Raw genomic sequence first — 72089 nt, 5'->3', positions numbered from 1 at the left:
ACCCTTCAAAATTCAGCCTCCTTTGGCCATTCCCTGCCTCCCTCCCAAATGTGTTCAGCACCCCCTGTCCTGTGCTACTCTAGAGTCTTATACATATGTCTCCTGTTGTACTCACCACACTGTCCAGTTATTTATTTGATTATATGACTGATTTCTTCCAGTAGAGCGCGAGTTCCTTGCTGTCTGATTTGCCTCTGGATCCCCAGAGAATAAGGTGCACTGGTTCACGGGAAGAATATCATAAACCTTGGTGGAAGTGGATGTCCAATCAAGGACACCTTACATGTCCAGCTGCTGTCTTTTGAACCAAAGCTGTATTTGCCGGGGCTAGCCTGAGTTACGGCTCCAAGTTAAGGCCTCGAGAACACAACCCCTGTAGCCCTGGCTGCCTCAGCATGCGGCTCCCATCAACTGAGTCACTGGCATAGCTCTTCTGTTAACTTTTGTTTTGAGAGAGAAAAAGTGTAAGCCAACAGTGGCAGGGGGGCAGAGGGAGAGAGAGAATTTCAAGAAGGTTCCATGCTCAGCACGGAGTCCGATGTGGGGCTTGATCCCACAACACTGAGATCATGACCTGAGCCGACATCAAGAGTCAGATGTTCACCTGACTGAGCCACCCAGATGCCCAACTTCCATTAATTTTAACTGAACTCCTATACACCAAGACTTCCAGTCCTGTTACTGGGAGTCTCCCAGCCAGCTCCTTCTTCTCCACCAGGGACTCATCTTCAGGGTCTCCTCTTCTTAGAGGCTGGCCCTGACTGCCCAGTCATGGGTGGGTCTCCCCATCACTCTGTCATGGCACATGGTTCTTTTGACTTATCCCACTTATCACAATCTGTGAGGACTGATAGTAACTCTCTTTTTTTATGTCTTTATTTTATTTTGAGAGACAGAGAGTGAGTGGGGTAGGGGCAGAGAGAGAGGGAGACACAGAATCCAAAGCGGGCTCCAGGCTCTGAGCTAGCTGTCAGCACAGAGCCCGACACAGGGCTTGAACCCACAGACCATGATATCATGATCTGAGCCAAAGTCAGACACTTAACCAACTGAGCCACCCAGGCGCCCCACTGATAGTATCCCTTTACTTGTTTAAGTTCTGCTCCTCCTACTAGAGGGTCAGATCCATAAGGAAAGGGCCTGTCCATCTCCATCACTGTTGCAGCCTTGGCCTGGCACAGCGCTTGGCATTTAGCAGGCATTCGAGAGATATCTGTTGAGTGAATGCTACAAAGTCTAAGTAACATAACACACCTGGAATGCCTCACACAGTACCCACTGCCTGTAGACTCACTGTAACTGTTTTATCAAGATCTCTTCAATCACACGAATGCCAGGAAACAACCAGGATAATGAAACTGCATCTCCCCCATTCCAGCGCCTACAAAAATGCTTTCCTTCACCTATAGACAAACATAAAGGGAGATGATGGCCCCCCCCCCAAAAAAAGGTCAATTGTCATCTTTCATGTCCAAATAAGATGTGTGCAGAGTTGACAGCATTCGTGCTTCCTTCAAGTGCCGTAGAAGCTAAATCCCTCACAGCTTGAGCAAATGGAAACACCAGAAATGGTCACACATAACCTTAAAAGTGGATCTGACCATACTGCAGAGCGAGACAAGCCCGGGTTTGGAGATTATGCCCATATAAGGCCTGGCAGGCAGCTCCCAGTGGAGCCTGAGATAATTTGGCACCTCTCGGCAAAGAACAACAGGATTGCTTTCAGGGCTGTGTTCACAAATAATCCTAGAGCCGCTGTCTACATTTTCATCTAAACATTTGAGGGAAAACCTAATACCACCCTAAACATCTCAGGCCTCAAAGACTCTTGAAAGAAGTGCTGAAAAGAACTCAGAGGCAGCCATCTTGGACCTGCTCACTGGAGGCTCCCTGCAAAAGGCTGGGATAGGAGGACAGGGCTCTGGACACCCCCTGTCCACTGAGGTCAGATGTGCGCTGACACCTGCCGTTTTTTCTGCCAGTGATCTGCAAGGTGATGTGGGGGAGGAGTTGGCAAACACTCCTGTAAAGAGATAACTTTGTGGGCCATGAGACCTCGGTCACAACTCCTCAGCCCTGCCGTTGCCGTGGAAATGCCTTAGACCATGTGTAAGTGAATGGGTGTGGCTGTGCCTCAATAAAACTTTATTGGATCTCATGTAATTTTCACTTCAAAAAATATTCTTCTTTTGATTTTTTTTTAAACCACTTAGAAACATAACAGCCATGTTTCGCTCTGGACAGTTAAGCGTCGGTGAAGTGTTCGACTTGGTTTTGGCTCAGGTCATGATCTCACGGTTTGTGAGTTCCAGCCCCATGTCGGGCTCTGAGCTGACAGCACAGGGCCTGCCTGGGGTTCTCGCTCTCCCTTTTTCTCTGCCCATCCCCAGCTTGCATTCTCTCTCTCTCTCTCTCTCTCTCAAAATGAATAAACACTAAAAAAATAGGCAGTGGGCCAGATATGCATTATCGGCTCCAGACCCTTCCAGTAGGCAGTAATGCACATATACCTCGGGCCTTTGGACTCACTTGGGTTTTTCAAGCTTACTTCTGCCACTTTTTGGTTAGGTGGCCTGGAGCAAGTCAGTGAGATCTCTGAGCCTTAGTTTCCCCATCTGTAAGGACCAACTTGCCAGTTCTGGAATGAGCATTCAAAAAGATAAGGCATGGACAGCAGTGAGTCCAGTTTCTGGCACTCAATAAATGTCAGCTACTGTTCTCTGAAATTCCTTTGGATGTGAGCTGGGACTCTCTCTTCTGATGAGCTGAGTGCCTAGCACAGTGCCTGGCTCACGGTAGACCCTCATACATTGTGTGTTGAATGAATGAATGAATGAACAGCTATTGCCCAAGCCAAGTCCTCTGGTATTTGAAGTCCAAGAAAAACACTCTTTCTCTCTCATCTCTAGGGCTCGTGATGTTTGGGGGGCATTTGGATGAGGGGACCCCTCTGAAAGTCTGCCTGAGGAGGCAGAAGATCATTGTGCGGCACTACCCCCGCCTTCCTCAGCGGGTCCCGTGGGGGCTGCCGGTCTGCCCCTGGCCTGCCTCCCTGGGTGACACGGTTTCCACACAAACTGGGGCTTTTTGGAGCCAAATTGCTCTCTGCAGACACACCCTCTTCCAGAGGGCCGTGTGCTCCAGCTGCTAAGGTAAAAGAGGGGTTAGCCAGTGATTCAGGCCCCTGTGCTTCATGGGGTGGGGGGGGGGAAGCCATTTATTTTATATAAACAGCATCTGGTGATCATCTACCCCTCAGAAGGAGGCTGTGGGGATTCCTGGCTCGAGGGTCATTTGACGTTTCAAAGTTCCTCCCGGATCCAGGAAAAAACAAACAAACAAACAAACAAAAAATGGCCAAAAACACTGGAAGGGAGACCATCTTGCGCCATCCGCAGTGGTCCCTGAACCACAAAGAGCATCATAAGCAGAGCAGAGGCCCCAGCAAGGCTAAGGTGGGCTGATTCGGTGCTGGTTTCCACCCCCTCGCCAGAGAGGCAGCGCAGGGGTCAAGGGGCGTGCTGTCTCAGCAGTTGCCCTTGGCCTTGGGAGACACCGGCAAGGGGCCCATGGGCTACAGGAGCACTGACGAGCCCCCTAGAGCTGCTCTCCCGGGGCAAGCTTGACTTGGCTCCGACTACAAATACCATCAACCACATCACAGCCGTTTCACTAAAGCGCTCAGAAAATGGAAAATGTTCAGGGCATTTGCAGGAAGCAAGAAGGAGCCAAACGCAAGCATGGCATCGTTTTTCCCCGCCACCCAAGGAGTCACCTTCACAAGTCCTGAAGGGCCAGGAAGGGGGGCCAGGGAGCCTTGGGGCCCATGGAGCAGGCCTCCGTGGACTCCAGGAGGCCTTAAGGGTGTCTGCAACTCAGAGCCTGCTTTGGGCCTTTGAGCCCATGGCATCAGCCACTGCTTATGTTGATTAGTAATAGCCATACTATCTGTAACAGCTCCCGCTAACCGTGTTCACAGTGGCCCAGGCACTCTGCTAAGCAGCTGTGTGACGTTGGGCATTCACCGAACCTCTCTGAGCCTCAATTTGTTGCTTATTTGTAACAGACAGAGAATAGTAGTGCTTGGCTCGGAGGGCTGTGGTGAGGGCTCGTCGAGGTGATGTGGGTGAAGACCTCGACTGTGTCCCCAGCCCGTATGGGGCACTCTGTCTGTGGCAACTGTTGCTATTATTATTCCAAGTGTAAAACCTCAAATGACTAGGTTCAAAGGGGAAAATGAGAACAGTCTTAACTCTGCTCTTGACTTCTGCCCTCCCTCACTCTCCCTCTTCTCATCTTACCTTGGCTTTTAGACACAGACTGTTTCCACTCTCTCCCAACCCTCCAGGAGGGCGGGCAGAGCAAGAGCTGACCGGGCCGGCAAGAAGCCCAGACCAATCACTCGCGAGTCCATGGGCCCAACAACAGCAACTCTGAACAGACTGCCTCTTCCTTACGCCCTGCCGGGTCCGTTTTCTGCATTTCACATCTTGACCATGCAACTTGGGCCTGTTTCCACAGGGCAACACATGACGCATGCCCTGGTGGTGTGACAACTTGTCTGTTGGCCACCTTGGCAGGCCGTGTAGCTGTGAATCAGAAATGCCAAGGTAGGGGCACCTGGGTGGCTCTGTCGGTTAAGTATCCAACCTTAGATCAGGTCATGATTTCGTGGTTCTTGAGTTCGAGCCCCAGGTTGGGCTCTGTGCAGACTGTGCAGAGCCTCCTTCTGATCCTGTCTCCCTCTCTCTCTCTGCCCCTCCTTTGCTTCTCTGTCTCTCTCTCTCAAAAGTATCCACTCCTCTGTGGAGGCAAATGAGTGCCAGCAACTGGTCCAGTGAAAGAAGTGTCTCTTCTCAGTGTGTATTTCTGCTCATTCATTTCATTCTTAGGAAGAATCTACTATTTGCTGAGTAATATGCCATGGGCATGGGGGGAAATGGGGAGAATAAGATAAGGTGACAGTGCCTGGTGGGCACACCGTCTAGTGAGGGTGGGGTGGACAAAATAAACCAACACTTCCAGTGTGCCAAGGCACCAAGTTCTCTGCAGCAGAGGAGCACAGGGTACCGTCGGGCCCCAGAGTAACGAGCACCAAACTCATCTGGGAGTGTGTTTGTTTGAGTCCAAGAAAATCCAGGAGCAATGACAAAAACCAGGCTTCGAGGAAACCAAGTGGTACTCAGCAGCCCAGGGAACAGAGCGTAGTGGGCACACCGCCTACAAGGGCAGCTTTGAAGCTTCTTTCTTCCTCTGGGTTGTGGTGCATCTGGTTTTCTTTTCCATCCACCCCCGGGCCTGCCAGTCAGGCTCCTGCCCCCAGTCCTCGAGGAAGAGTTAATCCCTAAGAAAATGCCCACACGGGCACCTGGGTGGCTCAGTCAGGTAAGCATCCAACTTTTAAGTTCAGCTCAGGTCGTGATCTCAAGGTTGTGAGATTGAGCCCCGAGTTGGGCTCTGTGCTGACAACGAGAAGCCTCTCTCTCCCTCTCTCTGCCCCTCCCCTGCTCCTACTCTGTTTCAACATACATAAATAAAAAGAAGAAAATACTCACAATTTGAAGTTACAAAATACACAATAAAAATACAAAATCCAGGGCACCTGGGTGGCTCAGTAGGTTAAGCCTCTCTTGGTTTTGGCTCAGGTCATGATCTTGCTTTGTTTGTGGGATTGAACCCCGCATGGGGCTCTGCACTGACAGTGCAGAGCCTACTTGGGATTCTCTCTCTCCCTATCTCTGCCCCACCTCTGCTTGTACTCACTCACTCTCTCAAAATAAATAAATAAGCTTTAAAAAATGCAAAATCCTGTATACAGTGGGATTCCAATTTTATACACTTTGTTTCTGTATGTAGTAAAAAGATCAGAAGGAAACACATCAAAATGTTAACGATGGGAAACATTTTTATATCTTCCTGTTTCTTGTTAAGCATTTAAAATTTTCCACACTGAACATGTATTAATCTTTATTATCTGAAAAATAATGTTGATTTCAACAGTGAAGAGGCAGCAAAAGGCTACCTGTTGTATGACTCTGTTTATAAGACATTCTGGAAAAGGCAAACCTATAGGGACAGAAAACAGCTCAGTGGTTGCCAGGGTGCGGTGGGGACACAAGAGAATTGTTTGGAGTGATTAAAAATGTTCTGTATCTTTATTGTGGTGATGGTTACAGAAATGTGTGTTTTTCAAAACACAGAACTGTACACTTTAAAAAAGGCTACATTTTACCGTGTATAAATCGTTCCTTAATAAATCAGTTACTTTTTGTAAGTTAGAGTCTAGACCATTTCTCTGGTTCTATTACTCCTGGAGAATCTGATAAACCTAGGAAGAGAATGAGAATTTTGGAGTATATGATTTCAAAAGGAAGATTAAAGAAATGAAGAAAATTTTCCTCTGCCTGTCAGTCCCTCCAAGTTCAGCCGTGGATGGCCAGGGCTTGACTTTTATTTTTCGTTCTTTGCTCCTTTTTTTTTAGTCAGTTGAGACCAGGATTTATGTGAAAGACATAGTTTTTGGTGTGTATTTAATGAGGCGAGTTTAGTATGAATTCAAGTATATGATTTACAACTGGAGTGATATCTTTATGAAACATTTACATCTGTGACAACACCTAATAAAACTTTTTATTGGAAACACTGATTGTACAGTTGGAGCAGACTGTCAAAATAATCCCCCCTGGACCAGATGCATCACAAATTGATCATTTATACTGTTGCTCTTGCCAGTATTGTATAGAAATTCAATCACTGGGGGCCTCGAGAAAAGAGCAAGCCAGTGACATCATTTTCTTTATGAAGATTGGAGTTTTCACTGACTGAAAGGGACGCGACATAAAGACTATCATAGAGTAGGAAACTATATGAGACTAAAGCTCATCTGTGGAAGGAAAGAGGGACACAGACCGTCCCTCACACATAAAGACCTGAGGGACTATATACCTATGGCATTGAGATAGGGGCTACAATTTGTGTTCGGAATGACCAGGGTAGACACTCTTGAATTCAGTCATGTCCTCGAAATATTTGTGACTGCTTTGTGCCTTATTTAATATAGAATCCAATCGCTGTTCATAATTACTGACATCGGATGTTGTATACTCGAGAAATATGAAGCTGTCCTTTGGTTTTATCCTTAGGTTCACAACGAGAGAAAGTTCTATGATACATTAATGATACGGAAAGGAGGTGGGTACCTGGCTCAGTACTGAGAAAAGAGCCTTTCCAGCTACTTTTTAATTTGCCCGTAAATTCCCCTGGTTTTCCTTACAAGTGGCTCCAAATGCATGGTACAGAAACTACATGTACGGATGCTTTGGGTTCAGATGAAATCAGTCAAGAAATCATAGAGAAATACCAAGAATTAGAAAATACCTAGGCAACTGGTCCTGGCAAAGGGCATAATGAAAGGGTGGCATGCAGTTCCCTGCTGAAGCCAACTGGCCATGTCAGTCTACTTTATTTACAAACTAGGATTTTAGAGCTATAGACCCATCTAGCTAATGGCCATCCTCGCTTGGATGTCCACAGATACCTCATGCTCATTGTGTCCAACCTCAATGTGTCCTGAAACCCTCCCCTCTCCCCCTCCCCCGATCTGCTCTTCCTGAGGTCCACATCGTGGGGAATGGAACCACCACTCACCCCCAGTCACTTACTCTCCCTCACCTCCCATGGCCAAGCACTCAGTGTGTCTCTCCTAAGCCTGCCTGTGCTATCCCCTTACTGTCACCATTGGTCACTGATGTCTCCATATTCCTGGACCCAGTGGATGATTCTTGGTCTTTGTATTACTTGATCTCTTGGCTGATTTTGACATTATCACCCACGCCTTCCTTAGGAAAATTTGTTTTTCTCCCTTGATGTCTGTAACACCACTCTCTTCTTGTTTGCCACCAATTTCTCAAGTTATTCCCTTTTAGTCACCTTTTATTCTACATTCCCTTTATTTAAAAAAAAATGTGTATTTATTTTGAGAGAGAGAGAGAGAGAGAGAGAATGAGTGCACACATGCATGAGCTGGGGAAGGGCAGAGAGAGAGAGAGAGAAAGAGAGAGAGAGAGAGAGAGAGAATCCCAGGCAGGTTCCATGCTATCAGCGCAGAGCCGGGAACTGGGCTTGAATTCATGAACCATGAGATCATGACGTGAACCGAAACCAAGAGGTGGACACTTAACCAACTGAGCCACCCAGGCCCCCATACTTTCCCTTTAAATGTCACTGGTTTTGTTTGCTCTGGTTTGGTTTTGGCTTATTTCATTTTTTTCTAGGATTTCTTCTATTATACACTGTCTTGGTGATCCCATCCACACCCCAAGTCTAGATCTGTCTCCTGTGTTTTAGGCTCAAAGATCTAACTTATCCTTTAAGGCTCATTTCAATCCCACCTAAATACAGGTCTATCTCTACCACTACTCTGTGACCTCCTTGAGGGCACGACTCTTGCCTCATTTACCTTTGAATTCCCAGGACCTAGGGTAGGCACTCAGGCAAAGTTTGCTGAATAAATAAATGACTGATTAGACTCTCGTAGTCACCTATGAAAGGTAGAGGTTTGACTCCCACTATTGACATCACTACCAATTGGTCAGAAAAAGTAGAGCTCGGCTGGGTAGAGTAGAGAGTAATGAGGGCAAAGCTGCAGGCTCCATCATGACCCAGACCAGTCAGCTTATCCTGGACAGTAACCACAGGCCAGCTGTGAACTCTGACCGGCCATCTTGAAAATGTAATGTTGGTCACCGAGAAGACTGGGTGAGAACACAGAATCACCAGCCCAAAGGGTGGTAGGGTCTAGCAAGTAATTGTCCTCTCTCCTTGATATCTCCACCTGAGCTCCCTTTGGGGGGGGTTGGTGTTGGTTCAAGAAAACCTTGCAGAAAGGGAGAGACTTTTCTCCTTTGGTGTCTCTAGGGGCTACACATCTAACCCACTCTCTACTGGGAAAACTAAGGTGAGCCCCTAAAGTTTTTTTTAGAGTGTGAAGGGCATACTTTGTGAGATTTGGAGTTTAGGGCACACTTTCAGGTCAGCCCATTCGTCCTACAATTTCTGGGTGGAGGACTAACATCTTGCCGAGGAAGGGCTATCTATCATCGTGAGTTCACATAAAAGCAATTTTAGGAAATGCTTATCAGGATCAACGTTATATTAAAAGAAAAAAAAAACCTGACACCTCCCTGTGGGTCATCTTTCCTTCAAGGTAGTTCTCAAGGGACTTTTCCCAACGAGTCTGGAGGCAACAAACAGTCCATTTTGGAAACACTGGCTGCGGGAGCTGGTGACTCACACTTCAGATGAATTAATAAAAGTTAAGAAAACAAAAACCAGATGTTTCCTTCACTTTAATATAGGCCTCTAGGCTTTCTTTCGTCGGTTCCACTGTCCATTGCTGATTTCCTTCTACTGAGGCAAAAATCAATTTTTACCAAGTTTGAATCCCTGCATATTCGACGAACTCTGTCCCAATAGTTGCTATTTGGCTCAAACTTCCACAAAGACAGCAGCTCAGGCACCGACTGTTTCAACAAGCGAATGGCACAAAGTGCTTGAGAACAGCATACCGGAGAGCTTTGGATTTGCTGGAGAACTCTTCCAACAGCCTTTGGGGAAAAGCACAAAATGAAGCAGTCTCCTTGCTTGCACGTAAGCCTCCACAGAACCAGGAAGGATCTTGCCAACTAGCCGTGGCTTCCTTTCCAGATCCAGTGTTCATTCCTTGGCCCTTGACCCTCCCAGAAAATGCTAAGAACTGCATTTTACGGAGCCCACAACATATACTTTCATTCTTCTGGCCAGACCAGCGGAGGACACACCAAAATCCAGTGACGCACTTTTTAATTCCCTAATAACACCACCCATCATTCCCTGAGAACTTCGGAAGCTTGCCGCTTTTTATAAGGAGGGAAAATAATTTATTTTTTCCTCCATCTATTGTACTTGGTTAAAGCAATTATTTTCCCCAGACACCACCCATAGCAGAAAGCTCCAGATGTTCCTGGGTTATAATGGGAGAATGGATTACAAGTCCTGGCGTGTTTTTTTTTTTTTTTTAAACTTGGCATCCTCTTCCAACTTTCGCATTTGAGGCCCTCAGTCCCCGTCTCCCACCCCCTGCCCTGCTGGGCTTAATCTTTGCTTACCTAAACGATCCAGAGGCAAACTTACATTTGTACCTTGGCTACTACAGCTCTGGACTTCTTTGTCATAAACGTATTTTCTAAAATTGCAGTTACTGCCCTTCTACCCCCCATGTGCCCACCCCAGACGGTTGGGAATCATTGTAACCGCCCCCCTCTATGGTGAGTCTCTCCCCAGTCATTCACTTACTACAGTTAGTCTCTGAGTCCTGCTCAGTCGAGCGACTAAATGTCTCTTGCATCTGTTCCCTCCTCTCTACCCCATGGATAGTTCTCTTGTCCGGGCCAGCTCTCTCCCCTGGCCAAGTGTTCTAACCATTACTCCTTTGTCCACTTTTGCTCCTGTCTAGATAATCCTTCCTTCCCACTGTAGCCATAAGAAGAGGGACCTTTCTAGAACCCAAATTTTTTTTCTATAAAAATTTTTTTTTTTTATGAGAGACAGAGAGAAAGGCGGTGGGGGGAAGAAGCAGGGGGAGAGAGGAAATCTTAAGCAGGTTCCAGGCTCAGTGTGGGGCCTGACGCAGGACATGATCTCACAACCCTGGTATCCTGACCTGAGTCGAAATCAAAAGTCAGAGGCTCTACTGACTGAGCCACCCAGGCGCCCCTTAGAACCCAAATATGATCATGCCTTCCATCCGCTGCCACTCTCTGGTGATGTCGTGGGCGTGATGGCCTGGGAAAATTCCTCCCACCAGTGAGTAACGTGTGAGTGTTAAAGTCATCGAAATGGCAAGGCCTCCCAGCCTCCAGGCCCTGCCCCTGGCTGTGTATTCATCACATGGACTTGTCCCCATCACGGTGCCACGATGCCTATATACCTGCTGGGGTCCCCCACTGTACTGTGCTTGGCACAGAGGAGATGCTCAAAACTAAATAGTAACGGGACCCCACTCTCTCCCTCAAAGGCTGTGTGTCAGCGACCTATCATTGCCAGAGCAGATTACCATAGACTTGGTGGCTTAAAGCAATGCCCACTTGCCTTCTTATGGCTCTGTAGGTCAGAAGACTGATGTGATTTCACTGGGCTAAAATCATGGTGCCTGCAGGCTGCATTCTTTCTGGAGGCTATATGGGATGATCCGCTTTCTTGCCTTTTCCAGCTTCCAGAGACACCCTGACTTTCTCTTCATAGCTGGCAACACAGCCTCTTTCTGACGCTGCTTCTGTTGTCACACCTCTTTCTCCGAACACAGCCAGGAAAGGGTCTCTAGTTTTGTGAGCCTGTGCGATTAGGTTGGGCCCAGGATGATCTCCCCGTCTCAAGAGCAGCTGGTTGGCGACTCTCTTTCCACGTACAACCTGGACTCTGTTTGCCGTGTGACCTAACACGTTCACAGGTTCCTGGGGTGTCCCGCGGACACCTTCAGGGACCATTAGTCCGCCCACCACAAGCAGCAATGGGGGAGGGGATTCCATCTAAATTCCCTTGCTAATGCTTTTCGCACAACTGTAATGCTTTTACCTAACTGGCCATGGTCACCTGTAGATCAAAACTGTCCCCAGTGCCTGGCGCAGGGCTCAGCCCATATGACGTGTTCAGTGTTTGCTGGCTGGAAGTGAGGAAGTACAATCTCGGTTGGCTGGAATGTTTAAATATGAACCTCTTGGTCCCCCTTCAGACAGAGCTTTGATTGCCGAGATTTCAAGAAAGTGTTAAAAAACCAAGTTTGGAGTACCATCAGGGGTCCAACTGCCATTGTCTTGCTTTCTCCCACTAAACCAGTGCGACGGTTAAAAACAAAAACAAAACCAAAACCAAAAGAGACACCTTCCATTATTTGATAGAAGTCTTCATGATTTTTGAGACGAAAAACCAGTTCACATGCTTTTTGCCTAGTCCACATGGGAACACAGCTGTATAAGAAATTCAAATGAACAAACGAAAAAGAAAATCATGCAATAAAGCCTCGTGACTCCCAGAGCAACCGAGAATTGAACACTTCTCAAGCAATTTCCGTAAGATTAGTATTTAAACACACACTGAGCCACCTTCGTTCCAACAAATCTGGAGAAATTAAACCTTGTTTCCAAGAAGGGCTCACTGAGCCTTCGATGTGTTTTATTGCATCACTGCAAAAGAAATAACTTGCACAATTAAGCTGCGTCTCTTTAGTGGGACCCAGCGCCCACCAGACAGCAGCAAGTGGAAAATGAGTAGAACTGGTGTCCAAGTGGACGTCAAGCGCAGGAACCCCAGGCTACAGGTGCACTGTGGTGCACGGAAAAGGAGAGCGACTCTTTTACTGGGCAGACAGAATTGTCCAGAAACTGTCAGGTCTCAGCGAGTTCCGGCTCCAGCCAGGACAGCCTCAGCGAAGCCCGTTCCCAGAGTTCGGGCTTCACCATGGCAACTGCTTGGGATGCCTCCAACTTGCTGGACTGGAGATTTCAAAGGAAAGCAGCCCAGAGTAGAATCATGGTCTGGAAAGTGTTTTCCGTATTTTACTCATATTTTACTCGTATTTTCCTCATCAGCGAAACCTTTACAGAGGACTCAACCTCCGTTTCGAGAGCCTTCTGAATCCTGGTCAAACCGTTTCAATGTACCTCACTTCATCTATTCCTCTGAACAGGGCTGGAGTTGGAATTCAGTACCTACCACAGTGCTGGCGCAGGAAATAGCTAAATAAATGTCTGCTGCCTCGGTGAACTGTTGTCATTCTGTAAAGGAAGAAACGGGCTCAGAGAGGTTTAAGTGGCTTCCTAAGGGCTAGGCCTCCGGCCTATCACTTCTATTGTTTTCAAATTTTTTTTAATGTTTATTTACTTTTGAGAGAGAGAGAGAGAGAGAGAGAAGCAGAGAGAAGGAGATACAGAATCCAAAGCAGGCTCCAGGCTCTGATCTTAGCACAGAGCCCTACGCAGGGCTTGAGCTAATGAACCCTGAGATCATGACCTGAGCTGAAGTCGGATGCTTAAGTGACTGAGCCACCCAGGCGGCCTTGGCCTATCACTTCTGTTCCACCACGGAGGCCTTCCAAATCCAACTCAGTAAAGGTCAGGAGGACATTTTGCTCGTCTTCAACACACGTTTGTTGAGTGTCTACCCTAAACTAGACCTTTACGCCCTTTTGTCTGCCTGGCCGGTTCCTTCAAGCCTTGGTTTCAGTGTCTCTGGAGTCCTTCCACATCCCTCCCCTGCCTCCTCCCACCCATTGCCCTCTCCCACATCCCCTCCTGGTTACTTAGCGCAATCTCTAATTATTCTATGTATTTGTTTCTTTATGGTTGGCCTTCCCTGACTGGAAACAGAAGCTCTGTGGGGGCTTTCTTGTAAGATGGGGCATATGTGGCCATTGAAACAAAAAGCCAGTGTGATCTCAGGCCCATTCAGGAACAAAAAGTCTAGATCCGTAGACTCCTGGTACGTGTCCAGAAGAGAGGACGACAGTGGGGCTGTTAGGGGCCAAGAGACCCAAAAGGCATACCAGTTCCGCTCTTCAAATGTCCAAAGGCTACAAGTGAACAGACTTGCCTTGCAGGTGCAGCAGAAAAAGGCTGATGGGGAGAAGTTGCAGGGGCAGGTTTGGCTTCAAGGTGCCCCTTGTTACAATTGTGGGGGACTACCTTCCACACGGATACAGAGGTGCGACGAAGGTAGCGCACATCTACTTTATTCCTCACTGCATGTATCTAGCGCGGTCCATGCCGTGTCTGTCACTTGATAGCTGTTTGATCAGATGTATGTTGTGTGGAAGATCAATTACAGGTGGCGAGTTGTCACTGTTCGCTCTGCCCGGAATGCTCTGTGTCCTCACCCCCCCTTCATCTGCTTGGTCCCTTGCCTGTCTTCGAGGTCTTCACTTAAATTCCACCTCATCAGAAAGAGCTTCCCTATCCCCCCTACCACCAAACAGCAGTCCCCCTCCTAGCCTCCCGTACTCTGGCATCACGGCCTTTATGGCTATCGTCTCTTATATGATCTGCTGACTTTACGACAGATACTCCTCTGCCAGAAGGCAGTCCGTCTTTCTCGTGTGGATGATTCCTAACAACCCCATGAAATGGCTATTGGCATGTCCTGTACAACACTGTCTGTGAGAGCAAGGATCGCTGTGGAGTGGTTCGCTACAGCAAGCACTCAAGTATTTCTTGAATGAAGTAACTTTACAGCTAAGGAAGTAGAAAGGCTCAGCGGAGTCAAGTAACTAGCCGACGTGACACAGTGAGCAAAGAGCGGAGACTGGCTTTGAAAGCAGGTCTGTGTAGCTCCGAAGCCTGGGTTTTTTCTACTACACCAAATTACGTGAGCACAGAGCCACTGTTTAGGACCATGCACTCCGCCACAAAGGACAGCCGCCCTTGGTGAAAATGGCGGAAAGCAGAGTGAGAAGGCATGGTGCTGGGGAGGTTGACTCGGCTGTGGGCTCCAAGAGACCCAGGAGGACACTTCACTAAGAATTCGAGAAAGTTCTCGACCACAGCGATTCATATCCAGCAGCCACAGTGCAGGAAATAGGGGGATGCAGCTAAGACTTTGTGCCCTACCCTGGCCTGATGTCAAGTAAGCGGTGGGCAGCAGGACGCAAGTCTGCGACGCCTTGTATCACCCTTCAAGTTCTCAAGATGGATTAGCCTGCTGCCCACACTGGAGCCACCTGGAGTCGTGGTTGACAATCTAGACTTTGGATCAAGACTGGATTGGAGTCCTGTCTCTGTCACTTACTAGCAGTGTAGCACCTTTCCTGCACCTCATTTTCCACATCTGTGAAATGCGAGTAATAAAACATACCTCACAGCACGCTTAGGATTGAATTAAAACGAGAGGGGGCCTGGCAAGGCTTAGTCAGTTAGGCATCCGACTCTTGATTTCTGCTCAGGTCACGATCTCATGGTTGTGGGACAGAGCCCTGTGTAGGGGTTTGTGTTGGGAGTGGGGCCTGCTTGGGATTCAATCTCTCCTTCTCCATCTGTTCTTCTCATCTCCCACTCTGTGTCTCAATAAAAAAAAAAAAAAGGATTACATTAAAATGCAGCAAATTTAAAAAAAGACAGTGTATACACATAGCCTGTTTCAAAGAGGGGCGCAAACAAATGGGACTACTATTATTATCATTTCTAATGTCTTCCAAGCCTCATACTTTATACTGCATAATCTGTGTGGGCTACTTCCTATCAAGGACATCCTGGTGATGTTAAAAACATCTATACTTTCATGTCTTTTTTTAAAGTAAACTCTAATCCCAATATGGGACTCGAACTCTAGACTCTGAGATCAAGAGTCACATGGTCTACCAACTGAGCTGGCCAGGTGCCCCTCTACCTTCATCTCTTCACACTCCCGCCCTGGGTCAGGTTAATGAATGCACTTGCTCAAATCAAATGTTGGGTTTTATCTGTGAATGAGAAAACGTAGGTTTGTTCTAGAAAAGAGACGTGGTGTGTAGGCCCACCGCCTGTGTCCGTCACTGGGCTGTGAACAAGAAAGCAGGCAACAAAACACAGAACTAGTGTGGCTGGTGCGTTGCCTAAACAAAGTTGCTGTCCATAAACTCGAACCTGTACGACCGCTCACATTCAAAACGAAAGACCTATCTTTAATGTGGGAAAAGGATTATTTCCGTGATCGTGCTTCCTACCAAACTGCCTTTCTACCTAACCAGACGCAGAATCTACTCTTGCCAAATAACGGAGCTACCATTTTCGTGACATTATCCATTACCGAGCTAACAGGCTACAAATCAACAACAGAATTCGACTGCTCTGAGTCTCATTTCTGAAATGGCTCAATGGTGACCATAAGCAACTATGTCCAGCCTTACTCATAAGCACCCCCACCCGCCAAACCGGCACCCCCTTATGTTACGTTCTGGTCAGTACTGTTTGTCTTTCCTGCTTTCCCAGTAGGTGTATAGGTAGAAAAATAAATGAAGTCAGTACTCTACTTCTCACTAGAATAAACAGTGACTCAAATACGGTGACTGGTTATTTGCAAGGCTATAATTTTTTTTTAATGACAGATTTTCCTAAAAGAAACCACTATAACATCTGTCCAAGTACTCCAAGGGAAAACAAAAAATACATACAGATTAAGTCTATTTCTTTAACAGCACATGGCCAAACACAGACAAGGATAAATGCCAAGGAAACTTACAAAATAACTTTAAAAGATGCAATGTTTGAGTCATTCAAACGTGTAGGGTTCACAAAGAACAGAACAGCAAGTCCGAGAGCAGCTGTACTTGTGCAGGATGGTAACTCAGACTGTCCTTCATTCAAGTTCACTCGGCTGTATAAAACCAATGGGTATGAGAGCACAGTTTGTGTGTTCTTCCTTGCTTGAAGATGTGCACACAGATTAGAGGAGAGGAGAATCTTCCAGATGCTGACATAAGCACAGAAGGCTTGGTTCCCCCCTGATACAGTACGAAGGCAGACTCAGGTGACTCAAAGCTGTATCGGTTTCCCTAAGAGAAAGTCTTACGCATGCTGAAAGAGACGAGTTACTGAATTTGTCATGCTAAGTATTTACAGCCATTTTCATAAAGTGAGCTCAGTAACCTGGCAGAATAAAAAAAGGTCGTTAATTTTTTGTATAACCTTTTACAACTTGAGTAACTTGGTGGGTAAATGATGCTGAAGTTCAAAGCCCCTCAAACACACGTTAACGAGAAATTGGAGACTGCACAAAGAGGCACACATCATATAAAACACACACTTCACGGGGTTCCTGCATGGCAGGAAAGTCGCTACCGCTACGTAACAAATGGCTATGCCAACAGTTAGAGCTGCCACTCAAGGGCCCAACAGGAGAATTCCCTTAATGTCTCCGGGAGTGTTTGCAGCAGGACAGATACCTCGGGGAGAAATCAGTACATATTTTGTTTGGAAAGATATCTTTGTGCGGGAAAATTTTTAACATCACGTCAACAGATCAACTTTGCGAAATGGGTAAGATTTAAGGCAATGCTACTCAGACTCGAGGGGGGAAAGACCCACAAAAGTTACTGTTTTTCTTCTAAAACATTAACAGGTCAGGATCAACTTCAAAGAGTTAACCCCCTTCTAGGCATTTGACGCACCTGTAGGTGTTTCCGGCATTACAAAATAGAGTTGACTTTCATTCTCTCGATGGGAAATGGGAAGTTGCTACATACTCTTCCTCGAAAACTGTAAAAAAAACAAAAACAAAAACAAAACCCACACCCACACACACCACACACACAGACACACACATACACACACACACACACACACGGCAGCTTGAGTATTTCATATTAAAAAGTAACACGAAAACAAGGGCAGCGCGACGCTTCACGATGGACTTGGATGTAGTGTGGGGACGATCATGGAGTCATAAATTAACTTTTCACATCAACTACAGACTAACAAAGGACAATTAGACACAGAAAGGTCAAAAATTTTACATTTTGCTCCTGTTTGGCTGCTAAAGAGCAGCGATTTAAATGGATATAAAAACATGTGACCACAAAGCTATACAGATAAAGTTTATAATCAAAAAGTAAGCAGCAACTGAGTTTCTTATTTAAACTTATCTGGCATTGAATATTTACACATTCGGGAAGAGAGGTCTCCGAAACACCGCCCCCTTTTCCTTACTCCCCTCTGCGCTCTGTCTTGGCCCCTGTGATGGAAACCCTGGGCCCCGAACTATGTACACCTGTACTTTTGGCTCCACTGGCCGATGATGTGACTCCTTCCCATGGCCTGGGTCTGGGAGAAAAGTAACGAAGTCTTGGATGGCATGTGTAGCCCTTCTTTTCCGACCACCAGTGTCAGTAAATCTGTTCTTTCACAGCAATGGGGGAAAAGGCCCCCCGTCAATTCACTCCCAAGCCCAACGGGGCAAGATCTGAACACCGTCAGCCTCTGATGCCACAACAGGCCACCAGAGAAAAAGGAAAGAAAAAGGTCCACGACCAAGGTGGGAGCATTGAACACATGCTTGTTTCCCCGCAAAGGAACCTCTCCTCCCTGGGCTTCCCCAGATACAACACTCCCTCTTTCTTCTCCCTCCCCTCCCCTCCCACAAAACAAAATTAATGCACGGCACCAGAACGTGGTACTCTGGTTAAGTATCAGGTAAGCGTAAGAAAGAGTACACCTGTCACTTTTATACTTTAACTGAGACGTAAAGCTAACGGAACACACAACATCACTGTGAAAATAACTTTTTTTCTAAAACAGATCCAATCTACATAGTGCAGCCAACGGAACGTAAAAGAAGAGTTTGTTCACAATCTGCCTTGTACAGGATATTTATAATTCTCTCGATGCTCTAGAAAGAGCATTTATATAGCTTCAACATTCACAGACATGCACTGGGACTTTTTAGGTAGTACAAATTTCTTCACAATCACATGTGCAAATTTTACAAATCACTAAGTGAGTATTAGTTAAGCTTAGGCCGGACTGTGTCTCGTATTATCTAACAAATTTAATGGGGGTTCAGAATCATCCATGGGAAGAACCAAGCGTGTTCCCCGAATGACCAGTTCATGGTCCCCAAACGAGAGCTCCCGGTCCAAGGCATCTTCAGAACTATTTCCCATAAACCTCCTAGGGGCACCGGAGGCTCCGGATTCGGTGTTCACAGTCGAATCCCCGTACGTCAAACTAATATCGCCATCATTGAGAATAAGATCGGAGTCATCGTCTTTCAACTGCTCCTGGTTCTAAATGCAAATAAAATAAGTCTTAAGAATTGCTGCGTGACTCAAGAAACGTTTCCAGCAGAAGAATTTTCCAGGGTTCCCTATTTAAAACCCTCAGGGCTGGCCTACCGCCTGCAGGAGAAAGCCTACAGTCCTTACCTTCGCTTCAAGACGCCGTGGCACTCGGGCCCTTCACGCCCCACTGCATCTGCTTCACCCACTCCAGCCGCCCCACTGCGTGCCTTCCACGCAAAGTGCTGACAGGGGCCCCAGTCACTCAGGCCGTCCCTACCGCCTTCCTCCTAGTGACTAGAGCCTGCTTGTCACTGAGGTTTCAGCTTCAAATAAAGCTCCCTTCTGCTAGAGGTGCTCCTCGGTCTTGCGAAGCAGGCTTGGGTGGGCCTCCTGTGGGCCCTCCCAGCATCCTGTACTTTGCCCTCGCCCAGCGGCGGCCTCTGCCCTCGGACCAGCACCGCGTGTGCTCCGGCCGGCTCTGCACCAGCCTCCCATGCCAGCTTCCGAGCCCCGTCTTTGCCTTGGCCCAGCCACCTGACGGGTTCAGGGCACACAGAGAGAACTCTCCAAATGCTACTTCAATGGATTATTGAATGCATTCATAGAAGCGAAGCTCTTACTTCTGTACTAACAATGCCTAATAACAGAATATCCCCCTGACACATTGAACCCTTACTGCATACTTGCCTCCTAGGGCAATAAGCCTTGGTTCTAATGGAGACTTTGTGGCCAAAAAAGTATAACTAAATAAAGCGGGGGGGAAACCAAGTATATATATAATGCCATTTTAGTAAATCAAAAACTGTACTGTGCATAGGCTGATAGAAAGAGCGTATAGCCAGCTCTTGTAAGCTGTGTGTTTGAAAATCTTAAATGTGTCTAAGATAGTCACATGGAGGAGACTGTTAGACACAAATTTAAAACACTTTTAATTTGGTGTTGCTGGAGATTTGCTTACTCAAAGATACGTGAATGAAAAACCAAACCAACCCACTCTACCAACCCATAATCCCTTCTGCCCAATGTAGCTGGAAGACTAAGTCCAGCCAGTGTCTCCCCTTCACTGAGTGACACTTAGCGACGAAGCTGTGCGCCTTCACACGTCAGCGGGACTCTCTGGCACCTTCTGAGGCCTTTACTGAGTTTGAGGTTTAGGGCAACATCTGTCAAATTTTTAAATGCATATGACTTTTGCCCCAGCAACTTAACCTTTAAAATCTATTTCATATACCTTTATATATACATGGATAAACTCATATGTACAAGAACATTGACCATAACAGGGGAGGCAGGAAGGAATAAATGCCCCTGCTTTCCTCAAAAAAAAAAACAAAGTTTACTATAAACATTATTTGTAATAACAAAAAAAGAAAAGGAAACAACTTAAAGGTCTATCTGCAGACGGCTGATCATATCAATGCTGGTGTAACCACTATGCAGCCACGAATGAAGAGAAGATAACGCGTCTCATGAACGCATCGAAAGGTGGCTACGATAGATCATTAAGCAAAAAACCCAAGCAGCAGGACGATGCAAGTGTGATCTCACTTGTGTAAACCGGTAGCAAAGCTACACACACAGGTCCAAGTTTGTGCGGATAAAATAGATCAGGAAGTATACACAATAAATCCTACATAAAGACTGCCTCTCGGCGGGGGGTGTAGGTGGGAGGAGGAAGGAACTTTGATTCTTCATATTGTATACTCTGCACCACTTGGCCCCAAGTATGTTAACTTTGATAACTAAAAAAGTGGCTGAGGACAATGAAACACAAACATGAGAAGTGTTATGGTTGTGATAGGTTACATTATATCCCTCCCCCAAAGATGCTGAAATCCTAACCCCGAGTCTCTGTGAATGTGACATTATAGGACATAGACTCTTTTCAGATGATCACATTAAGATGAGGTCATTAGTGTGCGCTCTGATCCCATATGACTGGTGGGTGTCCTTAAAAATGGCGAAATCTGGTCACACACACACACACAGAACATCATGTGCCAATGACGACAGAGATCTCTGGAACGCATCTCTAAGTCAAGGAATACCAAAGACTGCCGACAAAGCACCGGAAGCTGGGGGGAGGTCCGGAGCTGGCTCTTCCTCCCAGCCCTCAGAAGGAGCCACCGCTGCCCATGCTTTGGCCTCAGACACCAAGCCTGCAGACCTACATGACAGTATGTTTCCGCTGAGCCACCCGGTTTGTGCTTTGTTCCGGCAGCCCTGGGAAATGTAGCAATGGTGCTGTATTTAGCTGTCTTCCACAGGGCATGCGGTCGTCATGGACCTCGTGGCTTTGGGGATGGTGAGCGGCTCTGTGGAATCCACGAGCTGAGCCTCCCTGACAGAACCGATGAAACTGGCTGTCCCCCCTGCCCAGAGCCTCATGGACTGACAGGGCACGGAGGAGATGGAGGCTGCTCGAAAGGGAGCCTGGGAGGCATGGGAGGGAGAGGCAGGACCACATGCGTGTCCCCGCCACGCAAGGCCCAGGCTGTCCGAAATGCACACGGACTGAGCGGAACACAAGGCTGCAGGGCAGCCCCTCTCTGCAGGTGCTCCCCCAACTTAAGACTCCTCTTCCAGTCCCTTCCCTGGGGGTCTGTCTCACATGCCACAGAGGAGGTCGTAGGGAACCGAAGGCTGAGTATCTACCCTGCTCCACCCCTGCCTCGCCTCCCTGCTCATGGTGTTGCACCACAGAAGTCAAGCTGGTGGGTTTTGTTAAAGTGGGCACGTTATTTGACGCCACGGATTCTTTTTGAAGGGTGGGTTAGAAGCAAAGGTTTGTTTTTAAAGAACTTGAAAACTAAGATGCTCATGTGTTCAAATAAAGCCTGGTTAGCATTTGTCATTTGTCTCTGGGTGGCAACACTTGCCGGATCGCCAGTCGTACACTGGTGACTAAGGGAAAAAAATACGGAATCTAGATTATATGCAGATGTGCTCATGCCTCCCATCAATGTGGAACACGGGGAGATAAATGCTTGCTGACACCCGGAAGCTGGCGGGTCTGAAGCACGAGGCCATCTGCCGCGCTGGAGGGACAGGAAACTTTGCTGCATCAAACCTCTCAACACGGTGTGGCCACTCCGATTCACAAGGGAAAACACAACACGTCTTGTACGGAGCTCAGGCCACATACACTGCAAATACGTGAAAGCCGGCACAGACACAAAATTATTTGCCAAAATCACGGACAGGAAGACAAGGGAACACGCTGTTATCTGTTTTCAAAGGATGTTTCAAAGACCACGCGTGGGAGCTATGGCTTTTTTCGGGTGGAGCAAACTACCCCCACAATCCCTCTCGTGCATCCTGTGCCTCAGGGCCAAGCGCAGCAAACTCAAGCCGGCAGCCCATCCACCAAGCAGATGAATTTAATGGCACAAAGGACTTAGCTTTGGGGTAAAACCGACTTACCTCGTAAGCCTGGGGGCTGGTCAGGCACCTCGCGATGGGACCGCAGCAGGTGGGGAGCGTGGTGGTGAGGGGGGGCCCGCTGTGCGTCAGCAGAGGCTTCAGGTAGCTGTGCCAGTTAAGGAAGAGCCGCGATTCTGTCGTCGCGAATTCTAAAGAGCCACCCATGTGATCACAACCGCCCTCACCGTGCACCTGCAGCTTCAGAGGAAAGCAAAGGGCTTTCACGTATGTCGCTCCTCTCGTCCCCATATTATGTCCATGAGATTGCAAACGGAGGGTTTGTTATGGCCTCTGTTTCGCAGAAATGGAAACCGAGGCTCAGAGAAATCAAGGATCTGCCTAAAGTCATACAGTGAAGCAAAGGGAAAGACCAGTACACAAACCCAGACTGGCGTGATTTGAAGTGCCATTTCCACGGCATCCTAGTGCCTGTCTGAGCTTATTAAAGCCACACGGAAGACAAAATCACTCTCAATTTAGCACTGAAGGAGATATGAAAGAATGTAAAGAGTGGCAAGAAACAGAAAAAGATGAAATATTCTGGTCGCAGAATATAGTAACAAAAATGGTTTTAATCATTTATTGCGAGCTCAGCTGGCCTCCTGAATGAGTTGAAACTTAGTATGAAAGGAAATCCAATTCTAAAACCATTTAGAAAAGGATGTATTGTGAGATCCTCTGTCATAGACTCTCATTTCAGTATTTATTCACTTTCAGAAGATAAAAACAGACATGGTAACATATGTGATACTCAGAAGGAAACGAGAGGGAATCATAACAAAAAGTAGAGAATAGGAGAAAGACACATACTCATGAAAAATGAGGAATAGTGTGGGCGTCTGGGTGACTCAGTCAGTTAAGCATTGTGACTCCTGACTTAGGCTCAGGCCATGATCTCACAGTTCATGAGTTCAAGCCCCGCGTGGGGCTCTGCACTAACAGCACAGAGCCTGCTTGGGATTCTCTCTCTCCCTCTCTCTCTCTCTGCTCCTCCCCTGCTCAGTCTCTCAAAATAAATAAATAAAAATTTTTAAAATGAGGAATAATCCTATATCTATTAAAGAAATTAAAAACCTTCTCATACAAAACACTCGAGGCCCAGGTGACCTCACCGGTAAAAATCTTCCCAGCATTTAAGGAAGAAATGCCACCAATCCTCCAGAAAATAGAAAAGAATAAAAATGCTATCCCCTTCATTTTGTTAAATCAACATTATCTTGTTACAGATATTTGATGGGCATTTCGACAAAAAAAAAACCCATAAGCCAGTCTCACTCATGAAAACAGACACAAAAATCAGACACAAAAGATTATTAGTACACTAAATCGAGTGGTATACACACAGGATGACATATCATGAGTAAGTGAAATTTGTTCCAGCAATGCAAGACTGGTTTAATATTCAACCAATCAGTGGGGCGCCTGCGTGGCTCAGTCAGTTGAACATCAAGTTTGGCTCAGGTCATGATCTTGCAGTTCATGGTTTGAGCCCCACGTCCGGCTCTGCGCTGACAGCTCAGAGCCTGAAACCTGCTTTACATTCTGTGTCTCCCTGTCTCTCTACCCTCCCCAACTCATGCTCTGTCTCTCTCTCAAAAATGAATAAACATTAAAAAAAAAAACTACAATCAACGAAAATCAGCACAATGGCAGATTAGAGGACAAAAAATATATATGATCATCTCATTTGATGCAGAAAACTCATCAGATAATATTCGATACCTCTTCATGATGAAAATTCTCAGCAGACCAGAAATAGAAGGGGCGATTCTTAACTTGATAAAGGCTAGCTCAAAAACCTATAGCTAATATCATACTTAATGGTGAAATATTGAAAAATCTCCTCCTGAGGTCAGGAAAAAGGCAAAAATGTCCAGTATCACCACTTACATTCAACCTTGTACTGGAGAGGTCCAGCCAGTGTAGTAAGATACAAAAAAAAAAAAAAGGGAAAAAATATAAGGAATTAAAAAAGAAAAAATACATAACACACTATTATTCACTTGATTTTATGAACAGCATATCAAAAAAATCTATAAACTATTTGATAATAAGTGAACTTAACAAGATTGCTGGATACAAAGTCAATATCTAAAAATCCCTATTACATACCTACACATTAAGAGAAAATGAGTAGAAAATAAAATAGCATTTGCAATAGCATCAACTACTTAGCGGTAATAAATATAATGAAAGACGTGCAAGACTTGTCACTGGAAATCATAAAACATTAATGAGGGAAATTAAAGATCTAAATAAATGGAGGGGTATACTGTGTTCATGGGTTGGAAGACTCAATATTGTTAAGATGCCAGTTCTCCCCAAATTCATCTCTTGATTTAATACAAAGCCAAAAGTAGTGCGTGCTAGCAGGTTTTCTGGGTGAGTGTGTGTGAGTGTGTGAGTGTGTGTGTGTGCGTGTGTGTGAGTGTATGGCAAGTGGCAAGCTGTCTCTAAAATTTCATCTAAAATTTAGATGAAAATGCAGTGAACCTAAAATAGCCAGGCAATACGAAGGAATAATAAGCCTGTAGGATTTCCCTACTGGATAGCAAGATTTATTAGAAAGTGAGATAATTAATAAAGTGCAGGATTAATGTGAAAAAATGACAATTAGAAAAGAAAGTCCAGATGCGGACCTCCACTTACATGGCCGCCTGACTTACAGCAAAGGCTGCAGCACAGTTCCGAGGGTTAAAGACAGTGTTTTCTTTTTTTTTTTTTTAACTTTTTAAAATGTTTATTTATTTTTTAGAGAGAGTGACACAGAATGCGAGCAAGGAGGGTCAGAGAGAGAGGGAGACACAGAATCAGAAGCAGGCTCCAGGCTCTCACCAGAGCCTGATGCGGGGCTCGAACCCACGAACTGTGAGATCATGACCTGAGTCAAAGTCGACCACTCAACTGACTGAGCCACCCAGGCGCCCCAAGGATAGCATTTTCAATAAATGGTGCTGGGCCAACTGAATTCTCATATAGGAGAAAAGTAAGTCTTGACCCATGCCTCACACCACACACAGAAATTAATTTGTGGTGGATCGAAGACTTAAAATGTGACAGCTAAGACAGTCACACTTTTAGAAGAAAACATAGGACCCTGGAATATAAAGGACTGATCAAGACACAAGAGCACTAAGCAAAAGAAAAGAGTAATAAAGTAAACCTCATTAAACTGCAGAATTTCTGTTTCTCACAGGATGAAGAAATGAAAAGGTGAGCTACAGACGGGCAGAAGACACTGACTGTGCATATAACCGACAAAGAACCCAATTCAGGAACACAGAAAGGACAAGTTAATAATGAAAAGAGAAGATGACTCCATTAAATAATGGGCAAAAGAACTAAACAGACACACTTCATAAAAATCGACATCCAAGCAGCCAGTAAACATATGAAGGGACACTTGGCCTCAACGGCCGTCAGAGAACTGCAAACTGAACCACAGACGGGATCGCGACACGCTCGCTGCAATGGCTAACATTTAAAAGGCCGATGAAAGATCAAGTTTGGGTGGCGATGTGGCACAGCTGGCACTTCCTCAGGTCGCTGGTGGGAGTGCCACTCTGGAAAACTGGCTGGCAAGATCGAGTCAAGTTCAACAATACACCTGCCCTAAATTTTTGTCCTGGGGATATACGCAAGAGAAATGAGTGCTGGTGGTCACTGCAAGAGGCGCCCATCGAGGGTTGACTTTGTAACAGCCCAAAGCGGGAAGCAACCCAAATGCTTCTCGACAGCAGACTGGTGGGAGGAAAAAAACCCAGAATATTCACACTGTGGACCACCACACAGCAATGAACAAATATGAATGACTGGCACAGGAAACGATATGGATAAATGATACATGGCTGAGTGAAAAGAAGCAAGTGATACATAATACAGGATTTGCATCAGATGAAGATGCAAACTCGTGTTGTTAGAAATCAGAATAGTGGGTGCCCTTTGAGGGGGGCAGGGAAGGTACTACTGATTGTAGAGGAACGCAGGCCAGCTTCTGGGGTGCTGGAGATGTTTTCTTTGTTTGTTTTGAGGGAGTGAGGGAGGGGGAGAAAGAAGGAGAGGGAAAGTGAGAGAGAGAGAGAGAGATTGATCATAAGCAGGAAAGGGGTAGAGAGAGAGGGAGAGAAGAGATTCTCAACCAGGCTCTACACTGTCAGCACAGAGCCCGATGTGGGGCTCAAACCCATGAACCAGGAGATCATGACCTGAACCGAAACCAAGAGTTGGGCATTGAAGCAACTGAGAGCTACCCAGGCGCCCCAACATCTTCAGATGGGTAACAAGCACACAGGCGTATACAGAGGTCACAAGCTTTCAGATGGGTAACAAGCACACAGGCGTATACAGAGGTCACAAGCTTAAGATTTGGATATAGTATTTAAGTTATAGCTCAATTACAACAAATAATCTGGCTACACTAAGGAACTCATCATCTAGAGGGATGAATGATTAATTCTACTAGGGGCCTGGGTGTGAAAATTACTGGCTCTTAGTCTAGTAGTACTTAAAAGGGTAGTACTGAATCAAACAAATCTTGGGTTTTACTTCCGTCAGGATACAGAGAAAAGTAAGCTATTATTCTACACTTTCTCTACATCAGGATTACTTGTTTTGTAAATATATTATGCAGAAGATGTACAAAACATTTTATTCAGGAAATATTAAACAATTTTTGTTAAATCAGAGGGATGAGAATGCCCCCAAGAGATATGGGAGTGGCTTATACCCAAAATGCTAAAAATGGAGCCAAAAGTAATGACATAATCATTAAACAATTTGAAAGAGCCAGGATCCGACTGGGAGTCTTAATACAACAGATATGATGGCATTCTTGTTTCCATATAGTAATTTAAGTTTGAGTATTTGCAAAAAGAGATTGTAAAAATCCAGCAAATAGAACATAGTAAGTACTAGCTTCTAACTAAAAGTGCCAAGTGCATTTTTAAAAATTTATTTGGGGGAGTGGCAGAGAGAGAGAGAGAGAGAGAGAGAGAGAGGGAGGGAGGGAGGGAGAATATCCCAATCTGCGCTGACAGCACTAACAACATAGAGCCTGACACGGGGCTCAAACTCACGAACCGTAAGATCATGACCTGAGCTGAAATCGAGGCACCCAGGTGCCCCCCAAGTGCATTTTTCTTAATATTCAAGGCTTCCATCAGAAAGTCAAAAGCAAGGTGAAAGTTTATACACGGTTGTCCCAAACTGCCTTCGGCAGGACACGGACCAGGTTTTGATTCATTCACTAATAAGCCTCAGCTTGAAAGAACTCCATGGTCCCTTTTTCTCGTTCAACTTTCAAATAAGAAATTAATTTTAATAAAGAGTAAGAGATAAAATATTTTTTGAAAGGCATGACTTAAACAGGTCATGGAACAGGACACAAGCCAAAGCAGAGGTATGAAGAGGACAGTTCCGACAGGAGAAGAAAGAGATCTAGTAAACAGCGAAATGCTGGCACCCGTAGCAGAGAGGAAAATCTTCCGGTCTTCTGAAAGGTCGCAGGGGCCTGCCCCTGACTACTGAGGTGTCTAATATTTCTGTGTTTTTCATCCCATCCTCATGCTTTTCCCGAAGGCAGCCTTTCCTCCTTTACCCTAGAGCAAATGCACTGACAAGGACCAACAAACACCTTTTGCAAGATGCACTAAATTAGGTAAAAGACAACGACTGATCAATAAGTAAAGCAATAGATGAGAGAGGGACTATCATAAGGCCTCCTGAGTCCCTTCACACAGACGGCCTCTGCACTAACCAGTCCCTACTGGTTTCATGGGGTTTCAGGGTGATTTATTCGTGTGGGTTTCCTTTAATAGCTTTCTCCATCCGCTCCACTGAAGGGGAAAGGGTAGACCAAACGTGGGTTCTGTACTCCGCTTCCGGAAGCGAATGGTCAAAACAGCTGTTCCGTTAAATTGTAACTGGCCATGTGCACAGTACCGCGTTCCCTCCTCGGTTAAGGATACTTATGATCAAAGTTGTACCATATCCGGAAAAGCCAGGCACTCTCTGCTTTGGTGGTTCTTCTTTCATTTTCTGGAATACCCTGAAAAAAGATAATAATCGATCCATACACCAAGATAAAAGGCACATTTATTTAGAGTCATTTCTTTGTAGACTTGGAAATCCAGCCTACTTCATAGAAGATACTCTATCATGGGTAACATCAGAAATTTAATAGCTTGCATATTGCAGCTTTGGCATATGAAATGGAAATGTTTTTCTCAACACCTCTATTACTCAAGGCTGCCTGCTGATTTATGAGTCTACTGTCATTAAAAAAAAAAATCAATGTGAGATAATTTGTCCCGCAATCTGAAAGACTTACACCCACAATGCGAATTGCATCTCAAGTAGAAAACATCACACCGACATCCCTGTCTGGGGGAGTTGTTTATGGGTCCCAAAAGTAACTGGCGTTTTCAAAGGTGCTACTACGCCCTTAGAACACTAGCAAAATAAAGTAGAAATGCTCCATGGTAGGCGTGGACTGGCCAGAAGGGGAAGCGGACACAGCAAACAGGCCTCTTCTAAAATAGCTTCCCAAACCAAACTGGAGCCTTATTTGTCATGCGGTGTGGTCAGCAGCGGGGGCAGTTAGGTGATCTGGTTCATCTCAGCTGTGACACGGATTGGGCTGGACAAGTCCCTTCTCCTTCCCTTTTAGATTCTGAGTTTTGGTTCTTTCTTGTCCTTCCTGGTCTTCAAACTAAATAAATCTTCCTCTCGGCATGTACCAGAGCATACACAACCTAAGAATGTTTGAGCACGGGCATACTTCCTTTCACAGCGGCACACACAGCTTTGCGGACACACGAAATACCGACCAACAATAGAGCAAACCGAGACACCCACGGGGTTTTGAGGGCAAGGGAAAAATGGTATTTTTTTCTGTGTGTCCCAGCTGGTACTCACCTACCTGGCATTCTCTCTGCATTTCTACTTTTCCTCTGTGGTGACTGAGGTGACAGAGCAGATGAAGGCTTAGGTGGATCGTGACCAGGCATTTGCTTGGTGAGCTGTGTGATATTTCATTCTTGTTTGGGCACAGAAGTGGGGGCGTGGAGGAGCTACTATCCCTTAGAAACTACCCCAAGCAAACTATTCCCAAGCTGAACTGCCGCTCAGCATCATGGGAATTTACCCAGCCTTGTTCCTACAAGTATTTCAAGCCCACAAAACTGCACTTGTAGGGTTCTGACCACAAAAGAAGCAAGTACTTACTATGTTACCTACGCACTCCTCACTCGACAGCTGACAAACCTAGCAGTGAGGAAATGAATCTGAGAAATGTATTTTTTTTTGAACCACACCCTGAAGACAAATAGACCACGGCTTGTTTCAGACAAGAAAAAGAATGTGTTTTAAAAGAGATGTTTTCCATCTTTAAAAACAGAATTTCTTTGATTTGCCATCTAATGCCTTAGGACAGAGTCATGTATTCAGTGGCGCTCAGATGGAGCGGGCGCCTGGGGGCTCAGTTGGTTGAGTGTGTCCAACTATTGATTTCAGCTCAAGTCATAATCTCACAGTATCATGAGGTCAAGCCCCACGTGGGGCTCTGCACTAATCCTGCAGAGTCTGCCTGATATTCATTCATTCTCTCTCTCTCTCTCTCTCTCTCTCTCTCTCTCTGTCTCTCTCTGTCTCACTCTCTCTGCCCCTCCTCTGCTTATGCTCTGTCTCTCAAAATAAATAAAATTTAAAAATTATTTTTAGGGGCGCCTGGGTGGCTCAGTCAGTTGAGCGTCCGGCTTCGGCTCAGCTCATAATCTCACGGTTCGTGGGTTCGAGCCCCGCGTCAGGCTTTGTGCTGACAGCTAGCTCAGAGCCTGGAGCCTGTCTTCAGAGTCTTTGTCTCCCTCTCTCTCTGACTCTCACCTGCTCACGCTGTCTCTCTCACTCTGTCTCTCAAAAATAATAAAACATTAAAAAAGATATTTCTTTTAAAAATTAGTTTTAAAAAAGCAGATAGAACAGGATGGGCTCAGGCTCAGGTTCAGAAGAACAAACGAGAAATGGACACCCAAGATTAAGCCAGAAGGAGGCCCGGGGCAAGAAGTGCCTTCTCCTGAGTGGTCAGGAGTTGAAGACTGCAAAGCTTCCAGGCTGTTCTCAGCTGCTGCTCATCCAATTTGAAAGTTACGCAGTTAGAGCAGCTGGAGAGAGGCTGACATCAGAGACAGGCTTTCATGCTCAAACGGGAGAGGAAAAAGGCTCCCTGTGCCAGAGCAGTCACTTGAAAACCCAGGAACGCTTCAGGGCCCATCCCCTCCATGGCCAAAGCCCAGGCTGGCCCACAGATAGGAGAGCTGTCACCCCTGATAACCACGTGTTGTCTAAAATGTGGTTGTGTCTCTATCAAGCAGTGAGAAAAGCCAGGGATGATGTCCGCTAAAAGCTGGTACAAACAGGACAGGATCTAAATAGCAGTGGCATGAAGTCTACAGTAGACCATTTTCTTTCCAAACGGCTGCACTGTCGACAAAAACACTGGCGACAACACAAATGCATATTTACCAAGTGTTCCTGGTCGGAATCGACACCAACCCTAAAGAAGAAACACAAAAGGCAAATGAGATCTTTGAGGCCGAGACAAGGTCTAGTTCACATTCGTACAATGGCAGGCGGCTTACTCTTCCTACCACGCAAGCGAAGGAATGGTTAATAGCTGCTTGCTTATCTCTGGTTGTGGATGCGGATTTTTGGCTTCTTCCACTTCCCTTAGCCACAGCCTCGATCCTGAGGCAGGCAGGGTCTCCTAATGATTGCCTTTCCTGCAGTCCCACTCACCAGTTGCAGGAAAATAACATTCTCGTCTCCGAACGGAAGCGCACTAGGAGCAGAGTCGGGGAAAGCAGCGCTGCCCTACTTGCTGAAAAGGAGCCACTGGGCAGTTCTGAACACAAGGCTGGCACAATGCAGTTCCAGGAGGGAGCTGCGTGTTTTCGGACCTCTCAGCTCTCATGGCAACGTTCTGTTATGATGACTGAAGAGATGGCCCGCTTACAGTTTTCTTCATAGGCTGATGGACAGATATTACCCTCGGTGCCTCATAATTATCTTTGATCTGCTTAGAATTCCTGCTTTCCGTAACCCAGGGAACAGCTTCGTTATGAAGCTCTCTTGGACTCGCCTCTCTCCCCTAAACACCAGCGCCCACCCAGTCTGTCCATTCTCTCTCTAAACTGCTGCTCACATCTCTCCTTTCCATCCCAACTGCTCAGGTTCAGGCCTCATTCTGAGTCACGAGGTCTGTGGTAGTTGGGCTGAAAGGTTGTCCAGCTGCCAGGCTGTCCCCTAGAGTTAGGTGTCTAAAGCATGGAACTCACTGGGTCACTCCCCTGGCAAAAGACTCCAAGAGTGGCGTACAACCAACAGGGACAAGTCTAAAGCCCTTTGGGTGGCACTGGAGACTCTCTACAAACTAGCGACCCCTGCCACTCCGACCTGCCTCTCCCCTCTCACTTCCCCTCATTCTCTTCGACATACCCTACATTAGCCATACCCACCTACTTCTCTCCCCAACCCCTGTCCTCACCTGAGCCTCCATGCCTTTGCTCAGGCCCCTTCCTCTATCTGAAACATATGGTCCTTCGTGTTTTCCCGACTCTTTTTTTCTAACTCCGAACCAATCATTCTAGAACCCCTGCAGATGGAATCATTCTTTCCTCTATGCTTCTATAGCACTTTCTAGATTCCTCTATTAGAATACTTAGCACAGTAGAGTATAATTATTTACCTGTCAGTCTCCCCAAATAGACTGTGAGCTCCTTGAGGGTAAAGGCCATGTCTCAATTCATCTCTATATCCCCAGAGTCTAGCACAGTACCTGATACACAATAGGTGCTCAAATGTTTATCCATTAAGGTCACTACTATAGACAGCACAGACAAAAGAGCAGTGAGAAGCCATAGCAGTAGCATCTCAGAATACGAACACACCGAGGGGAGGAAAAGGATGCAAGATCTCATCTAGAAGGCAAGTGAATCATGGTCAAGTACTTGAAAACAGACAGCCATGAACAGATTCATAATTCAAAGAAAGGCTCGATTCTTCTGTGTTAAATGGCCAGAGCTGCTGAATACCTTCTTAGCCATATTAAACTCTGGACACATTTGTGCACATAAGGTGACATCTAGTGGTCTTGGAGATAGCACATTTGTAACACTCAGAACGTTACTGGAAGCCAGTACAGTGTACTAAACATTTCTAGGGCATTTACTCTGTGCCAGGCACTGTGCTAGGCACAGGGCATAGACACGAATGAGCCACCGCCTCTGCCTTCAAGGAGGTCACAGACGAGCGGGGGCCACAGAAACAAATAGAACGCAATCCCCAGGGCCTCTGCAGTCTAGCAGAGCTGGGCTCTGGTCTGGTCCTGGCGCCTTCCTAGCTGTGGGAACTCGGGTTATGCAGCCCATCGAATCTCAAGTTTATCACCTGGAAAATGGCGATATTATCCGCCACCTGGAGTTGATGCAAGGATTACATGAGATAATGTATCTAAAGGTTTTAAAGGTGTCTGATGTGTCACTTCATCCTCACTAAATAGTGGCTCTCACAGCACCACCGTCATCACGAGGCTGACCGAAGGAAGCGTCGTCATAGAGATACCCGCAGGAAGCACCCAGAAGAGGGGCTTGGCCGGAAGAGGGCAAAGGGAGGAGGCGTCTGAGCTGTGCTATTTCCTGGGGGTGAAGGAGAATTCCAGGCAGAGGAAACAGAGGAGCCAAAGCTCGGAGACAGAGGAGGGCCAAGCGTGTGCGGGAAATGACAGCGAGCCAAATGTGACTGTCACACGCCACGTGAAAGGCCGTCGGGATAGCTGGCTGGCTGGCTCTAGCTCACTGAGGACCCTTTGTCCGCACAACAGCTGGAGTGATCCTTTCCCACCATAAAGCAGATCATGTCACTCCCTTGCTTTAAAATCTTAGGAGATTTCCAACCAGATTTTAAAATCCAAACTCCTCATCACATCCTATGAGACCAGAGAGCAGGGCTTCCCAAACTCCGGCCCAGAGGTCACACCTGGCACACCTCCTGTTTGGTTAGAACACAGCCATCGCAACTGATTTACGTATCGTCTATGGCTGCTTTCATGCTAGAGCTGAGGAGTGGAGACAGAGACGATAGGGCCTGCAAAGCCTAGAATATTTACTATCTGGCCCTTTACAGGACACATTTGCCAACCCCTACCCCTGTAGGGTGGTGCCCACCTCATTTCCTACCTACCCTTCAATCATTATTTCCAGCCACGTGAACTTTCTTTCTGTTCATTAAACAGGCGAAGTTTGTCCTGCCTCAGGGCCTTTGCACGTGCTTTCCCCACTTCCTGGACCACTCTTCTTCTTGTTCACTGTTTAACTTGCAGTGTCTTGTTGGTCAGGTAGGCTGAGCTCAAATGGAACTCAAGAGGCCTTGGCTTGCCTCTGTGTATAAAGTTCACTCTATGCCCAGTCACGATCACACTCCTGTGTGTCATCACAGCATCTAATATCATCTACACTGTTTCCTTCATTTATTCGTTGACTAGCTTATTGTCTGTCTTCTCCCACTAAAGGGAAGACTCCACGAGACCAGGGACTGTCCCTGTCTTATTGTTACCACTATACCTCTCCCTCCAGAGCAGGGTCTTTTAACCTTTGCATTACTGATATTTTGACCCGGACGGCTGTGGTGGGGCATGGCTCTGTGCACTACAGATGTTTAGGGGCATCTTTGGCCTCGGCCCACGAGATGCCAGGAGCAGCCTCCTCTCTCTGATCATGACAATCAAAAATGTTTCTGGACGTTGCCAAATGCCTTCCCACAGTCCACTTGAGAACCAGTAAGTCAGAACCTAAAACAGTGCCTGGTACATGGTTGGGATTGATTGGTATTCATCGAATGAATGACTAATGCTGTGTGAAGAGCCGTACAGCCATTAGCTCACTGAATCCTCACGACCAGCCTGGAGGAGGCACGTACTCTCACACCCATTTTACAAATGAGGAATCGGAGGCTCGTGAAGGCTGAAGAACTTGCCTGAGATCACAGAATTGGTGAATGAAGGAGCAAGAACCCAGAGTCAAATCTAAGTCTGCGCGCACCTTAAACGTTAAGGGCTTCCTCAGCATCCTCAAAGTTGTACCAAATTTTAGGCGAGGGAAAAGAGACTTAAAATCCAGCCTCTGCTTGCAAAGAGGCCAAAAAATCCCCAAAACAATCACAATAAGAACTAACCCAAGACTGTAAGGCAATGCATATAATTAAATGCCAAACTCTGCTACTGGACGGGCAAGATGGGCCAAAGCACTTGCAAAGCTGGTGAGATCGATTCAACTCTATGACAAGAGGTGTCTTCCTTGGGAGCGGGGCTAAGCATGGGTATTTTTGTGTGAAGGACAGTCAGGAAACAGAACAGACTCTACTAGACAGAATTGTTTTTCATAAATTTTCTCATATTTAATTATGTTCTTCTCAGTCGACTAAGGAACAATCATCACCTATAAGTTCTTAAGAAAGGAGTTTAATCCTTCCAAAGTTTAACACCCTCCTTTCTCGATGCAGCACAGTCCATGAGAAAGGGGAGACTGCTACTCTCTGTCTGCTACTTAATTCTCCGTATGACCTTGAACAACTTAAAAACTTTTAAAGCCCCTATTTCCTCACTTGCACAATGGGGGTATTGTGATTAGATAAGTATGTGAACTGTACTTGGCACAACGCCCAGCACATAGCAGGTCCTCAATAAATGCCAGGACTTCCCTGAAGTCATAGTCAGGACCATAAGAACATTATTTTCTATTATATACAATGATAGAACGGAAATCAGAAGAAAGGAGTTTGAGTAGTAAAGAGAAATAAAGACAATGATAACACTCAAAGTGTGATTTAGGGCTGGCTGGGCTTTAGAATGTTTAAGAGCGATACATGGCAGAATGAAAAGCATGGAGAAGAGATTTTATAAAGTGTGAAATACCGTTCTCTCTAATGAACCCTACACATTCTAGAGGCTCAGGAGAAGGTCTAAGAAGTTTCAGCCAAACGCAGAACGAAAATCTACAAAAGCTTTAGCAACACAGGGTGCTGTATCCATGGAAACAATGCAGAACTCTTGAGATACAGGGAGCTTTCCAAATGAATACATTAACGAGTGTGCATTTAACACTAACCCTTCACAGTCTTGGCTTCGGATTGTCAGGCTAGTGAATGGTGATCCTAAAGTTGGGAAAGAATGATAAGGTCTAGGACTAATGAGGGTTGGGGTCAGCTGGACTGTCTCATATGCTGCAGATAAGAAGAAACATTTCTGATCTGCCTTAAACATATGCATATCCTTTGATTAAGCAATTCCACTCTTAGGAATGGATCCTAAGGAAATGATCAAACAAGCACACAGTGGTGTGTACATTTATGAATGTTCACACTGTTAATGGTAATACTAATAGCAACGTCCTCAAGTTAATGGTAATACAAAAACCCTAGAAACAATGCAAAAGCCCAAAGACAGTGATTTCTTTAAATAACTTATGATGTACTCAGCCATAAAGTTATGACGTAAATATATTTACTAACGTAAATGTCCGTGCTGGATCACATTTATCAATCGCTTTACAAGAAGACCTGTAGTGTTGCCCCTTAAATATACATAATGCACAGCAAGAGATCTTGGAAGGAAATCTCTACATGTGGGAACAATGGTTTTCAACTTTCTTCTGCACATTTCCCATTTTCTCTGTCCTATGCTATATACTTTTTTAGAGGAAAAATACAGCATACATTCGTCAAAGCTTGAAATTTTCTCATTATTTAAAGACACCCCCCCCCCCGAATTTGGGTTTAAAGTTAAAATGAGGTCCCCAGGCACTACCTACCTTATATGCAAGCACGACAGCATGGCGGTGGTGCCACCGCCAAATACCCACACGGTAAAAAACACAATCAGAAGGGTGGTGCTGAACATCATCTGCCGGGCGTACGTTGCGGTGTCTCGAATGGCCAGAGCGAACGCCATTGCTCCGCGGAGGCCTGTCAGGGAATGGGAGAGGTTCCCTCAGCAACCCGCTACCGACGCGAGCCTCGTCAGTTCAGCGAAACAAGGCGTGTTCCGAGAACTCAGAAGCAGGCGGACAAATACGTGAGTGACGTTGACACACAAAAGCAGATACAGATGAAGAAGAGTTAGTAGATGATACTGACACGCGCTGACCTCTTAATCCTAGTCACAGTCTTAGTTTTAGGTTTACATACATGGAAACCCACTCTTTCTTGGTATGTAGTCCTGTGAGTTTTGACAGTGCGCACAAGTGTGTGACCACTATCACGACCAAGATACAAGGTGGTGTCATCGCCCCCACTGCACCCCCGAATTCCTTGGGGCCACATCGTTTTAGCCCTTCCTCTGTCCCCCTTGCCAAACCCCTGCCAACCACGAGCTATTCTCCATCACTATGCTTTTGTCCTTTCTGAGACAGTCACCTCTCGGGACGGGCTTGCTTCACTCAGCACGATGCCTCGGGGGTTCATCCACGTTGCTGCGCTTACTAACGGCTTCGTGTGTTCGGGCTAAGGTACACGGCCTCGTGCACACCCTACAGTCTGCCCGTTCGTTCCCCTGCTGGGCTACTTCCAGATTTGGGGAATTGTGAATACAACTGCCATTAACACATAACAGGTTTCTGTGTGAAAAGACATTAATCTTGATCTTCTCCACCACCGTGTGCTGCATTTCTGAACTAGGAATTTGAAACCAGCAAAAAAATATCCTCACAGACAGGAATGGGACACTATAAAAAGAATTTTCTATTGGAGGTTGCAACTTGCACATTTAAGGGAGTCTCATATTACTAGCACATCATTTCCATTTAAAATCAAGCTGGCATATGTGCCGGGAGTAGTTTCTTGGAGTGGGCTAAGAGAGGGAAAGTTACAACTTACCAGCAAACATCATCATGTGCTGAAAATTGGATCCGATCTTGCTTCTTCTACCCAAATTAAGTAAGAGGGACAAGGGGTAAATATTAGCAGCTCTTCCCAAGAAAATAGCAACCTAAAATTAATAGGTTAAGGTGAATTTCTTTTGACGATTAATATTATTTAGATGACACGTTCAAGATGGTGAAAGGCTGTTTTCAGAAGCTCAGTCTCTGACCGTCTTTTGCTTCCATTAACAGAGCAGTCTGATGGAACTTTCTGCACTGGCGAACATTAATGTTCTGTATCTGCACTGTCCGACATGCTGAGCGCCTGAAATGTGGCTAGTGTGACAAGGAACTAACATTTCAATTTTATTTCACTGAAACAAACTTAAACTTAAATAATTATATATGGTGAATTGCTCCCAAATTGGACAGGGCAGCTCTAATGTATAGGAAACTCATCAGATGAATAGAAATGTGTTTAAGACCTAATCCTCCTTGGGACACCCGTAAGATGATTAATACACTGGGTTAAGTCATCTTATCGGTCAGTGTTGGCGGGAGGGAGAGCAATGGTGACGAAGCTTGCCCTCATATCCTCCGAACAAAGAAGAGGGCAGCTCTCGCCCTTCCGACCACAAAGTTCCTGCTTCAAAGGGAAGGCTTCACGGGAATTGAGACTGGTTTTAACTAGAAACCAATCCTGGTGTCTTTTTGCCCAGTTCGCTGCGGTAGAGACTCCGGCTTTGCAATTACATTCTTTATTTCAGGTGTCATAATGCAGTCTCCACCCCATTTTCTAAACGGAATATAAAGGAACATTTAAGAGGAAAAACAAAACCAGGCAGGGGGAGCAGGGGGACAAGAGAAAACAAACCAGGTGGAGTAAACAGTGCTGACCTAAGTAACGCTGGAAGTGGATGGAGTCTGTAAGACTAAAGGCATGAGGAACTGCACATAAGCATCATACGCCCGTTGCTAAAGTCGTTTCCCTGGGGAGTACTGGGTACCAGTTCTGATGCTCCTACATGTGCTGGGATGGAACGATTAAGTGAACAGGATGGTGGACATGGGGGAGCCAGGTTTCTCACTGCTGGAATCAGAGTTCACAGATCAAGAAGAGGAGGCCATCATGATGCATGTCATCACGGACTACAGTTGGAGACATCAGTATGGACTCATGCTTAGCTTAGTGGACGTAGAGATGATTCCATATATATTTATAGATATATGTACATATAGGAGCAAGCATATATGTACATATTTCCTGCCTGCATCAGCCAAGAGTGCCTAGAAGCCAGGACATCTCGATGGCACTGAATACACTACTGCCCGGATCCTGGTTTCTAATACCATTCCCCAACAAAAGGAACCAGGGATCCTTGGAAAAATGGCTGACTCAAAGCTAGGGCAGAAAATATACAAGATGAGTATGAAGCATCTTCCCTAGAAAGTAAGGAAGTGTTCAAAAACTGCCTGAGTGGCTCAGTTGGTTAAGCATCTGACTCTTGATCTCAGCTCAGGTCTTGCTCTCAGGGTCGTGAGTTCAAGCCCTACTTTGGGCTCTGCACTGGGTGTGAAGCCTACTTAAAAAACAAAACACTTTGGGGCCCCTGGGTGGTTCAGCTGGTTAAGCGTCCGACTCTTGGCTTTAGCTCAGGTCACTATCTCACAGCTGGTGGGTTTGAGCCCTGCGCTATGCTCTGCGCTGACGGTGAAGAGCCTGCTTGGGATTCTCTCTCTCCCTCTCTCTCTGCCCCTCTCCTGCTTGTGCTCTCTCTCAAAACAAATAAACAAACGTAAAAAAATTTCAAAACACATAATGAAGGCGGTGTGTCAAAGGGACAAAGTACCCACTGGAAGTGTTCCTTCCAAGTGGCCAAAGCTGGAATAGCCTGGGCAACAAAATTGTAAAAAGTAGTAATCTATCATAATCCAAAGTATAAAGTAAACATCATGAGTCCATACTGATAGAAATGACAGTGAAACAATGAACGGAGAACAGATCAACAGACCAACACCCCATGGAAAGAAGTCCTCGAGGAGGCGGAATGTAACGCCCTGCTCCCTGCGTGTGGGCTGCATGGGGTGACTCCCTCCCAAGCGGTACGATACAGAAAAGGGGCAAATGAGTAGCTTTACAGGGCAGCGACCTGCCAAACACTATCTCTGGACATGCCTGGAAGTACGCAGCCTCGATACAGGGTGAGGAGCATGGCACCTTGCGTCTGCGTCTTCCTCCCACAGAATGCGTAACGCTAGTCTAACCGTGGGGACGACAGCAGACAAATTCTGTTCGGGACACATTCTGCAAAACATTAGACCAGTAGCCCCTCAAAACTATCAAGGGTCATCAAAAACAAGTTTGCAAAACTGTCGCAGTCGACCAGAACTTATGGAGGCATGACAACTGAATGAAAGGTGGCATCGCGGATGGAATTTTAGACTAAAAAAAGGCCATTAGGGAAGAATTCTGAGAATCTGAATAAAGTATGAGCTTCAAGTGATGGACCTGTCAATCTTAGTTCATGGATCATGACAAGCGTACCATGCTAACGTGAGATGTTAGTAATGGGGGAAGCTGGGCGTGGGGCCTGGGAGAGCTCTCTGCATTGTCTTCACGATTTTTCTGAAAATCCAAAACTACTCTAGAATACAAAGGCTATTAAAAATAGTGATTCCATGGGGAGCCTGGGTGGCTCAGTCGGTTAAGCATCTGACTCTTGGTTTGGGCTTAGGCCATGGTCTCCTGGTTTCGTGAGGTTGAGCCTGCTTGGGATTCTCTCTCCTATCTGCTTCTCCCTCACTTGTGTGGTCTCTGTATCTCTCAAAAATAAATAAATAAACTTAAAAAAAGTGATTCCTTGAAAAAATAACAAAACATGTGGGGCACCATGGTAGTGACAGCGAGTTATATCCCCAATACCTACCCTTCCCTTCCTCTCTAGGAGATGCTCCTGACCTCCACCCCCAACTGTCATCTGTGCACACAGGCATCTAGATAAAGAATGTAATTCCCAGCCTCTCCTGCACATAGGGATAACTCAACAGCTGTTAAGTGGAAGTGACGTGTACCTATTCTGGGTCACGTACTTAACAAGAATCGGCAGACACAGGGCTGAGCCGCCGTGGCCCCTACAAAAAAGGGCAGTTCCCTAAGGATGGCTGTGGGAAGGCTACTCGGGTCCCTAACGACTTCGAGAAGCAGAGCTGCCACACCAGGTCAGACTTTTACACGAGAAAGAAAGACAACTTCTACCTTGCTTAAACCTGGGTTCACCTGGGTCACTGTCACATAAAACCAAACCTCCATCCTGACTAATAGAGCCAGCAAGGGGACAACTGTCTTCTGGTAAAAGTCCATTTTCACGGTCGGCTTTTGTATTGAGGAACCTGAATTCCTGGCAGACGCAGAGACCTGTGGAGAATATTTAGCCTCTTCCTGGATAAGTACCATGGATCAAGCCACCTGACTGCTCAAAAAATTCTCAAAGACTAGCAGGATATGAGGCTACTGATCTCCAGGGAGTCCTCCAACTAGGGTTCTTCTCTTACTAACAGGGTTTTCTCTTTCTCACCTGAAGTTCACTCCCAGAAAACGGAAACACTACAGAATGGCATTTGAGTAATGCCTCACTTTCTCATAGAAATGGTACTCAAAGAGTTTTATTTTTAAAAATATTTCTGGCCATCCCTTTGGCAGAAACTTCATTCTGAAGCAGTTTTTCAAACTATTTCTTTCGGAAACCAGTAATTCAAACAACCCCCTCTCTAATCACACTCTCTGCGTCCAGGTTTCACGTTCAGCTATCCTGCTTGGACGGTTTCCCCGCCTCCCTGGGGCCTCTCATCCAGAGTCCTCAACTCCTCCCTCAAACAACCAGTCCAGCCTTCTCCCTTCTTTACTTCCGTCCTCAGCCACATCTTATTAACTTGCTTCCCCGGGGCGCCTGGTGGCTCAGTTGGTTCAGTGTCCGACTCTTGATTTTTGGCTCAGGTCATGATCTCACAGTTTGTGAGATCGAGCCCCTTGTTGGGCCCATGCTGACAGCACGGAATCTGCTTGGGATTCTCTCTCTCCCTCTCTCTTTCTGCCTCTCCCCCACTCATGCTCGCTCTCTCTCTCTCTCTCTCTCTCAAAATAAATAAACTTTAAAAGAAGAAATTTAAAAAATAACATTCTTCCATGTATCCTGCGCTCATCTGCCCCTCTCTAGGATTTCCCTGCAGTCACTGGACTAAACCCCAAATCTGGAAGGACCCATCTCGCTCCTCATGCTCCCAGGACAGATGCTCCTGGACAAACTAGTACAACAGGGCAGGCAGGTTCTACTCTTAGAATCTATTCCTCAAACCCGAAAGGGTCCTTAATACTGCTCAGCAATCCTACTGTATTTCTGTGCTCAACTCTCACTCCCTCCCTCGCTCGCTCTCTACAACTATTTCCAAACCTCCTCAAAACTCCTATGACCTGTGGACAACAGCCTCTAAGATGGCTGCCGATGACCCGCAAGCGAGCGAGCCTGGGGAGGATCTTCCACCTCAGTCAAGTCCAGAGAGTGCAGCGCCAGCCCAGAGCGAGACAGTAACCTCACAAGAGATCTCTGTGCCAGAACCCAGCTGGGCTGCTCCCGGATTCCTGACCCCCAGAAACCGTGTGAGGTAATACACGCTTGTTGTTTGAAGCTGCCAAGTTCTAGGCTAATTTGTTATACAACAGAAAACCGAGACGGGCCCCTGCTCCCACGTCCTCCGCAGGTGCTCTCACCTCCTACGCTAGAGTAAAAATAGAAGCCAGCAGCCAGGAGTGCCACCTTGCACATGCACCGGCCTCTTCACACGCCCTGTCCTCTCCTGGGACGGTGGTGGGGCTGTGCCTCCTCCCTCTGGAGGCCAGCCCCTCTCCACGTGGGTTACATTCCGTTTTCTCCTGCTCTGTCCCAAGGCCGGCACTCGCCTTCATGTGCTCGGCTTTTCCGATTCGACTGCTTTTTAAAGACAGAGACAGAAGCAAGCAGTCTCCTTCAGCCTCTCGCCATCCTGCAACTACTGCCTCATGGAGCAGACGGCTAACTCTTCCCCAGGGCCCGCTCTTCCCTTCTCCCCTGCAGTGACAGAGGACAGTTTTATTCCAGGGGACTGCTGGAGGGTTGGGTGGAGACTCTCTTCTGTCATTTTGGCCTGGGTCATCAGTGCACTCAACAAGAATGAGAAGAGAATGGAATACAACAGAGTAGCAGAAAGAGTTGAAAGCATTATTTGTCTTACTCAGAGGAAAATTTCATACATTTAAATGTATTCTTATCAACCGCCCCTCCAGAAAACAAGTGTGAACCTCAAGTGAAAAGAAGTTTTCAAAACAGAGCACATAATAAAGGATACAAATGCGCCTACTACAAATGTCGGGTTAAAGACATGGTTCTGGAAGGTGAACAGTGTCAGTCCCATGTAGGAGAAGATGAAATTCTCCGCCAAGAAATTGAGAAGCTCAAACAACTGAAACGAAATTTTAAAAGGTTAGTCCAGTAAATGCATCGCATTATGTCATTTGAAAACATGAAGTATCACTAAGATAATGAAGCAGACACTTCGCCCATGTAAAGCTCATCTTCATCCCCAAAATATGTGCCTCAGGGGGGAGCGAACATAGAGAGGACATTTCTGGTCCCACAGAAAGAGCCAGAAATGTTGCCTCCACACATCCCTCCATCGGCTTCCTTTGTCCAATCCCCATGTTCGGTCACTCCCCTCTTCCTCCCCCAAACATTGTCAAGCCTCCTCTGGGGAGGTGCCCTGCGGTCCCCGCCACTGCGTTAGTCTGGCTTCCTGGCTTTCATCATCGCCTGCCCCTACTGCTGTAAAGAGCCCCTACCTGTACCCCTGCCACCCCCTTCCTGCCCCCTCACCAGGGGGTCTCTCTCACTATGCCAGTTTGAAGAAACCTCCCTCTTTTAGGCTCCAAGATCTACTTCAAACTCTTTTCTCTTGGCGTTAAATGCTTCGTGACACCTCTTGCCTCACCGCCTCCTGTGATTTCACTTTTTATGTGGGTCTTGGCCCCCATTCAGGGAGTAGGGGCTTGCACGCTATAGCGTGTGCTCTGTCCCCGCCCCGGCTGCCTGCCCATCCCCACCCGTTCACCCCACTGCCTGCCAAGTGTTACTGACACGGTAGCGATTCAAGATTTGCCGAACGAATGAAGTCCAGGCCCTCTGTAATCCAGCATCCATTGGTCTATCCCGATTATCTACCACCACTCTTGAACATGAGCCCGCTGGCCCACTAAACAAGGTAGTGGTTAAGTAACACTATGGGCCCAGGGGTCAAAATGCCTTGGCTTAAATCCTGCTTTTCCCGCTTGCTGGCTGTGTAGCTTTGGGCAAGTTAACCTTTCTAACCTGGGGTTGCCTCATTCTTGAAAAATGGGAATTAAAAATGGAAGTAAGTATATATTTCATTTCCTTTAAGTGACTTGATATACTATTACTATTGGTTACTTACTTGCTTAATTATAAAGCTAAACTTTTTTAGTTCAATAGCTAAAACAGTTTTTACTATGTGCCTGGTACTATGCGCGGAACTTCTACAAGCATTATCGCGCTTAAATCTCACAACTCCACGAGGTGGGTACTATGACTATCCTCACTTCAAAGATAGTAACACTGAAGCACAGAGAAGTTATGTAACTTGCCCCCGGACACAGAGCCAGCAAGTACTGGAGCCAGGATTTGGAACAACACAGATTCTCTGCTTAATCCACAACACCAAGGGTGGGCAAACATTTCCTGGGAAGGGCCGAAGAGAAAGTAAATATCTGAGGCTTTGCAGGCCACACGGTCCCTGTCACAGGCACTAAATTTTGCCACCGCAGCACAAAAGCAGCCACAGACTACCAAAAAAAAAAAAAAGGGTGTGTGGCAGTGTGCCAATAAAACCACTAGTGGTCACTGAACTCGGCATTTCATTTCACTGTCATGTGTCACAAAATATTGTTCTTCTTTTGATCTGTTTCCAACCACTGAGAAATACCAACATTGTCCTCAGCTCAGAGATCTTACCGGCAGGTCTGGCCGTTGACGGCAACCCCTGTGCCTTCCATTCACTAACGTTACCTACTTTTTGTTCCCGCCTTTACTGGCATGGTTGCCCCTGTGGCTTTTTTCCTTATGCTTGTGGTTTTTCTATGCTTTTCTGAACCTTTCCTATCTTTCTAGGTGTACCGTTTCTCCTAGGATTGTTGTCTAGCCTCTTCAGGCCGCAAACCACTTCTCCACTTCTCTGACCTCTCGTATGACGTACCATCTGAAACACACAATCTGGAAGTTCTAGTAGTCTGGGATTCTGGTTTTTTTACTCTTGTACAAGCTTCGTATCACCAACAAGACTGGAAACTCCTGCTTTGTCGTCTCTGCACTCCCCACCCCATTGCCTAGAAAACCGCAGGACACTCCATGATGATTTTCCTCCCTACACTTACTGCAGTGACTGAATTTGTAAAAAGGGATCTGTAGCCCCAACGTATACGCTTGGGGACGAAAAGTCTAATCTCTTTTGAGGAGTTAGAAAACAAGCACAGGTTCATATACTACATTTGTGGCTCCAGAAGAAAGAAGAATGAGGACATTTGCTCCTGCTTTGTCAGGATCCTTTCTAGGGTAATCTCCCTGCATTCTAATCATTTGGCAAAAACAGAAACCTTCGATTTCTCAATATGATCAGGACCAGCTATGTGTTGGTTTCTACCCCAGACATTACATATTGTTCATCCACTTGTTCCATATGCTTCGTGAGACTAGAAAATGCTGCGCCAATTTCCTTTAGGGTTCCCTTCAAATACCCCGCACAACTGATCCTTCGGAGCCGTAGGCAACCCAACCCCAGTGGAGCTGACGGCGCTGGGAGCACAGCAGCCGCACGGCGCCCGAACGGAAGTCGATCTCCTGTCACCCGGCAGCAGATCCAGTCAGATCAGAAATGAATCTCATTCCTACCGCCCAGCGGTACTTCTAGTCAGACCGGAATGAACGTCCAGAATGTTCCTCTTAGGAAAACGGGGCAAGGGAGCTAACTGATCACTGGAGACATGATCATGACGGCCCCTCGCTATTCTGCTGAACTATCTCCACTCTAAGAGCTCATCCATTTCTAGAGTCGAAGCAAGAGAAGCTGAAATGAGTAGACTTTGTTTGGAACTGACTAAAGATGATTTTTCAATTAAAAAAAAAAAGAGGGAGAGAGACTTCTGTTTTGCTGCAAGGAGGAAAAGTTTATTCACAAATTGTAAAGTTTCTCTTACCTGTTTAGTTCTATGCTGAGACTCTGTGGACAGATTGTTGTACGTATAATGGGCCTGTGTGATGCCACAAAACAACACTGCAACCACACCTATAAAGACAACAACAAGTTCCAAGTTCACATCAAAGGAGAATTCCCGACTTTCAGAGTGAGGCTTTGACGTTACAGACGATCGTCATCTCAGAGTTCACATTTCCAGTGGTCACTTACTTTGTTAAGAGGAGCCACGTCCGTGAAAAATCTTTTATACTGTAAAGTAACCGCATACATCCCAACCCTAACAAGTCTGTTCGAATGCCAGAAGCTCCGCCCACAGGTAGAAAAAAAAAATGACTGGTAAAGTAAACCTTCCTAAGGAGTGGCAAGGGGCGAGGACCCTACCTGTGAAGCCCCACGCCTCGGCCAAGAGGAAAGTACTCCAGGACATCAGGAAGAACAAGCCCGTCTCCAACAACTGGAACTCCCGTAACTTGGTGAACTTTGTCACGTAAGGCTGTCAAGGTTGGTAATGAGATCTCGTGATACAGAAGTGCGACTAGAGAGAAAATAAAAGGCGAAGCAAGGCAACTGTGCAAGGAGGGTTTTCCGGTCCAACACAAAAGTCATGGAATAAGGAGGCACCAAAGTGAAGGAACTCTTAAAATGAGCATCGCAGTCTTTGTGTCTGAGAGGAGGCCACACAGTGTTTTCAATCCAGTTGTTTTATGGGTATCACATGCCTTGCTGGCAACCACATCATAAAGGACAGGCAGAGACGGGAGTGACAGAGCAGACATACAACTGATTATTAATCTGCAACCCACATCGAGACAGCTTCCGTAATTATGGCGATTTACACGCACGAAGAATATGGCGTTTCCATGAGATTTCACGTTCCTTTCATCCCCTAGCACCTCTGTGATGCAGAGTCATCCGCGATGAAGAAACTGAGGCACGGCACCCACATACACTAATCTGAAAAGTATGTTGGTCAATGGGAGAAGGGCCTGTGTAGACCTGTGACAAATCTCGGACTGGAGTCTACGTTCCTTCAACAAGTGTACACCACAAGAAGATTACTAACAAGATCCACTCCCTACCCTCAAGGAGACTGTTAACGGGCATTGATAACAATCATCCTGCCTCCTCCTTCAGAACATCTTACTGTCTTTTCGTGCCTCATTCACTGTAAAAAGCAATAAGACAAGTCTCTTCCAGCGCAAAGCTGAAGTAGGGCAAACTTACAGATCCTTGAAAAAGTTTCTTTTTTTTTTAAAGATTTTAAGTAATCTCTACACCCAATGTGGGGCTTGAACTCACAACCCTGAGATCAAGAGTCACATGCTCTGAGCCAGCCAGGCGCCCCCATGAGTATTTGTTTTATATAAAAATGATCTAGTTCTAGAACTGGAAGCTCTGTAGAGGTCATCTAGTCCCACTCACCATCCCTGCTGGCCCTACCTGCCACCCTCCTATGCCGCTGAGGGCCCACAGGCTGAATGTCGGGGCTCCTACACAGAAGTGCCAAGAAGGCAGAGACCACGCATGTCTTGCCCATCTTTGATGCCCAGAGTGTAGCATCTGGCAAGCAGGAGGCAATCGGGAAGTGTTTTTTGAATGAACCTAAGAGTGACTTGCCCAACATCTACAATAGCAGACTGGTGGCAGTGCCAAAGCCTCCAGAACAGAAGGTTAAAACTGGTTAAGAGCTCAGATGAACTCTCATCTGTCCAAACCCAGGAAGCCTCTTTTGTTCAACTGGCATCGTGGTCCCACTCTTCTGTCTGTCCTATTCAACAAGGAGCGAACGAAGAGGAAGAGCCGTGTGGAATACCCAGAGGCTCTGTCAGATATACTTACCTTTACATCCACTTAGTCTACAACCCTGGAGGGCTCACTGTCTCTCGTTAGACTTTTGTAGTGAAGGTTTGAGGGCACGGAACCGAATGCAAAACAATGAAATTCCTTCACTTATTTGTCATTAAGAATGACTGATTGCCTAATGTTTTCAAGCCAAGTAATCGAAGGTTATAAGCCTAATGGTTATAACACAAGGACAATTATGGCGTTAGGAGACCGTGGAATACAGTATTAACCACTTTGTTGGGTTAACAGGGAAAATTAATAAAAGGATATTAAGGCTGTCACCACGCCAGTAGCGGCACCCATTGCGAAAGATCCACTGAAGATCCCAAGGAAGATCCCAATAGACTTGAACATGGCTGTGACATCAAAGGTGTGGCTGTTGTCTCCGGCTGGCTGGTATGCCACTATTGAGCTACAAAAGAGAGAGGTTTTGGCTTCTAGAAGCAGCTTTTACTTTAAAAACGATCTAAAACAATAATAAAATAAACACATCACCTGGTGTCGTAGAGCTTGAAAGATGAAATTGGGATCAGGGCGGGGGTTGAAGGGGAAGAGGACAAAAACTTTATTTTCCAATTGCCAAAACAAGGACAAACGGTTACCAAAACACCCTAGGGTGGGTCCAACTAGCAAGAAAACTCCGCTTTTACATAAAGGACCATTTCAGGAGACAGAACATTTTAAGGGTCTCTCTGTGAAGCTGTACCTAGCCTTTTCCGCAGCGACAACGTCCTGTGCAGCACTGGTCTTCTACGACTCTGTTTACTAGCACTGAGTGCCTACAAGCCCTAACACACTCATGTGAACGAACTAATGAAAAACTCCACTTATTTCCAGCAGAGGGATAAGAATATAATATAAACAATACTGCTCGATACTGCTCAATACTCAACCAGGTCACATTTTGTTCTCCTTGTCGACTTTTAGAATACCAGAATGGGCCCAATGCCTAACATCCATTCACTTACTAAAATGGACCTTTATGGGAAAATGGGCCTGAAAGTCCATCCAAGGAACTGGAATCCACTTGACAGTACTTTTAGCTTGCCCAGCTGGGTCTCCCCCTCAGACTTCTGAAAGAAAAGTCACTCTGCAAGAGGCCAAGACTAGAAATTACAGGAGACACTCTCCATCCTGAACTTACAGTCCAAACCTGGTCTAAAAATGCTTCTTTTTACAAGAGCTGCCCCAGGAAATAGAAATGGCTGAGAAAATCACTGCTGCCAGCAGGAGTCTGGTGAGAGTGCCTGCCATTACTAAATCAGTTCTCATTTCAGTTAATTGAGGTCCCGGTGTTTTTATAAAAAGTCTAGACTCAAAGATATTATAGAAGTCGTGTCACGGAAAAGGAGACAAAAACACATTCCTAGGAATATAATGAATTCTCCCTAGGGTTACTGCAATGTTTTTTTAAGGTTCAAGGCTGAAAAGTGGGCTTGCCACACCATGTACACCAAGTTCTTTTCATCCCCAGTTAAGTTAAAAAATTATTTTACTAAATAAGAAATGGCCTCTAATGTCATACTATCTGACCTACACATAAAGGGCCTCACCACCATAAATGAGATTTGACCACACAGTAACAGGAAAATGGAACAGCTGGCTGGAGAAAAGAAAGGATCTTGCTCCTACAACCTTCTTTCTCCTTGGTGACAGTTTTCAAAATGTGGCTGGAACAAAATATCTATGCCATGCCTCCTATGACTGTTTTCCGTGGATTTGCTCATGTAAATTCAAGACTCACACTAATTATTATATTGTTCTTTAATCACTAAAATGTACAAGAACACATGAAAGCATGGTGGACTGAGAACAGACGAGAGGCTTATGTTTTCTTATCTAATCCTGGCCTCTGAACTGACATCTTAGCTCATCTTTTCCGCAAATACTATTTTATCTTGAGGCAGCAATATTTTTATAAATACTTTAAAATTTTTTTTAATGTTTATTCGTTTTTGAGAGACGGAGAGACAGAGAGAGCACGTGTGAAAGAGAGAGAGTGCAAGTGAGAATGTGAGCAGGGGAGGGGCAGAGAGAGAGGGAGACGCAGAATCTGAAGTAGGCTCCAAGTTCTGAGCTGTCAGCACGGAGCCTGACATGGGGCTCGAACCCATGAACTGTGAGACCATGATCTGAGCCAAAGTCGGACATTCAATCAACTGAGCCACCAAGGCACCCCTGTAAATACTTTAAAAAAAAAACACTTTTGTATCGTCAAAGTAATGCCATGTATGATGTAGGAGGGAAATCATTCCTTCATTCTCCTGCCCTGACAGAGCTGTCCTATTTGCTTTCATTTCCTTCCCCTCTTCTTGTTACACGTGTGCTACTTGATGTTTAGTTTAATTATAGAGAATATATGGTTTTTAATTTTGCTTCTTCATCTGATGACATAAATTATTAGTCTCTCTAACCATGATTTTTAAGACTTCAAAGATGGGCCAGATGGGTTTAACAATTTGTTCAACCATTTCCCCACTGTTAGATATTTAAAAGTTGCTTCTAATATTTTTGCTATTCTAAACAAAAATGTGAAAGCATATTTGCACTTTTTACAAATTTTGGGCTATTCTCTTGTGTTATGTTCCTGGAAACTGGGTATTACTATACCTATGGCTCCTTTTACATGTTGTGCAACTTTCAAGTAGATCTGTTTTCAGAGGGAAATAGGACTGCTCTCTCAATGTTTTACTGATCATATCCATTGGCTTAGAAATATTGCTTAAAAAAATTTTTTTTAAGTTTATTCCTTTATCCTGAGCAGGGAGGGGCAGATAGAGAGGAAGAGAGAGAAAATCCCAAGCAGGCTCCACACTGTCAGCGCAGACCCCAATGCAGGGCTTGAACTCATGAACCGCGAGACCATGACCTGAGCCAAAATCAGGAGTCTGATGCTTAAATAACTGAGCCGCCCAGAAATTTTACCTCTAAAAAATATCCTACAGAAGTACTCACAATGATTCATAGAGATTTATACATGAATATGTTCACTGCAGTGCCATTCACAATAATACAACAGTAGAAAACACCACACATTAATCAATAGGGGACAGGAGAGGTAAATTTGTGGTGTATCCATACGATAGGATAATAGGAGTTATTAATATAGTAAAGTGTCCAAATGAGAAAAATGAGTTACAGAAGAATATGCTTAAGACTATGCCTTTTTTTTGCTTAAAATTAGTAATAAACGTATATGAATGTAACTATCCTAAAGGAGAAGTCTGGATGAAAACTTTAACAGTGGTTATTTCTGAGAGCTGAAGTTTCAGTAATTTTCTCCTTTCTAAGTTAAATACTTTTGAAATTTTTGTTACAAACATGTATTAATTTTATTATCATAAATCAGGACAAAAGATAGTATACAAAAGAGGAGGTGGTACTAATTTCAATGGTTAACAGCAATGTACAAGGGACCTTAGTTAGAATGCCAGGGTCTCTCGGTCCCAGCACTGTTGATATTTGGGGCCAGAGAATTATCTGTCGGGTGGCGAATGCCGTCCCGTGGATTAGGGGATCCTGAGCAACAGCCCTGGCCTGCAGCCACTAGACGGTATGGAATAAAGGCAACCATACAGGGCTAGAGAGTTGCTTAGCAGGAGCGGGTTGGCAGGACTGAATTCCTCAGAGGTTCAGACTCCTTCACCTGCAAACACCTTCTAATAACATACATAGTAATTCCTGTTAAGTAGATGAAAATATTGCTCCTTTCAGTAACTGTCTTTAAAAAGTGTATTATCTGACACTTCTAAAATTGACAAATGTTTCGGCAATGCTTATGTTAAATGAGAGGAATACAAACGGAACGGCAACGAGGGATTGCTCAATCACCAAATTGGCCAAAAGTTTGACAAATATTCTGTGGGTGAAGCTATGAGGAAACAGGCACTCCCATAATTCAGTGGTTCAAGTGCCAAATGGCATAATCTCTTTGACAGGCGATTTAGCAATGTCTAACAAAATTACAAACGTATTGACCCTTTAACACGTTAATCTCACTTCTGGAAAATTATCCTACTAATATACCTCAGTATGTATAAAACAGATGCGTTCAAGGTTAATCACTGTAGCATTGCCTGGGATAGCAAAGGATTGAAAACTCTTAAGTTTCCAGCAATAGGAGACTGATTAAAGAAACTACAATACAGTTCACGGTACAGTACCTAGATTGAGGAAACCTTCCGTATTGACATGGAAAGATCCCAGGATACAGTGCACGAGAGAAAGCTAGGTATGGAATGTATTTATCATGCTTTTAAATAAGAATAAAGAGGCAAGTAAGAATATTTATTCATATGTGTGTTTGCATCTGTATAAAGACATAGGAAGTCACACAAGAAATTAATAAAAGAGGTTACATATCAGCGGCTGGGGGACAGGCGGATGAGAACAGGAGTAAGAACGTGACTTTTCTAGGTCTCCTCTCCAAACAGTTTTGATTTCTGAACCATGTATATATGTTATCTGTTCCAAAAATATAATTTAATTAAAAGATAAATGTTCAGAGTATGTTAAAAAATTATACACACACCATAATCACAACCATGTAAAAATCGCATGAATAGACAACAAGAATACAAGGCAATGTCCTCGCATCTTTACAGTAATGGTCTTTAGGTGTGAGGAGGACATATCATTTTTTCTTCCTTTTTCTTCCTCGAATTTTCCATGTTGTCTGTAAGTATGCATTTCTTTAAGAGGAAGGAAAAAAAGCTTCATTCTTTCAAATGTCTGCATTCTTAACGCACTCCTTTCACTAAGGAACGTGTGGCTCCTAGCACGCTAACACTGAGTATACAGGACATAAGAAGGAAACAAACACTTACGAAGACAGCACTATGGCGACAGCATCATTGAGGACACTCTCCCCGAAGAGAAGTGCGTAGAGCTCAACATCCACTTGAAGCTCGTGGAATATGGCGAGGACAGTCACTAGCAAGGAGAAAGAATCGGAGGAATATTCAGATTCTACAAACTAGCAAGGAGAAAGAATCGGAGGAATATTTAGATTCTACAAATATAACACAGTCCCCTCCATACATGATTACCATGGTTACTTAGAAATTGATCTCTTCTGCTTAGGATCCAGTCCCCATAAATATTAGCTTACCATATTAAAGAGCAGGTAAGATCCTGGCGATACTTCTCTTTCCCCTAATTGTGTACCTGCAACATTTCCTTTATGTGACAAACAGCTGAAATTAACTTGGAGGACTGAGTTGGCCTACATGTGTCATGCAAATGCTTATATTCTTGTCTTGTGTATTTCTTTTCCGTAAAGAATATACACAGAATTTCTTACAGACCAGGCAATCATGAATCTTTGGTGAAGAAGGGTATTATGAAAAGCAGCTCTTCCTGCAAATTTCCTTTCTTCTTTGGAGACTTACAACTCATTTCTATTTGACTTGCAAATTTCAAGCACACTGGTTTAGCAAAGACAATAGGAAATGAAAGCATGAGTTTGGTATTGGTGGAGATGAAATTTATGACCAGAATTATAGATTCTATATTTAATTTAATAAGAAGCCAATGATCAGACTATTAGAGCTTGAGAAGATAAAAAAACAAAATCCTTCTTCCAGGCAACAATTCTATGAGACTTCTTAGAAAACCAGATGAGACCGAAGCTGCATTATAACTATGATTGCTGAGTCACACACAGCTCGCTCCCTACACAAACCCAAGCAGACATGAAAGAATATTATAACCAGAGATAGGAGAGCCCTTTCAAATGCCAACCAATAAAACAGGAAACTGGCATTTTAAAGGATGTAGTTTCTACTGCAAAGCATTTTGTCTGGAATATATGGCTACAAAAGCTTACTGAGAGGAAGAGAAAAGGAGGGCAAAAGCCCAGCTGAACAATTTCGCAAAGGGGATGTACGGCTCACCCTTCTAACAAGTAAACAATTAGAAAATAACAGCATTATTATAGGGGCAAATGCCTATATAACTCAGAAGAGATGTAACTGTCCAATTTAATACAAGCAAAACAGTTTTGCTAGAGCCATTCAGGCAATATTTTGTAACGAAAACAAAACCAGAAGGTTGAAGTAACGTAACTAGTCCAATTGACTTAGATTTCTCAGACAGTGCAGTCGAGGACCTTGCTTCTAAGCAAAGGGACACAGAAAACAGAGATGAGACCGGCTCCTTGCAAAACCCATCCTATGTACATACTGATAATGGGAGCAGCTCTGAACAGTACGGTGGCAGCCTTCATTGTCTTTAAGGGAACAATTTGATTTTCAGTTTTAAAAATGAAACGATGCTCGGCGTCACTCAGCATCAGGGAAATACATATCAAAACCACACTGAGATACCACCTCACACCAGTCAGAGTGGCTAAAATGAACGAATCAAGAGACTATAGATGCTGGCGAGGGTGTGGAGAGACGGGCACCCTCCTGCACTGTTGGTGGGAATGTAAACTGGTGCAGCCGCTCTGGAAAACAGTGTGGAGGTTCCTCAAAAAACTATCAATAGAACTACCCTATGACCCAGCAATAGCACTGCTGGGGATTTACCCAAGGGATACAGAAGTGCTGATGCACAGGAACACATGTACCCCAATGTTCATAGTGGCACAATAGCCAAATCATGGAGAGAGCCTAAATGTCCCTCAATGCATGAATGGATCAAGAAGATATGGTTTATATATACAATGGCATACATGGCAATGAGAAAAAATGAAATCTAGCCATTGGTAGCAAAGTGGATGAACCTGGAGGGAGTCATGCTAAGCAAAGTAAGTCAGGCGTAGAAGGACAGACACCATATGTTGTCACTCAGAGGTCTAACAGGAGAAACCTAACAGGGGACCATGGGAAGGGGAAAGCGGGGGAAAAGAGTTGGGGAGAGGGAGGGAAGCAAATCATGAGAGACCTTTGAATGCTGAGAACAAACTGAGGGCTGAGGAGGGAGGGGGGAAGGGGAAGGGGGGATGGTCATGGAGGAGGGCACTTGCAAGGAAGAGCACTGGGTGTTATATGGAAACCAACTTGGTAATAAACTATTTAAATTAAAAAAATGCTAAACTATACAAACGTCTCTCTAAAATGCCCTCTGAGCTTTATAAAATCATCTCGCAGAGAGCAGAGAACAGATTTTCCTGCTTCTTGTATATAATGCCCTGTGTTATCAGTTAACACAGGAATTCAGAGATAACCTTAAGATCCTACCTTTAACTGTGCTGGATGACAATTAAAGTAGATGATTAAGTGAACAAGGGCAAAATGTAAAACAGAAAAAAAACCTCTGCCAAGGTCCTAAAGCCCAGTAAAGAAACCCTGCATCCTTAGTTCAAAAATTGCTATGTCTTCAGCCTGCATATTCTCTGAATTTTTTAATATTTATTTTTGAGAGACAGAGTGCAGAGGGGGGGGGGTTCTGGGGGAGGGAGACAGAGAGAGAGAGAGAGGGAGACACAGAATCTGAAGCAGGCTCCAGGCTCTGAACTGTCAGCACAGGGCCTGATGTGGGGCTTGAACTCACAAACCATAAGATCATGACCTGAGCCGAAGTTGGACGCTTAACGGACTGAGCCACCCAGGCGCGCCCAATGTGCATTCTCTCTAGATTCCTAATGCGAATGCAGTTGTGAGGCTCACCAGTACTGTACTAGGAAAACTACAAACTAACTCCATACAATTACATTCATTCTCCAGCTGTGCTATTAACAAAACTACTTCATAGCCATAAAACCAACTTTATAAAAAACAAGTCTTTCATGTATAGTAAGGCCCACCCATGATGCCAAATCACTTAGAGAGGCACAATTGCCTTCTTTCTTAATATATATTTATAGATATTTTTATTTTACTTGAGAGAGAGGGAGAGCAAGTGGGAGAGAGGGGCAGAGGGAAAGAGAATCTCAAGCAGGCTCCATGGTCATAATGGAGCTTAATGCGGGGCTCGATCCCATGACTCTAGGACCATGACCTGAGCCAAAATCAAGAGTAGGACACAACCGACTGAACCACCCAAGTACCCCACACACCTGCCTCATAACAGTCATTTAAAAACTGTTTTTCTTACTCTTAAATGCAGATGGTTGAATATAAACAGAAGAGTTTTAAGGAACTGGTTTTCCAGAAGCTTGAAAGAATATGCCATTATTACTGATTTTCAATAATCTAGTACATACTCACCAAATACCCAGTTACTAAAGATAGACACCAACCTGAATTTCTGAAGAGGAGGCCTTAGAGCTCTCCTCTAAATAGCATTAAACTGTGGACCAGTAATGAGCAAATGTAATAAAATAACATAACATAAAATAAAATAATGAAAATAAAATAAATAAAAATAAAATGTATGCTTAACCCCAAAGGGCCCATATGTTGCTCCTGCCTCTACAGCTGGAAAGTGTACCACTATGGGAACTTATGAATTCTACACCTGAAGGAAGGCTAGCGCACACGTCCCTTTGCCAGCCACACACTGTGCCTTCAGTACTTGAGAACGTCAGCGTCCCTCTCGCGGACACATACCTGGGTCAGTGGCTGACACAATGGCACCAAAAAGCAGACAGTCTGTAAAGTAAAAATCTCCCGCAAGCTGTCCGGTTACTTTCATCAGCGTGACGCAGCCATACATTATTGACCTGGTCAAGAAACACATTTCTACTTTAGAGAAAACAGTAACTGTTCCAGAAGTGAGACTATACTGAGAAGAAGAAGATGGGTCTACTGCAGTACTCTGTGACTGATCCCATATTTAACTCATGTCATTTAAATATGGTAATACCTTGGCCTTAAGGAAAATTCAAACAACTTGTTATGTCTGTGAATATATTTTACAGAAAAAGGTCCTTAGACACACTCAGGAACACAATACTGCATAAACTGAATACACATTATTTAAAAAGCATCATTTGAAGGATAAAAAAGTGTTTTAACCTTCAAGTACTTACCCAATTACAAAACAAGAAATCGCTGTTCCAAGAAAGGCGTATGCCAGGATAGACCCAAGGTTTCGAAAGAAATGTCTCTGACAAAAAAAAAAAAAAAAAGTTATAGTGAGGTAGAATACTTACCAATTATTTGAAAAAGAAAAGGCTTTCTATTCTAGTCTGCTTTGCTAATATTAAATGCATTATTCATTAAAGGAAATAAGAGGAAGAATTTTTGTACAGGCATAAATTTCAGCAAGGAGAGAAGGGAGGGAAACCTGGAAAGAACTGTCTGTTTCTGAAGCGACAAAGATGACAAAGCCCATGGAATTTAAGGTTTTTCAAAGCATATGAAATACAAAAACACTTACTCTTTTCAGACTATATCCTGCATAAAATATGATAGGAGGAAGCAATATGTTGAAAAATACTTCTGGATCAAAGGTAACCTGTTAAAATGAAGAGTTCTTTTAGATGAATTCCCTTAGGAGACCTCGTTATTACATTACCAAATTATCAAAAAGCATAAAGATTGAATTTTAAACTGGTGAAAGGCAAGAATATTACCATGGTAACTGCAAAACATTTCACATAGGATAGCTGTTGTTCTATTTCACAACCAAACAACAAGGAGACAGTGTCAGAGCATTCTGTTAGGTAGTATCTGTGGAAAGCGCGTTAAAATACTAGGACATTAGAGGTTGGGGGGGGGCTCAGTAGGTTGAGTGTCCAACTTCGGCTGAGGTCATGATCTCACGGTTTGTGGGTTTGAGTCCCACGTCGGGCTCTGTGCTGACAGCTCACAGCCTGGAGCCTGCTTCACATTCTGTGTGTCCCTCTCTCTCTGACCCTGCCCCGCTCATGCTCTGTTGCGTGCTCTCTCTCTCTCTCTCTCTCTCTCTCAAGAATAAATAAACATTAAAAAAATACTATGACATTAAAAATCTTAAAAATGTGAAAGGTGTGCCTGGGTGGCTCAGTGTGTTAAGCATCCAACTTCAGCTCAGGTCATGATCTCACGGCTTGTGAGTTCAAGCCCCGCGTCAGGCTCTGTACGGACAACTCAGAGCCTGGAGTCTGCTTCGGATTCTGTGTCTCTCTCTGTCCCGCCCATGCTTGCACTCTGTCTGTCTGTCTCTCTCTCAAGAATAAAAAAAAAACATTTAAAAAACTTTTAAATAAGTTTTTTAAAAATATTAAAAATGAGGAAAATATGAACCTATCTTTGCTTTAAATAAAGGAGACCCCCAAACTGGTAACAAAATTTGGGGGTGTGGCATTATTGCTGGCAAGAAGGAACAGCCTTCTTGCACAGAGAACATCTCTAAAAGTATAGAGCATATTATCATAGTAAAAAAAAGTCTGTAGGACTAAGATTTCTAGTCCTGACAGCCTATTTCTTTTAATATCTATTCCCTGTAAAAATATAGATACTCCCTTCTGTTCATGAGGCTACAGTAGGATCTGACATGCACAGAAAGCAGCTATACACATACCCATGCTAAGATGTCATTTGTTAGAACTTTTAAGGAACTGAAATTTTCCACAGGTGGAAAGAATTCTCGCTGCAAAGTAAATGAAGCTCGTATGAAATTTTAAAAAGCATTAAAAATGGTCAGGACCACAACCACGTACCTATGAGAGCCGATTCCTGCCCATGCAGAAGACAGAAGTGGAGGCAAATGGCCAAGGGTGGGCGGAAAAAAAGAGACATGCGCAGAGAGCCCTTAGAAGCTTCCTGGGTGGGGGTGGGGGCTATGACGGGGACAGGAGAAAGCAGCTCCAGGAATGTCTGGGAGCCAGTAAGACTACAACACAGCCTCCTACATAAAGCCTTATGCACAGCCTGGTACAATAACTGATACTCAGAATGGGGACCCTGAAGTTGTGCCAGATTATGAATCAAAGAAAGATTAAATTGTCCTCAGTAGAGAATACAATCAAAGCAAGAAAGAGTTCAAAGAAATATTAATGGGATATTTTAGGAATTATCAAACTCAATGTGCTGATGTACTATAAAACTCTAAAGACCATCTGCAAATTGAAAGAAATGCTTATAAATTCTGCTGAAGTCAATGCTGGTCACCATTTATTACAACTATAAACATCATGGAGTGAAAGGAGAAGGATTATAGTACTTAGTCTCCATCAGAAAATGAAATGTACAGATGCCCATTTCCTTAGCATTACATTTGTTAATTGAGATTTTTCTCCATTTTAAAAGACTCATTTTAAACAGCATTAAAATTCATTATTAATTTTTCTCCTGAATCATTTTGCTGCTAGTTATCCATTTTCTTAAAAAAAAAAACCCAAATATTCCCTTTAAATGAGAACTTACCTTTCTAAGCATTTCATTATCTTGCACGTTATTGAGTTCATGTGAACTAATCTCTCCTTTAAGTGTATATTCATAAAATTTTCCACTAACATTTACCAATAAGGTAGTTGGGCTTGACTGCACTTCACAGCTCAGGGTCACATTATTTACATCGCTTGGGACATGAATGCCATATCGAAGCACAAGGCCCACCAAAAGACCTGGAAATAATAAAAAGGAACCATATAAGCTCTTCTTTAGGACAAAGACTATTTCTTTTGTACCCCATACACACCTTTGGATTAACTGCAGAACTCTTATGATAGTCTCCTATGCTTCAGAACCAATGCAGTTACAATTTTTAAAGTATTACTAAATTCACAAATCTGAGTCCAATATTCATATACTCCAGTGGGACAAGAGGGGAAAACATTCCCTAGGGTACAGCATATAACATTGCATTTCTAAATCAAGATATAGGTAAGCGATTAGGAATGTAACAAAATGAAAAAACACCTTCAAATTATCTATACACAGAATATGCTCTAAGGTGTCCCAAACTGACAATGTGATTATGTTAGAAATACGTTTACCACCTCCCCCTCCATCCACCAATTCACAAGACTCTTAAACACACAACATTTCTCAAGTTATTCCTACAGTACCGGGCTGGCCAAATCACACACACTTAACAAATTGGAACATCAATAATATTTGTAGATTGGCGGAGTTTTTCTACCAGTAAAAAGTCAGATTTTAATTTTAAAATATGTGCTTTAAAATCAAAACATGGCATAGAAGTTCTCAGCCTGGCACTTTGACCTCAACATATTGCTAGACCTGTTCTTGGATTAGCCTATTGATATTCGAGTGTGCACAAATAAAACCTATATTGATCAAACTATTTAATAATGGCTTTACTGAGATGTAATTCACATGCCATAAAATTTACCCTTTTAAACCATATGATTCAGTGGCGTTTAGTATATTCACAAAGTTGTATACTGATCACCACCATCCAACTCCAAAACATTTTCATTGCTCCAAAAAGAAACCCCATACCTTTTAGCAGTCATTTCCACTCCTCTCTACTGCCAGCCCACTAATCTATTTTCCCTATATATAGATTTGCCTATCCCGGACATTTCATATAAATAGAATCCTGTAATATGTGACTTTTTTATGTCTGCATTCTTTATGTAGCATCATGCTTTTAAGGTTTATCCATGTTGTAGCATGTATTCATTCCCTTTCACAGTCAAATAATAATACTCCATTGTCTAGATATACCTCAACTGTAAACTGAGCTCAAACTTCTGGATCTTTGCTTAACTCCAAGATATACAGCATACCACTAGCACTTACGTTTTACCTCCCTGTTGCCTTTCACGCTAACTTGCCAGCCATCCTTTTAACGTATGTGAACAGAGTACTATGCTGATAAGGTCTCGGGGGTTCAGAGATGAAAACAACGTCCCTCGTCCAAGTAGCCCTCAGTCCAGTTAGCGAAAACAGACCAAATAAACAATTACAGCACAAGGTGTTACACAAGGTGTTATAAAAACAGAAAAGAGGTACCTAACCAAGCCTGAGGAAGTGGGACAACAGGGAAGGCCTTCCAAAGGTGCCACCTAAGCAAGGGAACAAAGTAAAAGGTTTTCCAGGTGGGAGGTACAGTAGTACACACCCAGTCACGGAAGGGCGAGAGAACACAGCCCAATCAGGGGACCCTGCGCGCCTCAGTATGGCTGGGTTACAAAGCACAGAGTTGAGGTGTGAAAGATTGGCAGGAGCTGAGTCATAAAAGACCTCGCGAGTTGGGGAAGGGAGTTTACACCACATCTTGAAAGCAAAAGGAAGTCATAGAAGGGTTATAAATAAACAGGGGCTTGACATCAGATTTCTATTTTAGAAAGAGATGGCTGGTCTAGACTATGGAGGCTCAACAAGGCCAGACAGAAGGCCACTGCAGTCATTCAGGCACTAGGAGGTTAGGGCTTACTCTAAGACAGCAGAGAAAGGGAAAGAGAAAGATTTTTAGGAAGCATTATCTTTTAGAAGAATTCAGTGGCTGAGCAGACCAGGAGGAAGGGACACTGGGAGGAAGACTGGGAGCCAAAGCGACTTGGCAACTCGGTGGGCAAGCTGGCTTGAGCCACGAGAATGGTAGCAGCAGGGCTGTCCCGTGAGAAAGGGAAAAGATTCACAAGGGGAAACGTACAGTTCTGTTTTGGAAATGCTGAGTTTGATGTACCTGTGACACATGCACAGTGGAGTATGTGGGATCTGAAGCTCAAGGAGGTACGGGGTCACAAGTGGAGATGGCTGAAGTCAGGTGCCTTTGGGATTACCTGAGGAGCAAATAAAATGGGAGGAGGACTATGGCTATATGACCAGAGTTTTATCCCAACATTTAATAGCCAACATGAAGGAGCTGGTAGACGAGGGGCAGCTGATGGAGGAGTCTAAAAAGGAAAAGCAACAGGACCAGGAAGAGGAGAGGAGGAAGTGATGGAAACTAGTTAATGCTGCAGTAAAGTCAAGGAAGACAGGTGTTAAGAAGTGTCCACTGGGTTTGGTAACGAGGAGCTCATAGGTGACCCTGGTAAGGTAGCAGTAGGGGCAGAAGCCAGACCAGAGTGGGAAGTGATGAAATGGGGGGAGAGGAAAGGAGCTAAGAAGTGGGGAGGGAGCAGAGATGAGACATTCTCCAAGGCAACTCACAGTCACACGGTTTTTAAAGTGAGCAGCAATGAGTAACTACTCCATAGTATGATGATCTCAACCTTTTAAAAGGTTTTAACAAAGTTTCTGATTGAATATAAATGAAAGAGAAAATATTTGCAAACCATATATCTGATAAGAGACCAATATCCAAAATACATAAAAAACTCACATAATTCAATAGCAAAAAAAAAAATCCTATTAAAAAATGGCCAGAAGATCTGAACATTTTTCTGAAGAAGACATAAAGATGGCCAACAGGTACACGAAAAGATGCTCAATATCACTAAGCATCAGGGAAATGGGGAAATGCAGATTAAAGTCATGGAGAGATTATCTCATACCTGTTAGAATGACTAAGTCTTGACTGAGACTTGACTAAAAGACAAAATATAACAAGTGTTGGCAAGGACGTGAAGAAAAGGGAGCCCTCGTGCACTGCTGTGGGATTGTAAATTGGTGCAGCCACTATGAAAACTAGTATGGAGGTTCCTCCAAAAATTAAAAATAAAATTCCCATATGATCCAATAATTCTACTTTTGGGTATTTATCTGAGGTAAACAAAAGCACTAACTCAGAAAGATAATATGGACCCTCACGTTCACTGCACCATTATCTACACTAGCCAAGATATGGAAACAACCTAAATGTCCATCAATGGACGAATGGAGAAAGAAAATGTGGTGTGTATACACACACACACACACACACACACACACACACACACACACAATGGAATATTACTCAGCCATAAAAAAGAATGAAATCTTGCCATTTCAACAATATGGATGGACTCTGAAGGGATTATGCTATGTGAAATAAATCATACAGAGAAAGACAAACACCATATGATATCTCTTATTATGTGGAAACTAAAACAAAACAAAACAAACCCAAAACCAAGCTCATGGATACAGAGAACAGACTGGTGGTTGCCAGAGACAGGGGGTGGGCTGGGAAGTGGAAGAAATGAGTGAAGAAGTATACATTTATTTTAAAATTTTAAAAATAGAGGTGCCTGGGTGGTTCAGTCAGTTAAGCATCCGACTCTGGATTTCCGCTCAGGTCATGATCTCATGGCTTGGGACTTCGAGCCCCACGTCTGGCTCTGTGCAGACAGCGTGGAGCCTGCTTGGGATTCTCTCTCTTTTTCCCTCTCCCTTGGCCCCTCCCCTGCTCCTGCTCACTGTCTCTGTCTTGCAAAATAAATAAATAAACTTATAAAAAACTGTTTAAAAAATTTTTTAAATGATAGATACACTGTGAAAATATCCAACCTCTAGAAACCAAAATGAAAAAGTGATGGCTGGGTATCAACTGGGTTTGATAAACATAACCTGGGTGAGAAAAGTCTGTTGGTCCACAGTCATCCTGCCTATGTGATACACAAAGAGCTCTTTTCTCTCCTGTCCCATAAGACCCCCTAATGAAGAGGCACAGAAAAAGTTACCGCCTTTTTATGCAAAACTCTCAGCTAACCTACCGCAAATAATAATAACAGCAGTACAAATTCTTTCCAAGTCCTGAAGCCTGTCTGTGCAAGGAATGGGGTCTACTGGTTCCAGGGCACTCTGACTTGATGCTGAAACGTCAATGGGTGCCTTGAGGAGGGCTCTGCCCTTGGACAAATTTGGAACACACACTTAGGCAGTTAAGACTTCAGCAAGGAGCATGATCGCTTAGGTTGGAAAAAATCAAGATCCTTCTATTACAGCAGCAGACATCTGAAAAACTGGAATTTCTCTGAATAAAGTTGACAGTTCAAGTTAATTGGGGGTCTGTGAAAGGTCAAATCATAATCAAGGAGTTAAAGCAATTCTCAGTCAAGAGAAAGTGAACAAAAAGGGTGCTTTGTTAAAGGGATAAGGCAGAAACTTCTGACCTCCTACGTAGAGGCACAAAAAATATTGATACCACGAAATCTAAAATCACCACTCACAGGCAACAAAGAATACAACCACAAAGAGATATCTTTCACAGAATAGAGAGGCCCCACCCCTCCTACACATTCCTGACCCTCTGGTGTTGGAAGCCCTCCCAGGAATAAAGAACTCACTATCATCACCCGTGGCCACAACACTGTATAGGTCTGCCTGGTCAATGGAAACTGGTTTTCTAATGGATTTCAGCCCATTCTCCCAGGCTACCACACTAGAAGCCTCTGACAATCAAAAATATGGAAGAATAAGGGAGCCCAGGGGGCTCAGTCGGTTAAGTGTCCGACTTTGGCTCAGGGCATGATCTCGAGGTCAATGGGTTCGAGCCCCGTGTCGGGTTCTGTGCTGCCAGCTCAGAGCCTGGAGCCTGCTTCAGATTCTGTGTCTCCCTTGCTCTCTGCTCCTCCCCCATTCATGCTCTGTCTCCCTCTGTCTCTCAAAAATAAATAAAAGTTAAAAAAAAATTTAAAATATGGAAGAACATCACTGGGATATGTGATGTGGCCAACATTGATAGAATTTCTATAGATTAGGGACACCTGGGTGGCTCAGTCAGTTAAGCATCTGACTTCGGCTCAGGTCATGCATGATCTATCTCACGGTTCGTGGGTTCAAGCCCCATGTTGGGGTCTGTGCTGACAGCTAGCTCAGAGCCTGGAGCCTGTCTTTCAGATCCTGTGTCTGCCTCTCTCTCTGACCCTTCCCCTGCTTGTTCTCTCTCAAAAATAAATTTTAAAAAATTAAAAAAAAAGATTTTCTACAGATTAACAAGTGTATGTATGTACATATATATTGATATACACATATCTGTGTCTGTGGGTGTGTATGTATATAACATTTACCTTCTTATTGAAGAATGCTGTTAGATTTTGTTTTAAAAGTTAACTTTAAGACAGGCAAGAAAAAGCAAGGCCTTTGCCAGCCTCTGGTTAGTTTTACATGTGTTTACATTCATTTTTTTTTTTTTTGTCTTCTAGCACATTCACTATAGTAGCTCTTCCAACCTTTACCCTCCTTCTCAGATTCTCAATTTCACTGCCTACTTTTCAGAGAAGCTACAGGCCATCTGATGTACGCTGCCTCAATCCCATGCCTCTTCATGTCAACATTAGCCTATTTCCCCTAACCCCCCTTTGGGGAAAGATCAACCTCTTTTCCAAGGGAATCCTTTCGCCTAGCACCCTGAATCAATCAATCTCCATCCTAATTTTTTCGGCACATATTATCTGATCCTCATAACCTTACGCAGTAGACACTACTATAAATCTCTCAGTCACTGTTTCCTCATCACTAAAACGGGGATAAATGACTTGCCCAACAGTATTTGGCATTACGTGATAAAAACCAGCATTGAAATCTGGTTTTTCTATTTCCAAAGCCTCTCTAATTTTCTGATCATCTCTTTGCTCTCACTATTAAACTGCTTCAGTGGTTAAGGTCTCCATTCTCACAATCCACCTCCAAAACCCCTACAGCTGTTAAGTATTAGCTTTCTACATATCTGATCTTTCTTATGAAATTTAGTACAGCATAGTGTACTATGTTTGAGAAAAAGCACAACTTCAACAGTCAGATAGATGTATTAATTCTGGCTCTATCAAGTTCTAGTCTGTGACCTTAGGGTAGATAACCTCTCACTGGACCTCAGTTTTCTCAAATGTAGTGATGAGAATACTAACCAATTTATCTTGATAGTTAAGCTTTATCTCTTCAATATAAAGCAATATGGTTCAGGGCTAAGAGAACAGGGCTTCTGAACCAGGCTGACTGGGTCTGAATCCTGGCTCAATTCTTACAAATTACGTGACTTCAGGCAGGTCATTTAACCTCTCTCTGCCCCAATTTCCTTACCGGTAAATGAGAAATATAATAGTACCCATCTCACAGGGTTGTTAGGAACTTTAAATGAAGTGATACTTGTAGAGTGCATTATAATGCTCAATAAACATTACCTATTAAGGCACCAGATCATTAATTGCTTTGTGGGCAGGGATGAACACTCATATCTGTATTTCCCATCACATCTCATACGTCAAAGATACTTGATATTTACTGATGAATTGCAGCAGGTAAGTGTAGGACCCTGGATGCTCCAAGTTTCAGGCAAAATATTTCTTCCCTGTCCCTTGCTTTTTATACAACCTGTAAGCACACTACAGTGAGTGGTCACTTTTCAGACTTAATTAACTACCCTGTGAATTTTTACTAATTGTGACTCGCTTTTAAGCAAGCGAGCCCAATGAACAGAACACGTGGGTGCTTTCACACTCTGTTGGCTGTAGCAATTAGGCTATATGACATTCTAGATCTAGAAACTGACCATATTGGCATTTCTTTTCTTTTCTTTTTTTTTTTTTACTCTTGATTGTCAAACATATAAAGGAGAGGCTTATTTTAAATAGCATTTCCCCAGGATTTAGGTAGCTACACTGACATCACGGAAATAAAACGAGCAGTGGGCTCAATCTTGGAGGGCTGGATAGTCCCAGAGCAAGGAACCTATTCCTCTGGAATTCAAGCTGAAAATTAAAGGTCTTAAAATAATATATTAACATACCAGCTATGATAGTGTCAGAGTCATAAGAAAAGGTAAATAGCAGACAGTAATTAGGATTTAAAAACATCAATGTCCATTGCACTGAAAATACTTGGACCCAATCCCATCTATTCTCAAATTGGACTTGGGAGTTAGGACGCTGTTGATCTATAGTCTCCATTGCCATTCTGAGAAAATGGAACAGGCTGAAAAATACCCAAGTACTGGCAAACCAAGCCCAGAACTGACTCCTGGATAATATCCTCCTACTTTATATTCTGCAAGGGACACATCTGTTTTTCCTTCACAAGATACTGACACTAAGGTATTCCATCACCTTTCACTAACTCAGACACACCAGGAAATGCAGTCAGTAATCCCACTTTTCTATTTAGCTCAAGAGTTAGAGGAGGTTAAAGATATCAACTACCAAGGAGCAGATATTTCCAGGGCAATTCTAAGTCCTTGTTTGAGATTTAAAAAGCAAAACAAAACAAAGCACTGTGTTTGCCTCTTAACTCATAAGAGGGAGCAATGAAAAGAACTGTTCCGAGCCTAACCTGAGCCAAGGCAGTTATGGGAGCAGTAACAGTAGTATCACAGTTAGCATTTATTGGACATGTACTTAGGGGTCAGATACTACGTTAAAAACATTTCTTCCTCACAATAATCCAACTGTCATGTTTCCCAATTTACAGATGACAGTGTAAGAGGGTACGGGATTCTGCCTAAAAACAGATGGCACACGGGTACAGGAACCCAGGCTGACGCTAAAGCAGGGGTTGGTAACCTACAGCGGCGGTTTGTTTTTGCATGGTCCAAGAGCTAAAAACAGTTTTTACATTTTTTAGGTTTATAAATGGGTCGTAAAAAGAAAAAAGCAAAAAGAAGAAAACGCAGCAGAGACACAGAGACCTATGTGACCCACAACAGTAATTACTGTCTGGCTCTTTAGAGAAAAAAACTAGCAGACCTCTGGTCTAAAGAGTTGCACCTTTAGCCACTACATCGTACTCGCTCTCCATTTGGAGGAAAGAGGGCTCTGCAATCCGTTCCTTATTTTAACACCATAATACTCTCTTGGCATTTGACTAAGTTTAAGATGCCATTATTTTGTTTATATGACCTGTCCACCCAAGAAAGCAAAGTTCCTTGAAGGTGGGGATCCATTTCTTTATATTTTCTGTGCCTAATACATAGTTGGCTGCCTGGCAAATGTTTGTAGAGGGCAGTAAATATAAATAAATCGTGTGTACATTTGATTTGTAAATGTATCTATTGTTATACAAGAAATTATATAGAGATGTGAAGCTCATCTGGCTGGTTTACCTTAAGGGGCGCTGCAAGTAAAACGCAAAGAATATGAAACATGAAAACCAGCTAATGTGTCTAAAAAACTAAGAATCCTAGGGAGCAGTGAGAGTTGCACACAGGCTTAGAATTGTATTACCTTACAAATGAAAAATAAGCCTGAGTTCATGCATTCTCCTGATGCACCCAACTACGTTGTTTGGCCACCCTTGAGATGCCCGTTCAGGAAGTCTGTAGTTACTGGAATGGGCTGGGGGGGCGGGGGGCGGGGGGAAATGTTTTTTTGTGCCAAGGCTGCTTCTACCTGTTCGTGAGTCTGCGGAACAAAGCTTGAGGAGCTCATCAGTGTAAGCCTGTTCTATATGAAGATTCATGGACCGCAGGTAAAAGACCTGTCCACCCTCATCTCTTCAGCCACTATACACCCTCACAATCACATTAAGTCAGCAATATGTATCTTTCCGTCTCCTGAGGCCTCTTGCAGGCCAAACCCCTGTGAGCCCATGGTTGGCTTTGCCCTTCTCTCCTTAGGAACAAAATACAAAAATGCATCAACAAATCTCAAAAGAAAGCCCACTAAGACACAAGGGCTGAAGCCATTTACTCAACGATCCGTCAGTAACGTTAGGCCACCAGCAAGTCACCCATCCTGCAGATGCGTGGTGCTCCTAATTACTGTTTGGTTGAACTGTCCTCATCATCCTGTAGTACAACACACTGCTGGGAGACCTTTAAGGCTTCCCTGTCCTCACCTCGGCACGGCCGAGCTTAGGAGGGTCGGCCACACGTACCCTAATCAGATATTACAAGCGTAGTACAATAAACCAGGGCGTCGCGAAAAAATACCCTAAGCCTTCTTCATTAGCTCCTTTCGCGTTCAGGCGTTCACTCGGGCTACAGGGGCGTGAGGTTTTCAGTCTCAACCCCTAAAGGACAGGGCGTAGCAAGAGCGGGGGTGATGGATAAGGGGGGGTCTCCGGCTCCAAGGGGACGCCAGATTCTGAGCAGAGGAGATACCACTGCAGCTTCAAGGGACCTTAAACAAACTGACATCCCAGAGAAACGGATCGCTATGCTGTCTTCCCCTCCCCCAGTCCCCAGCCCAATCCGAGACACCGCACCCACTCCCTTCCCATCCTCAGTCCCGGGTCCCGAGCTCGGTAGGCAGAGGCCCCGGGGCGGGGCGGGGGGGGGGGGGATGCGCGGAAGAAGGGGGTGGGGTCGAAGTAAAAAAAGGTGTGGACACGCAAAGCAAAGGGGGTGCGAGGCAGAGAAACCTGGGGACGAGGCTGAAAAGGAAACGAGGGAAGGCTGAGAAATGGGGGTGCACAGCAGGAAAAAAGGGGGGGGCGAGGCAGGGAAACGAGGGTGACGGGGCAGGCGAGGCAGAAAATAGAAGGAATGACAAGGGGAGCCGACCTACAGGCCGGGCAGGGCCAGGAGAAGAGGCGAAGCAGCCGGCGTTCAGAGAAAGGGGGAGCGCCAGGGGGCGGACATGGGTTGAGGCACTTGCCGTAAATCATAGCCAGGCCGGTTTCGTGCAGGAAGCGGGCCCGGCGGTGCTTGAAGAGCCAGATCGTGAGAATGGTGAGCGTGAGCAGCAGGATGAAGATAAGCAGGTTGGCGCTGTCCTGCCGGTGGCTCTCCTCCGCTTGCTTCTCGGACACGATCTCCTCGTCCATGGCTCTCGCTGCTCCGCCGGCGCCGTCCGAAGCCCCGGCCCAGCTAAAGACGCCCACTGCGAGGAGCAACCAGAGCGGCCGCATTAGCCGGCGGGCCCCGGGGCCGCCGCCGCCGCCACCGCGGCAGAGGGGCGCCCGCAGCCAGCCTCGTCGAGCCATGGCTCCCCCGCCCCCCGCCCCGCTTCTCACCCGCAGCCGCCAGCGGTCGGACCACTCCCCGAGGGCTCACGGGAAAGGGGCGGGGCCCCAGGGAAGCCGTCGGAGCGCGCGCCGCGGCCGCTCTTAAAGGGGACGCGACATTCCCGGCTGGTTTGGCCCCATCCCTTCCCCTTTCGGGCCTCCACTGCACGGGTTCCCCCTAGTCCCGGACACGCACCCCCAGGTTCTGCCAAGGGACGAAAAGGCTGTCGAATCTAGCCCACTGCCTTCTGGAACAGAACCCTCAGCTGGGCGTAATCAGGCAGAGGCCGATCGCGCTAGGTCTACTTTGGTCCTATTCTTATAGCTCTCCGGGGACTCGAGCTTTCATAACCCATCTCGGTATTGTCCCCTGGTGTCTCTTAACTGGATAAGAAGTTGTCCCCTTGGGAGACGCCTGAAACTCCATCTCATTTAAATCGGGTTCTCCCTGCTCGGCCCCCACTGGGGCAAAAACAACAACACTGTAGTTGTTCATAAAAGAATCGACTCAAAGGCAAGGAATACGCGTGTGCCCTTACGTTCCGTTTTCCTTACATGTAAGCCCCCTGAGATACGAGTCATCTCGCGCGTCAGAGACACTCCTCAATCTCGCGAAGAAGATTCAATCGGTGTGTGCTCAAATCTACCTGCGCTCCAAACACTCCCCTCCCTTCCCAAAGAAGAAATCTTTTGAGGTGTGGTTCCTTTCTCCCTCTCCTCTAGCTCCTTTTGAACGCCGCCTCAACGCACATGTCACCCACCCGGTGACACCTTTGACACCATCTCTTCCCCTCTCTTCCTCAAGGAGTCTTTTCTCTCCTCTCAGCCTCTCAAGCTGGCACCCCAGAATATCCCCCGTTCTTCCTATTTCCCCCCATACTTATCAGATCACACCTTAGTCTGCATGGGCTTTCTGTTTTCTCTGGACTTTCATCTCTCCTCTACACGAATGAACTACAAACCCAAACCCAGACCTGACACCCTCCGTTCACCCCTCTACAGGTTGGAAACTGAGCACATACCCTGTTCAGGGACCTAGCAAGCTCAGAAAGAGAGCCGAAACAGGGGAGGGTCAGAGAGAGAGGGAGACACAGAATCCAAAGCAGGCTCTGGGCTCTGAGCTGTTGGCACAGAGCCCAACACAGGGCTGGAACTCACAAACGGTGAGATCAGATGTGAACTGAAGTTGGACCCTTAAGACTGAGGCACCCTTGGGGTGCCTGGGTGGCTCAGCCGGCTAAGCCTCCAACTTAGGCTCAGGTCAGATCTCACATTCGTGGGTTCGAGCCCCACGTCAGGCTCTGTGCTGACAGCTAGCTCAGAGCCCGGAGCCTGCTTGCGGTTCTGTGTCTCCTTCTCTCTCTGCCCCTCCCCCTCTCATGCTCTGTCTCCGTCTGTATCAAAAATAAATAAAACATTAAAAAATTTAAAAAAAAAGACTGAGGCACCCAGGTGCCCTTCAAAAATTAACACTTCTTTTAAATGAGCTCATTTTCCCCACTACAGCCCGAATTCTCTCTCAAAATTTTCATACCATGAATGGTACTATCAATCCAATTCCTATCATCCTGCTTAGTAGAAGTCCTGACTCTCAAACGTTTTCATCTCAAGACCGTATACCCTCCTTGCTAAGGCAAATAACATCCAGGCAACTGCAAGCTACCCCATGTTGGATTCACTCCCACTAACCAGCTCTTTAAGTTCTGTGAGGATAGTGAGCTGGGGAAAAACAAAAAGGACCTAGAGCAGGTGTTCAACTCTAAATTCTGTCTCTGTCACATCAGGAACTATCCCAGGGACTGTGAGCCCATTTTCTCCTCTTAGTACCTGTGGCTGTCTGAGCATTCCCAAGAAACCCCATGGCTGCCCGTCCCCTATACCCTGGCTCAGCCTAACCATACAGCCCTGTGCACGCAGGGCAGGACTTTCTAGAGGCAAGAAGCCCAGGTGAGGATCCTTCCCAGTTTCCAGACCTATCTTGGTCACTCCAGAAGACCTAGCAAATTGGTTTACCTGTTTCTTCAGGCCTAAGCACCTAATCCAAGGCTGTTTTGCCTCAGCACAAATCAGCCTCTTAGTGTTGGGAACTTGAAAATAACCAAAGCCACAGATTGCTTGCCTGACCACAGTAAGCAAGTATCTTCAAGCCCCAGACTCTGCCTCTGTTTACAGGCCCCAGCAGCTTAGTAGCCCTGCCTCGATAGTCACCTCTTAACATCTAAGTTCCAGGAGGAATCCTAAGATGGCCATAACTCAACCAAGCGGGCCAATCTCCGTGAGTTTTGCCTTCCCTTAGAATGTACCCCCACTCTCAACCCAACGCTGCTTGATGCTCTGACTCTTGCCACCCCACCACCCCCAATCCGTCATCCTCCCACCACTGCCCTCCCTGTAGTGTGCTTTCTGAAGTGACCTCCATCATGAACAAATTACCCAGCCTTCTCAGTGGCTGCGTGGATGTCCCTTCCCGCTCCTCCCTTAACCAGTACTTGAATCTCACCCAAGGACATCACATGTTCTGAAGCTGTTTCAGGTGGTGCTATTTGTTTCTTCACCACCTCTCTCAGTCTGTCTGTCTGTCTGTCTGTCTCTGTCTCACACACACACACACACACACAACTCACGCCCCGTATCATGTGGCTGGAAGGAGGAGTTGCCACTCAGCTCGCCTCCCCGTCCTTGTTGAAAGCACATCACTCCTCCAGCCTTCACAGAAGCTGGAACACTCTCCATTCCTCGTCATCTGACGGCCTCCTGGTCACTCCCATACATTCCCGGAGGGCATGGGCATCTGGGCCACAGCTTCCTCTCGGCCCTATGCCCCGGCCCTGCCTTCATCCGCACTGATCCGATGCTCATATGATAAACCACCTGGAATCTGAGCCTTGCCTCCTTTTTCACTGTGTAAATCAAGACCCTCAAGAAGACTGTTTGCCCTGCGACCCACTTAAGTCTCTTGGTAGTGTCCTTCCTTTTTTCCTCCCCTCCAGCCTCAAGTGAAAGCGGCGCTTCCTCCTCCCTTATGAAACACCTGCACTGCAGTCTGTACTCTGCATTCCGTCATTTCCTTCCTGCCTCTTCCAGGCTCTAGTCCGACAATCATCTCTCTCCACCATTTGCAATGGCTGCTGGTCCACTAGCTTTCTTTTTATTGAAGTATAGGTGATATACACTGGTACATTGTTAGTTTCAGGTGCACAACATAGCGATTCCACACGTCCATACGTTATGCTGTGCTCACCACAAGTGTAGCTCTCA

General features: G+C 45.1%; 1 protein-coding gene across 3 annotated transcripts; it reads right to left on the bottom strand.

The window, feature by feature from the left end:
* Window positions 1–16068: 16068 nt before the first annotated feature.
* SLC9A6 (solute carrier family 9 member A6) lies at window positions 16069–68874 on the bottom strand. Of its 3 annotated transcripts, XM_029930160.1 has the most exons (17): window positions 68841–68874; window positions 68483–68707; window positions 58482–58681; window positions 56512–56589; window positions 56162–56238; window positions 55740–55852; window positions 52071–52176; window positions 47515–47656; window positions 45781–45886; window positions 45401–45489; window positions 42487–42600; window positions 37124–37235; window positions 36061–36214; window positions 30722–30752; window positions 28168–28247; window positions 22202–22307; window positions 16069–18784 (listed from the first exon to the last, which is right to left on the bottom strand). In XM_029930160.1, exons 2-17 carry the CDS (start codon window positions 68649–68651, stop codon window positions 18512–18514), a joined length of 1950 nt encoding a protein of 649 aa, XP_029786020.1. In that variant the 5' UTR covers window positions 68652–68707; window positions 68841–68874; the 3' UTR covers window positions 16069–18511. The 3 variants fall into 3 exon arrangements, with proteins under 3 accessions (XP_029786020.1, XP_029786019.1, XP_029786021.1); XM_029930159.1 differs by lacking the exon at window positions 68841–68874 and having other exon boundaries at window positions 68483–68810; XM_029930161.1 differs by lacking the exon at window positions 68841–68874 and having other exon boundaries at window positions 16069–17258; window positions 68483–68810.
* Between the last annotated feature and the right edge of the window lie 3215 nt (window positions 68875–72089).

Source organism: Suricata suricatta, chromosome X (genome assembly GCF_006229205.1).
Source record: "Suricata suricatta isolate VVHF042 chromosome X, meerkat_22Aug2017_6uvM2_HiC, whole genome shotgun sequence".
Taxonomy (NCBI): Eukaryota; Metazoa; Chordata; class Mammalia; order Carnivora; family Herpestidae; genus Suricata; species Suricata suricatta.
Note: the sequence above shows the minus strand (reverse complement) of the source record. Positions and strands in the feature narration are given on the sequence as shown.

What these genes read in the sequence shown, in the direction of transcription:
- SLC9A6 (XM_029930159.1), bottom strand. Translation starts at nt 68,810, where the DNA reads ATGGCTCGACGAGGCTGGCTGCGGGCGCCCCTCTGCCGCGGTGGCGGC. An exon ending in CAGGATATAGTCTGAAAAGA is followed by an intron (nt 56,239 to 56,511) that starts GTAAGTGTTTTT and finishes TTTTTTTGTCAG; the next exon opens with AGACATTTCTTTCGAAACCT. An exon ending in ATTCCGACCAGGAACACTTG is followed by an intron (nt 28,248 to 30,721) that starts GTAAATATGCAT and finishes ATCTTTTTTCAG; the next exon opens with GGTATTCCAGAAAATGAAAG.